Source organism: Rhinatrema bivittatum, chromosome 3 (assembly GCF_901001135.1).
Source record: "Rhinatrema bivittatum chromosome 3, aRhiBiv1.1, whole genome shotgun sequence".
In the NCBI taxonomy this organism is placed as follows: Eukaryota; Metazoa; Chordata; class Amphibia; order Gymnophiona; family Rhinatrematidae; genus Rhinatrema; species Rhinatrema bivittatum.
In genome coordinates, this window is record NC_042617.1 from 511,536,837 (window position 1) to 511,608,925 (window position 72,089).

At 45.8% G+C, this 72,089-nt stretch overlaps 1 long non-coding RNA gene across 1 annotated transcript; it reads right to left on the reverse strand.

The window, feature by feature from the left end:
- Positions 1–16,569: 16,569 nt before the first annotated feature.
- LOC115088848 lies at positions 16,570–17,695 on the reverse strand. The gene is made up of 3 exons (XR_003855930.1): positions 17,530–17,695; positions 17,064–17,116; positions 16,570–16,706 (listed from the first exon to the last, which is right to left on the reverse strand). It is a non-coding gene; the product is annotated as an uncharacterized LOC115088848 (long non-coding RNA).
- Between the last annotated feature and the right edge of the window lie 54,394 nt (positions 17,696–72,089).

Below are 72,089 nucleotides of genomic sequence, written 5' to 3' on the forward strand. Positions count from 1 at the left end.
TTATGTTCTCCGATGCTCGGCAAACTTTCCCCCAGCCCCCGCTCACCTGCCCTGGCCGTGTCCGGTCTCTGGTGCAGCCCCAGTCCTATCCCCTCCTCCCGAAGCAAAAAAAAAAAAAAACGAAAAAGTAGCAAGAGAGCGAGGGGAGAGACGGGCAATCCTAGGCTCGGGCCTGCTAGCCCCTTCTCCTCTCCTCCCAAAGCAGGGCGCGAAAAGCAGCCTTGCTCCGGGAGGAAGGAGGGCCAGTTTACAGCGACGAAGCTACTTAATTTTGCAGCCACCCCCTCCGGACATTGGCGATGACTGCGGCTCCAGCCTCCAGCTGTCAGACAGACGCATCGCACATGGGAAAGCGACTCCTATGCGTGCAATTGGCTGCTCAAGACGTGACGTCACGACGTTTGGCGTCACGGCATGTGACGTCACGTCTTGAGCAGCCAATTGCACGCATAGGGGCCGCTTTCCCACGTGCGATGCGTCTGTCTGACAGCTGGAGGCTGGAGGCAGGAGCCGCGGTCGTCACTGATGTCCGAAGGGGGGGAGCTGCAAAAATAAGTCGCTTCGTCGCTTTAAACTGCCCCCCCCCATCCTCCCGGAGCAAGGCTGCTTTTCGCGCCCTGCTTCGGGAGGAGAGAACAAGGGACTGGCAGGCCCGAGCGTAGGATTGCCCGTCTCTCCCCTCACTCTCTTGCTATTTTTTTTTCGGGTTTTTTTTTTTTTTTGCTTCGGGAGGAGGGGACAGGACTGGGGCTGCACCGGAGACCGGTCGCGGCCAGGGCATGTGAGCGGGAGCTGGGGGAAAGTTTGCCGTCTACCCTTACCCCTGCCTCTAACACTGGGGTAAGGGTAGGCGGTAAGGGTAGGCGGTAAGTTAGCAGGGTAAACGCGCGGCAAAACGGCAGCGTAAAAATGTGATAGTCGGGGCGCGCGTTAAATGTATGGGAGGGAATAGCTAATTCGCTCGTTTACATTTAATATACATGCCGCGGGCGGAAGGGGGGACCCGGGGATTTTAAGAGGCGGTAGGGATGAGTTAAAGGGGATAGTGTAACGCGGGAAGGGCTAAGGCGGCCGGAAAGTGAGTAGAAGGCGAGTTAGGAGCAGGGTAACCGCAGTTGCACTTTACTGTATCGATCTGTGTGTTAGCCACCTTATCCAGTTCTTTGATGGGGAAGGCAGGACAAAATTAGAATGTGGCTGAAGAGCAGGCAGCACAGTTAGAGAGCACATCTGATGCCCTTGGCAATGTTCCTCAGAGTCTACCCACTATATCAGCTCCAGTGGCAGCATCCTCTGCTAAGTATGGAGAGAAGGGATCAGAGTGGGCTTGGAAGATCTGGAGACTTTTCTAAATAGGGGAAGGCCCACGCTTTGCAAAATGCAAGCACATGGCAAAGACACAGGTCCTGGCAAACAAATGGGGCATTTAACTAACACTGGCATGCTTTATAAGCCACAGAAGCAGCAGCCCTTAGGACTAGCATCTGGGGAGTTTGGAAGTGGCAGAAAAGAGGAAAAGTGTTTCCCAATCTGATTCCATGCCCTCAACCCTTTCCATCATTCAGGTAAGAGGCAAGCAGCCCCCTGCCAAACATGAGAAGTTGAAAGCTACGATGGAAGAAATGGAACAGGTTTCAATAGCAATGCCCCAGGACAGGAGAGAAGCAGCAGTCAAAGTTAGAAAAAGGGGCAGTTCTGAAATAAATGCCCTTGATAGCCAGCCCCTGCAGCTAGTAGAGAATGAGGGCTTGAAAATAGAACTACAAGGATAAAAGTGAAGCAAGATGTTTTGAGGATCCTCCACTAGACCTGAGGTCTTTCAACAAATGCTAATTTTCTCTCAGAGAGTAACTGCAAAGAAATGACCAACTTTTGCATTCATTCTGCCCTGTCATTCCAGTCCATACTGCCAAGGATATACTGTTGCAGTCCATCACAGGGGATGACCACCTCAGGGACAAAAGGACTAGTGCAAGACAATAATTGTCAATGTCTTCTATTGCACTCAACCCTCCTGGATAGCTGTGCTTGCAAGATCTTTGTAGGATTGCTCCCAAGCTGTTCCTAACAAGGTCCCATAACAATGCAAGCATTCACTGACACCAATACAGCTGATGGCTGAACATCTATAAAATGCTCATCCACTGCTAGAAACATAAAGTAGCTCCATTGGGACTTGAACCCAAGACTTTTTGTGTGTGAAACAAATGTGATAACCTCTACACCATGGAACCATTTCTTTGTCTGATGGCTCCCTTATTACACTTTCAAACACCTATCCAGTTATTTTAGGCATACTGTTTGAATAATTCATGAGACAATCGCCACAGCTTCCTTATTTGGTCTCCAGTAACCATTCCCACACTTCTTCTGGGGAAAAAGATATCTGTTATGAATTCGCATGAGATCAAGTAGCACGCATAGAAAGAAGGGCCTGTAAATCTATCCCACGCAAATAGATTGTGGGTATCCTGAAAACCTGACAGGTGGGGTTTCCACTGCACATATATGGAACCCATTGGTCTTCAACTTGATTTTTCGGTATCTAAGTTATCCTTGCACTCAGACTCATGCCTGTTTCTGTAGCAAGTTAAAAATGGCTCCACTGGGGATTGAACCCAACACTTTCTGCATGTAAAGCAGATGTGATACCCACTACACTATGGAACAAACTGACCCCTTCTTTTAATCTGTGAGCAACCGTCGAACCCTTGATGCCCGCCTAAAGGAGGACTAATTGAACAAGCATCTCAGCTAGAGAAGTGCATTCATTGAAAACAAAATATAAAAATGAAATCAGTGGAGCCAACTTGTTTTTTTTTAATTTATTTATTTTATTTATTAAAAATTCTTGTATACCATCGTTCATAATATACATCACAACGGTTTACATGTTACAAAATCATAAAATCAAACTGAAATATCTAAAAGGTACAGTAAAATATGATTAAAAATAAAATTGTTAATCAATTATTAACAAATGAACATAAAACAAAGATAAAAATAATGTTTCTTTAAACCAATGAGTCCTTTTTTTCAAGATAGTCAATATAAGCCTGTTCGAAAAGCCATGCTTTTAGATCTTTTTTAAAAGCTTTAAACTCTGACTCTAAACTCTTAGGGGCGGATTTTAAAAGGAGCGCGAATAGCCTACTTTTGTTTGCGCTCCAGGCGCAAACAAAAGTACGCTGGATTTTAGTAGATACGCGCGGAGCCGCGCGTATCTGCTAAAAACCTGGATCGGCGCGCGCAAGGCTATGGATTTTGTATAGCCGGCGCGCGCCGAGCCGCGCAGCCTACCCCCGTTCCCTCCAAGGCCGCTCCGAAATCGGAGCGGCCTCGGAGGGAATCCTCTAACGCCCTCCCCTCACCTTCCCCTCCCTTCCTCTACCTAACCCACCCGCCCGGCCCTGTCTACACCCCCCCTTACCTTTGTTGGGGGATTTACGCCTCCCGGAGGCCGCAACCTGGGGGCGGGTACGGAGGGCGCGGCCACGCCCCCGGACCGCCCCGGGCCGTAGCCACGCCCCAGCACCCGCCCCCAAAACGCTGCCGACACGCCCCGAAAACGCCGCGACGACCGGGACCGCCCCTGACACGCCCCCCGACACGCCCCCCTCGGAGAACCCCGGGACTTACGCGAGTCCCGGGGCTCTGCGCGCGCCGGTAGGCCTATGTAAAATAGGCTTCCCGGCGCGCAGGGCCCTGCTCGCCTAAATCCGCCCAGTGTTGGGCGGATTTAGGCGAGCAGGGCTCTTAAAATCCGCCCCTTAGGGTCCAAAATGAGCTGAAGGGGACCCGTGAACTAAAGGAATCCTACTTGTTTCATTTCTGTCAAACAGAATGATTTCTATAAGCAATTATAGTCAAAAGACCCAAGGAAATCATAGGCATAGCAACAGTTGCAAATGTATGGAGAAAGGTTCATACACTGTGGAGCGGGCAGGCTGCAGAGAAGGGACAGTTTGGCATTCCGTCAAGCAATGAGAGGTATGATGTATCGCAGCGGAGCATTTTCCTAGTCTCCTATAATGCCACAGAGCGGGTTACAGTGATGTTGAGGTCGAAGAATAAGCATGTCAGAGCCTTGCTCTGCATTGTTTCTCTAGACATTGTCTGTGTGAAAGCATAGCTCTGAGCTCTCTCCGAGTTCTTGGTAAGGATTTTTGCTGTGGCAGCCCATTAACACAAGACAGGAAAACAAACCATGGAGGCAGCATGGCATCACAATATCTCTGCATCATTGTAGATTTGTGTTGCTTCGCTTGCTGTTCTGTTTATCCTTTTTCGTGATTGAAGCCTTAGCTACACTTCAGATTAGTTATTTATTCTCTGTATGACTGCCAGTGGGCACATTGTGGGCAGTGGGAGCTAGGTAGTACTGGGCCTAAGCGAGCAGTGAAGGCAGGCTAGAAAGTGCAGCATAACAGCCTGTATTGTGAAGCCTGTCTGTGACAGAGAAATAGTGCGGACAGAGCAGACAGGATGACACTCACTGTTTGCCTGGCAGAAGGCAAAGTGTGTGCAGTGGGCACTAGGCAGTGGGCATTATAATAGCACGGAAAAATGTTAAATCGTTGTTGTAATCTTAACATCCCCGGTGACATCTATACAATGATGTGAGGGAGAGGGAAAGGCAGAACAGATGAAGTAAATTTAAATGTGTCCAAAATTGCACACTTTTGCACTGGCACTGGCAGGTAAAAACCAAAAATGAGGTCCTGCCCTGAAACTGAAGAGGGATTTCTTCTGGACTACTACAACAGCAGGAGCCAGCTTTAAGCTAAAGAAACTGGCATACGAGCATGATGATGTGTCACTGCTGCAGAGTGCAGATAACAGTGAGTGTTTTTCTCTCCAATCTTCTGTGTTCAGCAAGAGAGAAAATGTTGCTGCAGAGGTTGCAGTGAAAGCCAAATTTTCCTCCACTGATTTACATGAAAAATCTTCAGAGGGATAGCCATGCTAGTCTGGTGTAGCAGCCTCTGAACCTCAAAAGATACTCATCAGCCGCTGCAAATAGTACAAGGACACCAACCCAGGACCCAGACCTTGCCAGAAAAGGAGATGCCAACACTTTCCACATATTATCCCAGACAATGCCATCACTGGACACAACATCATCAGCAACATGCGGGACACATTCTCCTGCTTTTCTTCCAATCTAATATATGCCAACACCTGCCAGCAAAGTCCCGCTTCTGTCTACATAGGACAAACGGGACAATCTATAAGGACAAGGGAAAAGGATTTAAACCTGAGGTTAGAAATGACAACATTCAACCTTCCTTGACATTCTCTATCTGACCTTAAGTTTGCCATACTCCTACATGAAAACTTCAAAGGAGCACTCCAGCCTGAAACTGCTGAATTGGAACTCATTAAAAATCTAAATACCATCACCCAAGGGCTGAACAGAAGCAATGGATTCATGACTCACTACAAATATGCATAAACTGAACTGTTGTCTGATCATTCTGTCTATTCACACTTACCTCAGTTGTCAGTAGGCTAAACTACAATCCTATTCACACTCTCTCCACACCGTTTCCTGCCTTTTCCCATGTCTTCTCACTGTTCTGTATATATATTGTACACATCAACTATACATCATTTCATGCATCTGATGGTGTGGACTGTGTCCTCGAAAGCTCATGCTTTAATAAAACAGTTAGTCTAAATGATTCCACTCGACTCCTAGTGCTTTTTTATTCAGATAAAGAGTCATTACTTGTTCCCTGTACATACCCAGATCAGTCCAGACACCTGGGTTGTGACTCCGCACCAGCAGATGGAGACAGAGTAAAACCTGTCGGGCTCCCTACATATAGTAAGGTGCCACCCACAGCCCCTCAGTCTTTCTCTGTCTCCAGCAGATGGGGCAGGTCCACCCACAGTCTCTGGGATCCCTGGTTCATGTTTTCGTAGTTAGTCAGGGATAGTTAAAAAAAAAAAAAAGAAGAAAGAAATACATAAAAAGGGTAAAAGACATTCAGAAGAAGAAAAGAGAAGAAAATTCTCCTCTGGTATAAGTCTCCCAGGGGGGTTGGGAAGGTTCTGAGAGGACCATCCCCCCCTGGTTGAGACCGCTGCTGAGGGTCGAGGACCAGGCCGAGGTAGGCAGCAGCGTCGGGGGTGACACCGGGAAGCCCGGTTCACTCACCCCCGCTGGAGCAGAAGATTCAGGACCCAAACCTTTGAATCTTATTATCATAATAAATCCTCTTAGCTATAATAATTTTTTTACGATAATGGGCAAGAAAGATACGATAATTAGTTAATGCTAAAATAGTTTTTTATTTCTTCCAGATTCTTTCTTTTCTACGTAATATAAGTTTTAATTGTCTTAGATCATTATTGTACCAAGGATTCTGCTTTTTAGTAAGTTGCACTGCTTTGAGTCTTAGTGGATTTATTCTGTCAGCTATTTCTTGAGTTGTCTTATACCACATCTCGGTAGGATCTAGAGATGCTTGGGATTTAGATGGGTACTCAGTTAATTCTGACTGAAGTACTTCGGAATTATAGGGTTTCCTATATTCAAAAGAACATAACTTTTTTTCTTCAGTTAGATTGGGCCTGATATAGGAAACTTTAGAACAAATTAAGTAATGATCTAACCAGGGGACAGGCCAGATGTGTGTTTTTTCATGTTTAATTAGTGTTGGCTTAACAAAGATTCGATCCAGAGCATGTCCATGAATATGAGTTGCCCATGGGGTTAACAATTCTAAACCTAAGACTTGCAGGGCTTCGACTAATATACAACATGAAGAAGAAAGAGGAGATGCATTCATGTGTAGATTAAAATCTCCTAAAAGAATTGAAGGCCTGTCGGGGTTGATATTAAGAGTTAAATATTCTATAATTGGTGAAATATTAGTTTCTAATAATCCTGGGGGGTTAGCGGACTGCATATCCTTTTGCTATCAGCAAGCAGGCATTCCACTTCAAGACCGTGTCAAACCACACTCTGAGAGGGTCATGGTGACTTCAGTAGCACACCTACGATCGGTGCCGCTTCCTGACATTTGCAGGGCTGCCACCTGGAGTTCTCTCCATACCTTAACAGCCCACTTTTGCTTGGACAAAGCCGGAAGACAAGATTCCATCTTCGGCCAATCTGTCCTACGCAACCTATTCACAACTTGACGTACCAATACCCTTCCACCTGCCCGGTAGGGTTCAGGATGCCCTCGGCCAAAATTCACCCCAGTCCCAGTGCCTTGCACACCTGGGTACATTTGGTGCATACTCTGACATCCTCAGCTCGGTACTCGCCCATATGCGAGGACTACCATCCTGCTTGTCCTGTGAGAAAGCAAATGTTGCTTACCTGTAACAGGTATTCTCACAGGACAGCAGGATGTTAGTCCTCACAAAACCCGCCCGCTGCCCCGCGGTTTGGGGTTCGTTATGTTTCTTATTTAATTTTTCGGCACTTCCTGTAGCTTTTTAAACAAGACTGAAGGGGGACTCCTGCTGGCTGCAGGGTTAGTGCATTGCTGGGCATACCCAGTAGGGGCCAGTCAAAGTTCTAGAAACTTTGACAAAAGTGTTCCGTGATTGGGCTCCATCCTATGATGTCACCGATATGTGAGGACTAACATCCTGCTGTCCTGTGAGAACACCTGTTACAGGTAAGCAACATTTGCTTTCTCTGCACAAAGAACCCCCCCAGTCAGTTTCAGTCCCCCCCCCCCCTCAAATAAACCTATCATTGTCTTTATTTGATAGCATCGTTCAACCATTGGTTCTAGATGGGAGTGAGGTCTGGAGTCTACACAGAGTGGGACAGAATCTCAGTAAAACCCTGCACCTCCAGTTCTGTAACACACACCAGAACCACAGAAATTCCCTCCGCAAAGCAGGTAGAACATTTCCCCATTACAACTTATCAGTCAACAAAATTTATATTCAAATTGTAATGTCACCTCAGGAAGAGCAACATCCACTCCCTTCCACTGACACTTTGTAAAGTAACATAAAACTGTGAAAAAAGACCCTCAGAATCTATAAACTTCCAAGACTCAAACAGCAAAACTCTAGCTACGAAAAGGCAGCTCTACAAATATTACACCAGGCCTAAAATACCAATGCACCTCCTATTGGGAAACAGAACAAGCTGAATTGCTACAGATCCCCACACAGGAACGACACGCAAGCAGAATTCCTCCCCTCCGTCACACATTCAGAACATGGACAGACTCGCGCCTAATACAGAGCAAGGGACCACAAATCAGAAACAGAAACATGCGGACAAAACGTGAAGCCAGATTCTACAAGCAGTGCAATACTGGAGGATGAGAAATAGAAAGGCAATCCTTCCTGCACTCTGCAAAATACCAAAACAGAAGAGAGGGGACTGTGAAGGGGGTGAATTTGGAAATGGGGCTAGTGAGGAGGTATGGGAATGTAGGTGGGAGATCAGAGAGACAATAAAGGGGCTTGGCCATGCCGGGAGAGGTGAATGACAGGGAAGGAACTGGGGCCGGTGAGAGAGGTCAGAGGGCTGGGAGAGGATGAGCAGAGAGGGTGAAGCTGGGAGGAATAAGAGCTTGAGAGAGAAGTGAAATCAAAGGGGGAAATGAAGGGGCTGGAGAGGGGGGTGACAGAGGGAGATGGAAGGCTGGCGGTCTAAGTGAGAAATGAAGAGAGTAACGCTCCTTCCACTGCCTTTCAGCTCCTCCCCAGTCCCCTTAGGTCTTTCCATCTCACTCGCTCCCTCTCGCTCTTCAAAAGCTTTTCCTCCTTTTTAACCCTCCATAAAAGGCTTTTACGCTTTCTCACCCCTCTTCCAAGGCTTTTCCCTCTTCTCAACTCCCTCCCTTCAGATCCCCCCCCTCTTCTGACTCCCTGCAAATGTTCTCACCCCCTCGCCCTATATGCTTTCTACCCCTCAATCCCTTTTCCCTTTGTACCTTGTACCCGCCCCTCCCAGGGCCGGTGGAAGCACTAGGCGAACCAGGCCTGGGCCTAAGGCCCCGAGTATTAGGGGGCGCCGCGAGCAGTGGTATCCCGAGGGGAGCCAATACCCATGGGCGCAGGGAGGCTCGGGCGGCCGCCGGTGGACCTCATCCCACGAGCGGCTGAGCAGCGACACCTAGCAGGCAGATCGGCAGAGCCGTGGCAGAGCTCACGTCACCACGGCCCGAAGAAAAAAGTCGCGTTTAAACGTGCAGGTGCTCCTCCTCCTTCCTGAATGCGCGGCCCCGGAAGAAAACATCGCTGCAAAATGAGGCCGCATCGAGGCGAGCTTGCCTCAAACTGCAGCCACGGCAAAGACCCAAGACCCCTGGCTATCTACTTCCCCTGTCAAGAAGGGCTGAGTCTGGACAGGGATTACCAAGTCCCCGCTCGCCCTGCTCCACCCGAGGGATAGCCCAGGAAGGAACCTAACACCTCGGGGAGCCAAACTCTCTTCTTATCTTTTTTTTTTTTTTTAAACAATTCCAGACTGCAGGTTTGCACCTCTACCATCTGCTGGAGACAGAGAAATACAGGTCAATACTGAAGGACTGCAGGTGGCACTCCCATTTATGTAGCAGTGCCTCAAAGTTTTGTTCTCTGCCTCCATCTGCTGGTAGGGATGCATAAACCCTCTCGTCTGGACTGATCTGGGGTACTAACAGGAACCTATTTCCTTAAAAGATGAAATGAAATGCCTAATGTCTCTTTTGCCCTGTATGTTTGTCTTGATTATATTGTAAGCTCTACTGAGTAGGGACTGTCTCTTATATGTTTTGGTAGAGTGCTATGTACTTCTAGTAGCACTATGGGAATGATAATTAGTAGTAGAAACTGGTTTGTACCTTTAGGAATCACTGTCCCATGGGTCCATGTCATCACTAAGAACATAAGAAATTGTCATACTAGATCAGACCAAGAGTCAATCAAGCCCAGCATCCTGTTTCCAACAGTGACCAAACCCAGCATTCCTGTTTCCTGTTTCCCACAGTACCCAAACACTAAGTAGACCCCATGCTACTGATGCTAGGATTAGACAGGCTATTCCCTAAGTCAGCTTGATTAATAGCAGTTAATAGACTTATCCAAACCTTTTTTAAACCCAGCTACACTAACTGCACTAACCACATCCTCTGGCAACAAATTCCAGAGCTTAAGCTGAGTGAAAAAGAACTTTCTCTGATTAGTCTTAATGTGCTACTTGCTAACTTCATGGTATGCCCCCTAGTCCTTCTATTAAACGAAAGTGTAAATAACCGATTCACATCTACTCGTTCAAGATCTCTCATGATTTTAAAGACCTCTATCATATCCCCCCTCAGCTGTCTCTACTCCAAGCTGAATAGCCCTAACCTCTTCAGCCTTTCCTCATAGGGGAGCTGTTCCATCCCCTTTTTCATTTTGATCACCCTTCTCTGTACCTTCTCCATGGCAACTATACCTTTTTTGGGGTGCGGCGACCAGAGTTGTACACAGTACTCAAGGTGCGGTCTCACCATGGAGTGATATAGATGCATTCTGACGTTCTGTTTTATTCACTCCTAATAATTCCTAATATTCTGTTTGCTTTTTTGACTGCCGCAGCACACTGAGCTGATGATTTCAATATATTACCCACTATGATGCCTAGATCTTTTTCCTGCGTGGTAACTCCGAATATGGAACCTAACATCTGTAACTACAGGAATGTTTATTTCCCTTTAAATTTCATCTTCCATTTGGATGCCCAATCTTCCAGAATCGCAAGGTCCTCCTGCAATGTATCACAATCCATTTGTGATTTAACTACTCTGAATAATTTTGTATCATCTGCAGATTTGATAACCTCACTCATCATATTCATTTCCAGATCATTTATAAATATATTGAAAAGCACAGGTCCAAGTACAGATCCCTGAGGCACTCCACTGTTTACCCTTTTCCTTTTTTTTTTTCAAAATAATTTTTATTGGGAGGATACATGAATAGGCAGTGAATCCCACACTCAGTAGATACAACCAATATACTAAACATCCAATACAACACAAGTTGTTTAAACAAACTAACAACAACAGAGACCTCCCTCATAACTACAGCCTATCTGTTTTTTCTGTTTTCTCCCCATACCAGTTCCCCTCATACTACTAACATTTGCACCTCACTTTGCCTCATGCACACCACACGCCATTCATACCACCACACACTACCCTTCCCTCCCCTTCCCCCCTCCACCCCCTAAGCCCCCTCACTCTACTGAGACCCTGGGTTGCACCATTCAAGCTCATAGCCACTTGCCCGCAGCCCTTCTTGAACAGCTGTCGGCATCTGAAGAACACAAGCCTGCCAGCAGGCCCAGTACAGTTTATCCAACTTCCGTTTGCCCAGTACAAAGTCTAAACGTTCAAGTTGGAGAAACGAGGCCATTCGCTGAAACCAGGACAGGACTGATGGGAACCCGTCCCGGGCTGTCCAGTTGTTTACCCTTTTCCACTGAGAAAATTAGCCATTTAATCCTACGCTTTGTTTCCTGTCTTTTAACCAGTTTGTAATCCACAAAAGGACATCGCCTCCTGTCTCATAACTTTTTAGTTTTCTTAGAAGCCTTTCATGAGGGACTTCGTCAAATGCCTTCTGAAAATCCAAATACACTACATCTACTGGTTCACCTTTATCCACATGTTTATTAACCCCTTCAAAAATATGATTTGTGAGGCAAGACTTCCCTTAGGTAAAGCCATGCTGACTTTGTTCCATTAAACCATGTCTTTCTATATGTTCTGTGATTTTGATCTTTAGAACACTTTCCACTATTTTTCCTGGCACTGAAGTCAGGCTCACTGGTCTATAGTTTCCTGGATCGCCCCTGGAACCCTTTTTAAATATTGGGGTTACATTAGCCACCCTCCAGTCTTCAGGTACAATGGATGATTTTAATGATAGGTTACAAAATTTACCTAATAGATTTGAAATTTCATTTTTTAGTTCCTTCAGAACCCTGGGGTGTATACCATCCAGTCCAGGTGATTTACTACTCTTCAGTTTGTCAATCAGGCCTACTTCATCTTCTAGGTTCACCGTGATTTGGTTCAGTTCATCTGACTCATCACCCTTGAAAACCATCTCTGGAACTGGTATCTCCCCAGCATCATCATTGGTAAACACAGAAGCAAAGAATTCATTTAGTCTTTCTGCAATGGCCTAAACTTCCCTAAGAGCCCCTTTAACCCCTCAGTCATCCAACCGACTCCCTTATAGGTTTCTTGCTTCGGATGTATTTTAAAAACTTTTTATTATGACTTTTTGCCTCTACGGCCAACATCATTTCAAATTCTCTCTTAGCCTGCCTTATCAGTGTTTTACACTTAACTTGACAATGCTTATGCTTTTTCCTATTTTCTTCAGATGGATCCTTCTTCCAATTTTTGAAGGATTTTTTTTGGCTAAAATAGCCTCTTTCAGCTCACCTTTTAACCTTGCTGGTAATCGTTTTGCCTTCCTTCCACCTTTTTTAATGCATGGAAGACATCTGGACTGCGCATCTAAGATTGTATTGTTATAACTATTTATATTTTTCCAAACAAACAGAGAAAAGTACAAAGAAGCAATAACTCATATTGCAGTGAGGTACATGGCAAAAGATAGTACATAGGGGAGCAAACGATTGAGGGACAATAGAAGTGGAAATATAAAAATAACCCTAAGTGGCACCACAAATTAGCTTAAGTATCATTCAAATAATCAAGATATGGCCCCCAAGTACTGGTAAATTTAGCATGCTTACCCTTAAGACTGTATCGTAGCTGTTCCAGATCAGCAATAGCCTGTATTTGTGAGCGCCAGTGAGGCATACTAGGGGTGACTTTTTTTTCTGAATGAGAGTGATCGTAGCATCAGCCATAGTGCCCAGGGAATGCCCCCCACCACCAGTAGGGAACCCATCAGGGCCAGGACATTTACCCTCCGGTAACAACTTGATAGCTGCCTGAATTTCAAGCAGAGAAATTGGGGCCACCATAAGATTCTATTTTTAAACAATGTCTACACCTGTTGTACACTTTTAACCTCTGCAGCTGCACCTTTCAGTTTTTTTCTATTTCGCTCATTTTATCAAAGTTTCCCTTTTGAAAATTTAGTGTTAGAGCTGTAGATTTACATACTGACCCCTTCCAGTCATTAGTTCAAATTTTATCACGTTATGATCACCATTGCCAAGTGGCCCCACCACTACCACTATTACCTCTCTCACCAAATCTTGCGTTCTACCAAGAATTAAATCTAAAATTGCTCCCTCTATCGTTGGTTCCTGAACCAATTGCTCCATGAAGCAGTAGTTTATTCCATCCAGGAACTTTGTCTCTAGCAAGTCCTGATGTTACATTTACCCAGTCAATATTGGGGTAATTGAAATCTCCTATTACTGCACTGCCAAATTTATTAGCTTCCCTGATTTCTCTTAGCATTTCATCATCTGACCATTTTGGCCAGGTGGACGGTAGTATACTCCTATCACCGTACTCATACCCAACACACATGCGATTTCAACCCATATAGATTCTAATGAGTATTTAGTCTCTTGTATGATCTTTATACTGTTGGACTCTATAGCCTCCTGGATATAAAGTGCCACACCCTCCAAGTTGATCCTATCATTGCGATATAATTTGTATCCTGATATAGCACTGTTCCGTTAGTTATCCTCCTTCTACCAAGTCTCTGTGATGCCAATTATGTCTATCTCATCATTCACCGCTATACACTCTGACTCTCCCATCTTACTTCTTAGATTTCTGGCAATGGCATACAGACATTTCAAAGTGTGTTTTTTATTTGTATTAACAACCTGCTTTCAGATGATAGGGATAATTTGGATTCTTTACTTACAGGCACATGGACTACGTTTGCATTTATTGGAACCTCTCTGTTGGGATGCCATAGCTCTCCTATTTCATTAGTATCCTTCAAAGATACATTCCTCCGAACCATTTAAAAGCTGCTCTATCTCCTTTTTAAAAGTTAGTGCCAGCAGCCTGATTTCATTCTGGTTTCCCAGTTTCTTACAAAACTGAATCCCTGCTCCCTGCATCATCGTCTCATCCATGAATTGAAACCCGAGAGCTTTGCCTGCCTCTGAGGACCTGCACCTGGAATGGGCAACATTTCAGAGAATGCCACCCTGGAGGCTCCAGATTTCAGCTTTCTACCTGAAATCCTAAATTTGGCTTCCAGAACTTCTCTCCCACATTTTCCTATGTCGTTGGTGCCCATATGTACCTCGGCAGCCAGCTCCTTCCTAGCACTGTCTATAATCCTATCTGGGTGACGCGTGAGGTGTGCCGCCTTCGCACCAGGCAGGCAAGTTACCAGGCAGTCCTCATGTCCACCAGCCACCCAGCTAGCTACATTTATGATGGCCGACCTAACCCTTCCCTCCTGGGCAGTAGCCCTAGGAGTCTTGTACTCAGTGCAAGAGGACAATGCATCACCTGGAGAGAAGGTCCTTGCTACAGGATCATCACTTCCTGCTACACCAAGATGATGTTCTCCAACCGTGAGACTTTTCTGATCCAAGGCAGCACCGGGTGACGTGTGAGGTGTGCCACCGTCGCACCAGGCAGGCAGGTTACCAGGCAGTCCTTCCGTTCATCAGCCACCCAACTATCTACATTTATTATGGCCGACCTAACCCTGCCCCCCGGTACTGTAGAGGTTACATGGGGTAAATCAATCAGGAGCCTGAGTTTTTTTTTTTAATTTAATTTTATTTATATTCCAACTTTCAGCACTTCAAAGTGGATGACATTCAGGTACTGTAGTTATTTCTCTATTCATAGTGGGCTCACAATCTGACCCTGAGGCCACAAGGAGTGGTGACAGTGGTATTTAAACCCTGGCTTCCCACTGCTCTAACCCTTAGTCTTTTATAGCCAGCGAGCAGAGGTGTTTCAGGGATCGGGCTGAGGCAGAGCTGGAGGGGCAGAGTCAGCAGAATTTCAAATGTCTCTCTGGTACAGCACAAAAGTCGAGCCACGCACTTGGAAAATTATTGTTGGTGATGAGCAGGAGTTTTACTTGTTATTTGCCTGGTATATTGAGAGAAGGTTTTTTTATTCAGATGATCTTCAGCCGGTCAGCAGGCAGCAGTATAAGAGCGCAGAGTTCCACTGGCACCAGGAGCTGGAGCTGAGGGGATGAATCCCAGGACCGATGTCTTCACCCTGCTGCTAAGTTCTGAGAGAGAGAGACTGTAACACTGAGAGAGAGATGCTCGTTTCAGCAGACATTGCACTGCTGCTGAGGATCTGTTAGAGGGATAGTACGGGCTGAGAGAATGAGAGTTGGAATTAGCAGAAAGAGAGAGAGAGACCTGTTTCAGCTGGGAAGTACAGCTGTGGGGTGACAGGAAAAGGTTACACAGCACCCTCATATCTGACTAGGAAGGAAGCAGCATTTCACTCTGCAGACAAACTGTTAAGTACCAGCAGTTACTGCTCCTTTCCTTTTTTCCTCTTTGCTGTTTGCAGTTTTCCAAGCCTTTTGAGTTAACTGTAAATCCTTTTCTTATATATTATAACATTCATTTATTAGCACTGTTTCTGTGAATGATTAGTGACAGGTAGTTAGCTGAGTATCAGCAGGGTCCTGCACCAAGTCTCACACTTCTTTCAGGTTTTTGTGTCAGGTAGAGCTGGAGTAACCAACAAGCATCTGAATCAGTGAGGAGGTCTTCTGACCACAGATTGTGCTAATAAATAAACATTTGACTGCTATATAGTGATTCCTCAGTTGTTATATTTATTGTTTTGTCTTTTCTGGGTCTCTTTTCTAAGGTCTAAGCACCTCCCAGAGGAGGACCTAGTTTAGGGTAGTGAGTGGACTAAACCATTTGCTATGGCTCATTGGAGTAACTATAGAGGGCAGACAGTTCCCTGTGATCTGAGGGACTCCTCGTCTCTGAGAAATCACTGATTAGCACTGTGAAATCCCTGAATACCAACAAAATGTTTCTTCATTTATATTTATAAACTAATAGGTCCATTCAGCGGTGCTGAGAGCAGGAAGTTAGCTGGACTTACCCAGGTACGGGTTCCCGCTGGATAGACCCAAAGACAGTGGAGTAAGTTTATCTATCTCACTTCAGGGCTGCTACCCAGCTAAACATAAGCCCCACACTCAGTCATCTCTTTTTATCCAGGTAAGTTAGCCATTCATTGGCCCACAATTTTAACACTTTGCGGTTTGTCCAGCTAAATTCCAAACTCAGCCGGACAAATCCGCTGACCAAGCACCTTTAAAAGTATTACAGGGCACAAAGCGATGTTTGCAAAGTCTCCTTACCGGTTTTTTTTCTTCGAAGCGCATGCACTGCAATCAGACCAAACACACACGGGATGTCAAGGAGAAGTAAGGGAAAGGAAAAGGGGAAAGGGGAAGCATAAACAAGACAGAGAAAGGGGAGGAAAAGTAGAGAACAGCAAAGGCAGGTGGGCAGAGAGGAAGGAGGAGGGAGATATAGAGAAGGGAGGCATGGGCTAGGGGAGAGGAGGGAGAGCAGGGAGAGCATTGGAAGGAGGGTGGGAGGAGTTGATACAATAACAGGAAGGAGCAAAGGAGAAAAAGATGGAAGGGGGGAACAGGAGATAAGGCCGGGAGATTGATGGGAGAGGGAGGAGGGGAGATGCAGAGGGGGAGGCATGGGGTAGAAGAGAGGAGAGAGAGCAGAGGGAGCAGTGGAAAGAGGGATGGGAGTAGCTGCACCGGTGCTGAAGTTTGCAGGACGAGCGGAACCGGAAAGAGAAAGAAAGGAGATATGTGAGCATTTCCTGATGTCCTACTTTCCATCTGAGGTACAGGCATTGATATTGGTTATCACAAAGTTAATTGTGCCCATTTCTGTATTCAAAGTAAGGGGTAAGTTTTCAGAAGAGCTGCTAAGTGACCACAAGAGTTGATTCCGTTTACTGGATAAATTTTCAATCACAGCTTGGCGGCTGGAAATATTCCCAAATTTAGCTTAGCTGGTTCAGCACTGAGAAGCCTCCTGAATACTTACCCTGAGCAGCCCCAGAGGATCTAACCTCATTGAAGGGCCTGTCCCTTAATCTAAAAAAAATACCCACCTCTACCCTGACTCCCAATCGCTCGGTCATTTTTGATGCAGGCTTGTCTTCGTCTGTTAAAGAAAGGTTCAAACTTTAAATTGTGTAAGGCTGAATGCACATCACCATTATATACAGGGAGGACAATAATGAAAGCCATTTCTGGGGATAAAGTGCTCTTTTATCCACAGAAATAGGCTATTTGATTACTGTCCATCCTCTACACAAGTAAAGGTAGGAGCATATAACAAGGTATATTTCTGGTTTGGAGTTCGGACAGGGGGAAAACTATATGCTACCCAGCTAAACATAAGCCCCACACCCAGTCATCCCGTTTTATCCAGGTAAGTTAGCCATTCATTGGCCCACAAATTTAACACTTTGCGGTTTGTCCAGCTAAATTCCGAACTCAGCCGGACAAATCCGCTGATCAAGGACCTTTAAAAGTATTATAGGGCACAAAGCGATGTTTGCAAAGTCTCCTTACCGGTTTTTTTTCTTCGAAGCGCATGCACTGCAATCAGACCAAATACACACGGGATGTCAAGGAGAAGTAAGGGAAAGGAAAAGGGGAAAGGGGAAGCATAAACAAGACAGAGAAAGGGGAGGAAAAGTAGAGAACAGCAAAGGCAGGTGGGCAGAGAGGAAGGAGAAGGAAGATATAGAGAAGGGAGGCATGGGCTAGGGGAGAGGAGTGAGAGCAGAGAGAGCATTGGAAGGAGGGTGGGAGGAGTCGATACAATAACAGGAAGGAGCAAAGGAGAAAAAGATGGAAGGGGAGAACAGGAGATAAGGCAGGGAGATTGATGGGAGAGGGTGGAGGGAAGATAGAGAGGGGGAGGCTTGGGGTAGGGAAGAGCAGAGGGAGCAGTGGAAAGAGGGGTGGGAATAGTTGCACCGGTGCTGAAGTTTGCAGGATGAGCGGAACCGGAAAGAGAAAGAAAGGAGATATGTAAGCATTTCCTGATGTCCTACTTTCCATCTGAGGTACAGGCATTGATCTTGGTTATCACAAACAGGCCAATACAGTAAGGTGCGGTAGAAAGAGGTGCATTAGTGCCGGGCGCACCTGCGTTTGCCGCACGCACAGTTCGGATCACATACCGCTCGAGACTGTATTTAAATGGCAATCTTTGCGTGCCTTGAAGGCTTTATGCATAAGCAACACGAAATCAGACGAAAAAGAAGAGTCTGAAGACAAATCTGTCTGATCCCCCTCAGGGACCTCTGGATTGGCAGCACAGCTGGGTCTCGCAGGTCTGTCCCCCTTAGGGACTCTGCGTTGTGGTGACAATCGCGGTGGAGGGTCGTCCTCCCCCCGTGCCGCTGGCGCCTTGGGGCGTTCCCACGGGATCGGGTCGGCACCTGAAGAATGTAAGTCCCCAAATGCTCCGGTCACTGTTTGGACCCTCACCAGGTCCCTGCCCGTGGCCGCAGAGACCCCCTTGCCTCCGGAGAGGCAATCGGAACACAAATTGTCCCAGGACAGTTGCGCCCGCGCGGTGCCGCAGGCCCTACAAGCGGCCCGATGCGGCATGCTGCAGCAAAAAACAGCCCCGAAAATCGCTCGGAAGGTGGCGAAAATGGCGCGCAAGCACCCAAATGCGACCGGAAGGGAAGGAGAATGAAGCCCCGACAGAACACACAAAAAAATTTTTAACTTTTTTTTTTTTTTAAATATACTCGCCCAATAGTCTCCGGGTCCTGGACCTACTGGGGGGAGTGAGCCGGGCTCCCCGGTATCACCCCCAGTCACAAATTCACGCTGGCAGGAGGGCAAAGCACCCCACACCTCAGCGGCCTCGGAAACCAGGGGGGATGGTCCCCTCCGGACCTCACAACCCCCTGGGAGGCGGGAGACTGGACCTGCAGGCAAACCACTGCGCTCCTATACCTTATTCTAACTTTATCCTTCTCTTTACCCAGCTAACAATACTATCTAGAACTGAAAAACTAGGCCTCAGCACAGACTGTAGGTTCTGCACCTCCTCCACCTGCTAGGAGACAGAGGAATACTGCCAGACTGTAGGTGGCACCAGCCTAGATAAGGCATAGGTTTGTTTGATAAACTTCTGTCTCCAACTGCTAGAGGGTGGGCAAAACCCAGGAGTCTGGACTGATCTGGGTACGTACAGGGAATTTAGCTTAGCCAGTTCAACACTGAGGAGCCTCCTGAAAACTTAGCCTGAGCAGTTCCAGAGGATCTAACCTCGCTGAAGGGCCTGTCCCTTAATCTAAAAAAAATACCCACCTCTATCCTGACTCCCAATCGCTCGGTCATTTTTGATGCAGGCTTGTCTTCGTCTGTTAAAGAAAGGTTCAGACTTTAAAATGTGCAAGGCTGAATGCACATCACCATTATATACAGGGAGGACAATAATGAAAGCCATTTCTGGGGGTAAAGTGCTCTTTTATCCACAGAAATAGGCTGTTTGATTACTGTCCATCCTCTACACAAGTAAAGGTAGGAGCATATAACAAGGCATATTTCTGGTTTGGAGTTCGGACAGAGGGAAAACTATATGCAGAGTTTTCCTTTAACACCGTGCCCTCACAAAAAGCAGGCAGGGGTATTTTAGAGGGGGCAATAAACAAAGCAAATCTAGATGTGTACTTTTGCATTCCTTATCACCTCAGGTTAAAATTCAGATGGGATTGGCCAGACCTTGCATACTTTGATTATTTAGGTCAAGGCTGGGAAACATCCAGACCCAGATGAGACCCACAGCTCAGTCCCAGGCAGCCACTGCCAGAGCCCCAGACCAGAGGTTCATGGAGGGAGCTTTTGCTCCGTGTCTCTGACTCCCCCTCCCCCTCCCCCCATAATCAAATGTTCACGGCAGGAGCGAGCAGGATCTGCTGCCACAGCTTGGGTTCATCTCCCCACCTTGTCCTTGAATGAAATATTCATAAGGACTGGAGAGTGGCACGAGAGCTCCTGCCTCATCCTTGGCTCCTTCCTGCAGCCTCCCACCCCAAGAAAAACTGAGAGAGGCAAGACTCGCTTTCAATTGCTTCCCCTCCCCCTTTATAATCCCACACAATGTTTGTTTTGGTTAAATAAAGGCCGCAGTTTATTATAACATGACCCGAGCCCCTAACACTTAATACACTATTCAACATATACACCCCCCCCCCCTTTTATCCCCTTCTTAACAACTTGCTCCCCACCTCGACCCAGTGGTAGAGCTACACCCATAGTGTCCATTTCCTTACCCCGCCTCGCACCAGCGTGGGTAAGTACCCCGGCCTCTGAGCTTCGACCCCCTCTTGTTCATTGGCCACCTCATGTAGCAGCCCCACGCTACACGAGATACCTCCCCCCCCCCCCCCAAATGCCTTTTAACAAGACATAACAAAATCAACCATATTGGGCTCAGGTTACCCGCCACTGTGACAATCAATAAAGACAACACACATTGAATAACATCCAATGATTCTACCATAAGGGAGGGAGGAGGGAAATTATTCCAGCCTGCTCCCTCAGCCCTCTCGCACCCAACTGAGGCGCGAAAGGGCTCTCTGCCCTAACTATTACCCCAACCAATCCCAGCTCCTCAATTCAAAATACTTCCTTTTCATTGGCCCCTTAGCTTTACTTTCTCCCCCTCCCCTTTCCCTCCTAACTTATAATTTAACCCTATCCTACCGCTCGCTAACCCCCGTTATTATCTGCTAAGCAATACAAGATTGCTTAGCCTTCACTTAAATGTTCACAGGGAAAACAGAGCAAGAGCTGTGCTGCTTCTGGCTCTGCCCCTGCCACACAGAATGAAATATTCATGGCAGGAATGAAGAGCACACATCACATCTCTTCCTTTACCTCCCTGGAATAAAACATTCTTAGCAAAAGTAAAGCAAAAGCTGCTTCACCTGACACTCGGAGGTTAAACCCTTGCTCACTTGCTTGGACCTTGAAGATCCTAGCAAGCACTGCAGAGGCCTTGCCTGCTCCTGCACTTGTGCCTCTCTCCTGACAACCTCCCACCCACCAACTGGGTTTCCCAAGTACCCTACCACCTGCTCCTTCATGAGGGCTTTCTGAGGACATTGTGACTCCCTAAACCTGGGGTTTCACAGTATCCAGACAAATAAAGAAGGCACATCCAAAAAATACCAGAATCACTGAAAAACTCACTTACCTAGGATCCACAGTGCTAATAAACAGAGCTTGTTATGAAGACTGTATTACAAGCAGGGGAAGAAGAAAAGGAATTTCACAGTAACTCCAACTGGTTTTTAAGTGAATGTTTTTGCAGAGCTGAATGCTGCACCTGTCTCAGTCGGCTCTGAGGGTGCTGATAGGATCAGCTCAGACTGTACAACTGGCTGGGCTTCTTTAGCTTTACAAACTCTCCCTGTCTGTCCCTATTAACCCACAGCTCTCTCTCTCCCTCAGGGACCCTCTAATGGTAATAAAAGGGAATTTTACATGGGAGGGAAATAATATTAACCACTAAAACTGTTTTGCTAAAAGGAGAAGTAAGGGAAAGGAAAAGGGGAAGCATAAACAAGACAGAGAAAGGGAATGAAAAGCAAAGAACAGCAAAGGCAGGTGGGCAGAGAGGAAAGAGAAGGAAGATATAGAGCGTTCACCCAGCAAGATAGGAACCAATCTCTTGAAGAGACAGCGTAGTCCAGGCAGAAGGTCTGTGGCAGATAGTGAAGAGACGAAGTGATGGTCACAGGAACATGGAGACGTTGGAGGCATGAAGACCCAAGAGACGCTGGAGGCATGAAGACACAGGAGACGCTGGAGGGACGATGACACAGGAGACACTGGAGGCATGAAGACACAGGAGACGCTGGAGGCATGAAGACCCAAGAGACGCTGGAGGCATGAAGACACAGGAGACGCTGGAGGCATGAAGACCCAAGAGACGCTGGAGGCATGAAGACACAGGAGACGCTGGAGGCATGAAGACCCAAGAGACGCTAGAGGCATGAAGACACAGGAGACGCTGGAGGCATAAAGACCCAAGAGACGCTGGAGGCATGAAGACACAGGAGACGCTGGAGGCACGAAGACCCAAGAGACGCTGGAGGCATGAAGACATAGGAGACGCTGGAGGGACGATGACACAGGAGACACTGGAGGCACGACACCAAAGCACAGGGATCACAGCCTAGGAGCAACAGAGGACGTCTGTTGCAAAGAGCAAGAAAGAAAGGAGTTGCCTGGTTTCAAACCTCTACTATGGTGATGTCATAATCAGACATCATAATCCTGAGCTGGCTTAGCTCTCCAGCTGCAGCCCTTAAAGGGACCTAACACTTTGCTCTCTGGCTATAGTTTTCCCCCTGTCCGAACTCCAAACCAGAAATATGCCTTGTTATATGCTCCTACCTTTACTTGTGTAGAGGATGGACAGTAATCAAACAGCCTATTTCTGTGGATAAAAGAGCGCTTTACCCCCAGAAATGGCTTTCATTATTGTCCTCCCTGTATATAATGGTGATGTGCATTCAGCCTTACACATTTTAAAGTCTGAAACTTTCTTTAACAGACGAAGACAAGCCTGCATTAAAAATGACCGAGTGATTGGGAGTCAGGGTAGAGGTGGGTATTTTTTTAGATTAAGGGACAGGCCCTTCAGTGAGGTTAGATCTTCTGGAGGCTTCTCAGTGCTGAACCGGCTAAGCTAAATTTGGGAACATTTCCATGCTGGTAATCAGTTTGCCTTCCTTCCATTTTTCTTAATGCATGGAATACACCTGGTCTGTGCTTCTAGGATGCTACTTTTAAACAAGGCCCACGCCTGTTTTTTGTAACTACTTTTCTCATTTTCTCAAAGTTTCCCTTTTGAAAGTTTAGTGCTAGAGCCATAGATTTACATACTGTTCCCCTTTCAGTCATTAATTTAAATTTGATCATATTATGATCACTATTGCCAAGCAGCCCCACCACTGTTACCTGTCTCACCAAATCCTGAGAGGAGAGGATCACCTTGCTGGTGGCTGAAAGGAATCAGTAAGTTTTTGCTTGGGACATTGTCTTTTTTAAAAGTATTGGGGCAAAGTTAACTATTTGGGAATATTATTTAGTGTGTTTGTGCCTTTAATAGTCAGAAAGGCAGAGAATAAACAAGTTAGACTGTATTTTTAAATAGTCAGTCAATAAGGTAGCAGTAGGTAGGCAGTGAATAAACAAGTTAGACTGTATTTTTAAATAGTCAGTCAATAAGGTAGCAGTAGGTAGTGTGTTTATTTTTAAAAGTCTGCAATACAAACTGAGTGTTTGTATTGAAAAAAAAAACCCACAAAAAAAAACAACCAACCCAAAAAGTATCCAGAAGCTAGAAATAAGCTAGGAGCAGTATATACCTAAGTAGAAAAGTTGAATAGTTCAGCTCAGTTACTCACCTTGGAAAGGTGTTGAGGTAGTGTGATTGGGTTTGAATAGGCACCAACATTTGTTAATCAAGAGAGCAGTGAGTCACTCAGGCTGACTAACTGAAGTTAAGACTGTTTGTATTTCCCAACCCTCCCCCCCCCCCCCTCCAGGTCATCCCTTAATTTATAGGCAAGTGCCACTTTCACAAAAAAAAAAAAAAAAAACCCAACAAAACCTTTATTGAGAATTCGATCAGAGCCCAGTAGGCCACTACCAGACACATAGTGAATTCACTAATACATTTAAAGGACGTTAGACACATTCCTACTCCCATAGCAACCTAAAACTTAACTAGGAACTGATCAAAATTGAGATGAAGACAGCAGTCCAGCACAAGAGGGGGGCTTCCCAGTCTTTTGCATCGAGTGTCACATGTATGATTTTTTACCCACCGGTGAGAAGTTTTACATGTGCATGTGATGCAAAGAGCTCCTGGCTCTCAGAGAACGAGTCCGATCTCTGGAGGCTAGAGTGGCAGACCTGGAGGAGCTGAGGCAGACAGAGAGATATATAGATGAGACCTTCAGGGACATAGTAGTCAAGTCCCAATTTCAGACTGGCAGCCCTGGTGCTGCCTTGGAGGAAGAAGGTCTCATGATGGGAGAACACCAACCAGGTGCAGCAGGAAAGGATCCTGTAGCAAGGACCTGCTCTCCAGGTGATGCATTGTCCTTTCTCACTGAGGATATCTCCCCAAGGCCTACTGCCCAGGAGGGAAGGGTTAGGTCGGCCGTCATAGTTGGTGATTCAATTATTAGGAATGTAGATAGCTGGGTGGCTGGTGGGCATGAGGATCGCCTGGTAGCATGCCTACCTGGTGCGAAGGTGGCGGACCTCAAGCGTCACCTAGATAGGATTTTAGACAGTGCTGGGGAGGAGCCGACTGTCGTGGTACATGTGGGCACCAACGACATAGGAAAATGTGGGAGGGAGGTTCTGGAAGCCAAATTTAGGCTCTTAGGTAGAAAGCATAAATCCAGAACCTCCAGGGTAGCATTCTCTGAAATGCTCCCTGTTCCACACGCAGGTCACCAGAGGCATGCAGAGCTCCGGAGTCTCAATGCGTGGATGAGCCGATGGTGCAAGGAAGAGGGATTCAGTTTTGTTAGGAACTGGGGAACCTTTTGGGGAAGGGGGAGTCTCTTTCGAAGGGATGGGCTCCACCTTAACCAGGGTGGAACCAGACTACTGGTGCTAACCTTTAAAAAGTAGATAGAGCAGCTTTTAAACTAGAACAAAAGGGAAAGCCGACAATCGCTCAGCAGCGCATGGTTCGGAGAGAGGTATCTTTAAAGGATACTAATGATGCATTAGAATTAGGGCATCCCGACAGTGAGGTTCCAATAATTAGAAAAGTAGTCCAAGTGCCTGTAACTAAAACCTCTCCTGAGCTAAAAATTTCTAACTTATCCCTATCAATTAAAAAGCAGAATGAAAATACAAACAAAAAACAAACTTTGAAATGTTTGTATGCTAATGCAAAAAGTCTAAGAAGTAAGATGGGAGAATTAGAATGTATAGGAGTGAATGATGACAGACTTAATTGGCATCTCAGAGACTTGGTGGAAAGAGGATAACCAATGGGACAGTGCTATACCGGGGTACAAATTATAGCGCAATGACAGAGAGGAGCACTCGGGAGGAGGTGTGGCGCTTTATGTCCGGGATGGCTTAGAGTCCAACAGGATAAACATCCTGCATGAGACTAAATACAAAATTGAATCTTTATGGGTAGAAATCCCTTGTGTGTCGGGGAAGACTATAGTGATAGGGGTATACTACCGTCCACCTGGTCAAGATGGTGAGACGGACAGTGAAATGATAAGAGAAATTAAGGAAGCTAACCAAATTGGTAGTGCAATAATAATGGGAGACTTCAATTACCCCAATATTGACTGGGTAAATGTATCATCAGGTCACGCTAGAGAGATAACGTTCCTGGATGGAATAAATGATAGCTTTATGGAGCAATTGGTTCAGGAACCGACGAGAGAGGGAGCAATTTTAGATCTAATTCTCAGTGGAACACAGGACTTGGTGAGAGAGGTAACGGTTGTGGGGCCGCTTGGCAATAGTGATCATAATATGATCAAATTTGATTTAATGACTGGAAGAGGAACAAAGTGCAAATCCAAGACTCTCGTGCTAAACTTTCAAAAGGGAAACTTTGATAAAATGAGAAAAATTGTTAGAAAAAAACTGAAAGGAGCAGCTACAAAAGTAAAAAAATGTCCAAGAGGCGTGGTCATTGTTAAAAAATACCATTCTAGAAGCACAGTCCAGATGTATTCCACACATTAAGAAAGGTGGAAAGAAGGCAAAACGATTACCGGCATGGTTAAAAGGGGAGGTGAAAGAAGCTATTTTAGCCAAAAGATCTTCATTCAAAAATTGGAAGAAGGATCCAACAGAAGAAAATAGGATAAAGCATAAATGTTGGCAAGTTAAATGTAAAACATTGATAAGACAGGCTAAGAGAGAATTTGAAAAGAAGTTGGCTGTAGAGGCAAAAACTCACAGTAAAACCTTTTTTAAATATATTCAAAGCAGAAAGCCTGTGAGGGACTCAATTCTTTTTACCACACAAGGTGTTGGCTTAGGAGTTTACCTAAAGCTTTCTTATTTCGTTTCCAGTAACCATTCCCACACTTCTTCTGGGGAAGACGATATCTGCTATGAATTTGCATGAGATCAAGTAGCACGCATAGAAGGAAGGGCCTGTAAATCTATCCCACGCATATAGATTGTGGATATCCTGAAAACCTGACAGGTGGGGTTTCCACTGCATATATATGGAACCCATTGGTCTTCAACTTGCTTTTTCGGTATCTAAGTTATCCTTGCACTCAGACGCATGCCTGTTTCTGCAGCAAGTTAAAAATGGCTCCAGTGGGGATTGAACCCAGGCCCTTCTGTGTGTAAAGCAGATGTGATACCCACTACAGTATGGAACCAACTAACCTCTTCTTTTAACCTGTGAGCAACTGTTGAACTCTTGATGCCAGACTAAAGGAGGACTAATTGAACAAGCATCTCAGCTAGAGAAGTGCATTCATTGAAAACAAAATATAAAAATGAAATCAGTGGAGCCAACTTGATTCTTTTTTATTTATTTAGTTTATTTATTAAAAATTCTTGTATACCATCGTTCATAATATACATCACAACGGTTTACATGTTACAAAATCATAAAATCAAACTGAAATATCTAAAAGGTACAGTAAAATATGATAAAAAATAAAATTGTTAATCAATTATTAATAAATGAACATAAAACAAAGATAAAAATAATGTTTCTTTAAACCAATTAGTCCTTTTTTTCAAGATAGTCAATATAAGCCTGTTCGAACAGCCATGCTTTTAGAGCTTTTTTAAAAGCTTTAAACTCTGACTCCAAACTTAGGGTCCAAAATGAGCTGAAGGGGACCCGTGAACTAAAGGAATCCTACTTGTTTCATTTCTGTCAAACAGAATGATTTCTATAAGCAATTATAGTCAAAAGACCCATGGAAATCATAGGCATAGCAACAGTTGCAAATGTATGGAGAAAGGTTCATACACTGTGGAGCGGGCAGGCTGCAGAGAAGGGATGGATTGGCATACCGTCAAGCAATGAGAGTTATGATGTATCGCAGCGGAGCATTTTCCTAGTCTCCTATAATGCCGCAGAGCGGGTTACAGTGATGCTGAGCTCGAAGAATGAGCATGTCATAGCCTTGCTCTGCATTGTTTCTCTAGACGTTGTCTGTGTGAAAGCATAGCTCTGAGGTCTCTCCGAATTCTTGGTAAGGATTTTTGCTGTGGCAGCCCATTAACACAAGACAGGAAAACAAACCATGGAGGCAGCATGGCATCACAATATCTCTGCATCATTGTAGATTTGTGTTGCTTTGCTTGTTGTTCTGTTTTTCCTTTTTCGTGATTGAAGCCTTAGCTACACTTCAGATTAGTTATTTATTCTCTGTATGACTGCCAGTGGGCACATTGTGGGCAGTGGGAGCTAGGTAGTACTGGGCATAAGCAAGCAGTGAAGGCAGGCCAGAAAGTGCAGCATAACAGGCTGTATTGTGAAGCCTGTCTGTGACAGAGAAATAGTGCAGACAGAGCAGACAGGATGACACTCACTGTTTGCCTGGCAGAAGGCAAAGTGTGTGCAGTGGGCACTAGGCAGTGGGCATTATAATACCACGGAAAAATGTTAAATCGTTGTAGTAATCTTAACATCCCCGGTGACATATATCAATGATGTGAGGGAGAGGGAAAGGCAGAGCAGATGAAGTAACTTTAAATGTGTCCAAAATTGCGCACTTTTGCACTGGCACCGGCAGGTAAAAACCAAAAATGACTCTCACATGTACTTGCCACATACAAAAGGTGAATGGGCTCACTAATCTTCAGCCCCTGTCCTCTGTGTCTAGTCAGTGAGGATGATCTTCTCCAAAGGAGCAAGGTTTAAACACGGTGCCTTTCCAAAATAGGTTCCTTCTAGCCATTAAAGTCTCACACTGCCAAGCCTGTCACAGGTGCGGGGATCAAGTGCTTTTGTTTCTTGTTTGTGTTTTTTTTAAAGCTTCCCACCAAAGAAAATAAGATGGGCTGCTACACCCCGAAGAGAGATGTACAAGATTGCTGCAGAGGTGATCAAGCCGCACTTGAAGTGAGGTCTGTGGGCTGCAGCAGAGCCCATCCTGCCATGACCTGAAGAGAGATCTGCAGGACTGCTTAAGAGGACCTGCGAGCCGCAGCAGAGCATATCCTGCCGTGGCGGAAGTGAGACCTATGGGCCACGGCAGAGCCCATCCTGATACAGGCCTGAACAGAGGCCTGCAAGGCCACACGGCCACACAGCCTCCCCCCCACCCCAACATTGCAGAAGCAGCATGGTCTCCTTCCACCTCCCTTCGGGGATTGAGAAGCAGCGCTATGATTCGAAACTAGCAAAGAGAAGGCCCAGAAAAAAGGGGGAGGCCTGAAAGATGTGTGTGTGTGTGTGTGTGTGTGTGTGTGTGTGTGTGTGTGTGTGTGTGTGTGATAGACTGCATGTGTATGTGAGACAGAGAGAGCCTGTGTGTATGTAGGAGACAGCCTGCATGTGTGTGTGAGAACCTGATTATGTATGAGACAGAGAAACTACGTATGTATGAGAGTATACATATTTATGAGAGAGCCTGCATGTGTCTGTGAGAGTGAGAGCCTGTGTATGTGACAGCATATATGTGAGTGAAAGAGAGCCCGTGCATCTGTATGTGTGAGGGAGGAAGAGATGTTAAAGATTGTGAGGCTCCCATTCCCCAATCCACAACAATCTGTTGGTGACTGCAAATCAAAAGATCCCAGGTATGGAGAGCTGGAGATTTTTAATGCTATTATTTTGAATTTTGGGGCATTTCATGTGTCTGCTGTTTGAAATATTTGGTGTTTGGAAAATATTAGAAAAAAAATTTATGGAGTCATTTTAATTATTGGATGTTCATTGGCTGTTGTCTGCTTGACATTTATTCTTTTTATTAGTATGAATTTAATATTATGAATTATGTTTTATAGCTCTTGACTTTATTGCTAATGTTTTATGAGGAATGATGATGTTTCTGTTTTTCCATTGTTACACTGCAAAATGTCAGGTTTGTTGTGCTTTCCAGAGCATGAGTGAGTGAGAGTGAGTGAGCCAGTGAGTATGTGTGTGAGAGAGAATATAAGGGAGTTTGTGTAAGAATGAGTGTGTATATAAAGTATATGAGAGAGAGGAGAATGTTTGTGCACGCACATGTTATAAAATCGGGCGTACATTTGTGCGCGCGTACCTTTTAAAATCTGCCCCTAAGTGTAACTATCTTAAAATGATATGCATGTCCTGCCTCTTGCTGACTTTTTTGCTGGGTCACACCGACTTGGAACCTTTTTGAACTGTGGCATATTGCTTCCTTTTACCCACTGAAGCTGGAATGGAAGGTGGAGGCCACCAGTGGCCCAGACACTTTAAAAAACATTTTTTTCTTTAAAAACAAATTTGCTACTAGTCCTACAAATTAAAAGAACACTTGTGAAAGATTTGTAATTGTGAAAGTGCATCAATGTTTAGTGAAAGCAAATGGATGGCTGCAGATGTAGGAAAAGTGCATTCACATGGGTCAAATTATGAAGGGTGATAACAGTGGAAGGGATGAGGTGGATCGCAGGTACAGTTTATTCATCTAGGCAGCAATGAAATCGAGGAAAAGGTTCTGAGTGAAGGAGGAAGGTTAGAGTATGTAAGTAGGGAAAGCGATGTCTTTCTAATGTGCAGCTGACCAAAGAGTAGTCCAGGAAAAATGTGAGCGCAGCTTACATATTTGCTACCATCAGCTTCAGTCAATTTTGTTCTTCACTTTCTTTGGTGCTACTGTTCATTTTTCAGAAGACTTCTGTACATGCTTTGTGTGACCTCTCTCTAAGATTCTCTTCCTCATTGCTTATGTCTACACATGATAAAACATTCTGTTTTATTATTATCTAACTGCAGAGCTCCATATTTCTGCAACCAGAAGTACTTATCTTACTGAGATAAAGGGCAGTCAGTGACTATCAACTTTCTGAAACAAAGTACACTGATTATTATCTCTCTGAGACATAGGGAAGTTTTTATTTTTACTTAATAAAAGCTCTAAGAGAAAAGACACCCTTGTTTCAAGCACTAACATGCTCTCCATTGCTTAAAGCTTCATCAATTTATCTCTTCCTTGCTTCTGCGGATTCTACTTTTGGTCAAAGTACTGCCAGGTTTTGAGCCTTGTGACACTGAAACACAGTCCCTTTCAGGTCTAAAGTAAACAGGTTCTCTTCACCACAAGGAATCAGCTTCAGTTTCAGGTATCTTCAGTAATTTGCATTCAGAAAGCAGGTACTCAGATGGGTCAATTCTAATTACAACTTCAGCTATCGCAGACCTCTGGTTCAACATACCTGAAGTGCCTAGGAATAACTTCCCGGTTTCCAGCAACCTCTCTTCTCATCCAGAGAACAGAACTGGTTCCTCTGGGATAGGATTATTGGATCTGGCAGCAGATTCAGTATAAGGTCTCCTTATTTGTATCAGTTTACTTTCATCAGTGACTTAGTGGTTAAAGGACTAGCCTCCTAGTTAATCAGGACCACCAGGCCTTAATTTATTTTCTTTTATAGCCAAATATGATTTTTTATCCAGTAGCTTCCTCCTGCTCCTTTGGGTTTCTAACTCAAACAGAACATGCCCCAACTGGTGTCAAAAACTTTCATTCTTTTTTGACCTGTTTGTATTTGTTGCAGTGCAACAATGGAAAAACAAAAACACCATCATTCCATATAAAACATCAATTAAAAAAAAATCAAGAAATTCAGAACATTAATTATAATAGTAAAACCATATTCATAAAAAGAATAAATATTTCAAAACATCTGATTAATAGAACATCAAATTAAAACCTCATACAAAATGTATTAAATTTCCCAAACAGCAATAACATATTTCAAAACGGAGTCATGTGATAAGCCTGGGCAGACATGTGGTAAGCCTGGGCAGACATGCATGTTCAGGCTCCAGACACCATCCTCCATCTCTTGAGAAATATCAACAGCATCAGAGATATAAACCAACTATTTTATAGACTGATGAGAAGAGTATATGTCCATTGACAAACATATGCACAAATCACCTATTAGTATACCCTTGAAAGGGGGGAAGAAAAAAGAGAAAGAAAAACTGAAGGACGTGCCAGACAAGATGGCTGCCAATCTAGTGAAACACAGTGCCTCTTCCTTAAACAGTGAAGCTATTGCTGATTTAACTGCAAAGGTAACAACAGCACTGGTGGCAGCTTTAGACACCAGATTTAAAAATGAATCAGAGCAGATTACTGAACTAAAATGTAAGCTTTCTGAGTTGAACCCGAAACTAGAGGTGGCAGAAGGTAGATTACTGTGGCTGGAAGATGATTCAATTGAACTCACCAATAAACGTAAAATCCTAGAAAAAAAAAAAACTGGGTGAACAAGAAGACAAATTAGAAAACTTAGGGGTAGATTTTCAAAGACACGTGCACACGTACTTATGCAAGCGGTTCCTGGCGCTCGCACTTGGACACAACGATTTTATAACATGCACATGTCGCCACGTGTATGTTATAAAATAGGAAACCTGTGCGCACATGCGTGCTCATTTTTATATCAGATGGGTCACAACTCACATGCACAAGGGGGGATTTTCTAAAAATAAAACGTGCAGAGATGCAAAAAAATCGGGCCATTCCTAGTTTCCTCCCAGTCCGCTCCAATTAAGGAGCGGACTGGGTGGGAACTTCCCTAACCCTCTACCTACTCTTCATCCCTTTTCACCTCTCCTCCCCGACCCCTAATTCCCTCTAACTATTCTAAGTTTTTTTTGTTTTAAAGCTTACTTCCTCTTTGGAGGTGAAGTAACTTCTATGCACCAGCTGGCTGCCAGTGCGCACTTCCCCGGGACAGAGCCTAATGGCCGCTGTCCCGGCTGGCCCCTCTCCCACCCCCATCCTGCCCAGACCCCACCCCTCAGCTACTCGCATATCTCCTGGTATTTGCACATCCCAGGCTTTAAAAATATACCCGTTAGAGAATAGATCTAGGAGGGCATCCCCAAGAGCATTGAGGATTGGAATTTAGAAGGATTCCTAGAAAAATGACGACCCGAGACATTAAGAGTTGCTAGATAAGATGGGGGCTTTGAAAATCAAAAGAGCCCTTCAACTGGAAAAAACATGAGGGAGAGACCAGACCATGTATAGTTATAGTGGTTACACAAACAAATAATTTCAAGCCTACCATAAACAACAAGAGCTGCTCTATTAAGGGGCACAGATCTGCCTATTTCAGGATTGCTCCATGAAAGTCTTTCTGCACCACAAAGTGTTTAATCCTCTACATACGGAGTTGGTGAAGAAACAAGTAAAATTCATTCTACAGTTTTCAACCAAGCTTCGGATCTGGCACTCTGGGAAAGCACATATTTTTGAAGATGTGATGGGAGCTAAGAACCTTATAGACAAATTACCATAGTCTGAGGTATTTGCAAGATTAAAGAGGTTCTCCATTATATACTACTTTAGAAAAATTCTGCACCATGGTGTGCTTTTGTTAAAGGTTTGAAAAGAAGTAAAGTTATTCAAGTTTTTTAACTCTAGCTGTGTCATCAAATCATCAGCGACTTGGAATGGAGGAAATCGAACCTAAGTACCTTTATAGTTGGGGGAATTCGAAATTCATGCCAGTCTTTCCACATGATCGATCTTTATTAATTTCCTCCCCAAAAGATCACGTTTGTGCAAAGAATCCCGAATAGATGGGTCATGTTCAGGCATGCAAGCTTCGCAATAGAATTGGGACTCTCATAATGGCACAGACTGGTTAACTAAGTGGACTTGAAGCGGGGTCATGCCGGAGTTGGCTCAGCTTGGAAGAAAAAACAGCAAGGTTGTATATTTTCTGAGTCAGCTGGAGAGACACAAGCATGCAGGTGGATCTGTATTGAAGTCGACCTGGAGAGAAGCATTTTGAATTGGGAGAGTCAAGCTGCTAGACTTGAACACTCAAACAGGAACTTTTCTTTTTCAGTAACAGGGAAAGGATCATAAGGAGAGGCTACCAACTTGTTTGTTTTCAGTATCAAGTAATTGTTAAATTTAAGATAGTCCTTATAGTTGTGCTTACCTTTTGACTAGCGATTGAGATAGGGTGAGAGAATACTTGGGAGTCGGGACATACAGCTGAAATCTTTTTCTCTCTTCTTTTCTTTTTTTCTGATTTCTAAAGAGGATGGTGCCTGCACACATATTAGACATACTCCATGCTCGCTTTAAGGGAGTAATTGGAAAAGAGGGGTAAAGGAAAGAAGGGAGAAGAGGGAGTAGGGAGGAAACAAAGGGAAAAGGGATGGGAAAGAGATTTAAAATATTGCCTTTATCCAGTTTTAAGAAAGTTATGGGGGGAAAAATACTAAGGGGATAAAAGGAATTTTATTCAACTATATGAGGGTGGTAAACAACAGAAACATTGTGGGTCAAGGCTGGGTGACCCATAATGAGCAGGATTTAACTTTGTCCTTTAAGAATTTGATATATTGAGAGAATGGGTGATAATATCAGGTTAATTTCACTGAATATGAACGGACTTGATAATCCCATTAAAAGAACAAAAATTTTCAGGAGCTTAAAAGGAATAAGGCAGACATAGCATGTATTCAGGAAACACATCTGATTTAGAGAGTAAAAAATTAACAGATTGGGAGGTTCCTTGCCAGTAAAGAGCAAGAACGCTGGGGTAGCCATACTATTCCATAAGAATTTAATGTTCCAGATTGAAAAAGAAATCCCAGACCCAGGGGGCAGATTTTTCATTCTAGTTGGGAAATTGAAAGGTAAAGACATTACAGAAAACAATTTCTATGGTTCTAATGAATATGATCATATGTTTTTTGAAAGAATTGTGAACCTCTTAATTTTAAATATGAAAGGAGATATTATCAAGAAAAGTTTACTCTTATTTGATAAACCAGTATCACATATATTGGCCAATGGTGGCACATCCTCAGCTTTTGGTATACATAGAGGGGTACATCAGGACTGTCCATTTTCTCCTTTGTTATACATAATTTATATAGATCCCTTGCTTAGGAAAATTGATGAGGATAGGTTAATAACTGAATTGGAGGTCAAGGGCCCTTCTTTTAAAATAGCAGCATTTGTGGACAATGTATTATTTTTTTCTCACAAACCCTGTTAGCTCCTTGTGAAAAGTTTTGGACCATCAGATGATTTTTGGGCAATCTGCAGGTCTAAAGATAGATAGGGACAAGTCAGAAGCCTCAGAAGTGAATTGCAATTTAATAAGCCAATGGGGACCAAATTTTCCTCTCCAGTGGGTTCAAACCAAAATGAAGTATTTGGATATAAAAATCCCGGTGGATATTAGCCAAAGTTATAAAGTTAATGTGATTCCACTACTTCATAAAAAGAAGGAAAGCTTAAAGCAATGGACGAGGATTCCTCTATCATTAATTGGCAAGATTCAGTTAATTAAAATAATGTGAATCCCAAAATGGCTATATTTAATGCAGATGTTACCTATTTGGCCAACCAGAAAAGATTTAAAGGAGATAAATGGGAACTTCAAACATTTTTTATGGAATAAGAAAAAGGTAAGGTTGAATCTGAAATCTTTAATGAAGCCAAAACTCCAGGGAAGTTTGAACTGCCCAAATATATAATTTATCTTGTATGTTGAGACATATAGCAGCTTGGCTTCTGGGAACTTCTTACTTTTCTCCTCTTGAACACCTACAAAGCTGGTTTGGGAATCAGTCCCTTATCTCTAAACTGCAATTGGAGTCGAAGGAAATTCTGATTGATCTTGTGCATTATTTGTTGATAAACTTGTGTAGACAGGTCTGGTCCTATTTATGCAAATGTATTGGTCAGAGAGGGGAAATTTCACCTTACTTGGCTATCTTTGGAAATCCCCAATTCCCTCCTGTGGTATTTAAAGAATGGTTCAGTAGAGGTTTGATATACAGTCAACTAATTTTTATTGAAAACTCTTAACAATGGCGCAGGACATCCATTGCCCCTACCATGTGACAGGGGCCGGCCAATGGCACCGGTAGCCCCTGTCACATGGTAGGTGCTAAAGGCCGCTGGCGCTATTTTGGTTAGTGGCAGCCGACAGCCTGGGAGTGGCAGATTGCTCTTGGGCCCCCTGCTGGACCACCAGGGGTGTTCATGAGTCTTAGGGGAGCAGGAGGGTGGAGGGTTTATTTTATTTAAATTTGGGGGGTGGTGCATGGGATGGTAGGGCGGCAGCATGTGGTCCCCACCCCTGGAGGTAGGAGTCGGGGCTGCGACCGGGGGCAGGGGGGAGGGGTGTCAGCGCGATGGGGGAAGCGTGGCACAAGGCAGAAGGTGCCTAGGGTGCCTAATCCCCTTACACCGGTCCTGGTGTGCAGGTAGATATTGTAGGAAAGTTTCCAACTGTCGTATACTTTCCCTTTGAAAATTAATGTGAACTCTGTGGGTAAAAGTACCCTCATATTTTGTTCCATTAGGGGCAGTAACAAAATTAGCCTCATAGTTACGGTTCAGATCCTGTCCCTAAAGCAGGGATAGTAATGGTATAATCCAGTGCAACATTTTGGGTGTGCAGTCACTGATTTCTTCCAGCAAAGGGTATACAATGACTTTTGTGGTAAAGTTTCCAGATTGTTCTTTTCCAGGGGGAAAGGAGATAAAAGCTTAAAAAAAGGTTCTTCTCCTATAAAGTCTGCTATAAACTCAGACCAGAAAAAAATCTGCCTTATGTTAGGAAATGATCATGGTCAGTGCTAGCATTTTTGTTGCCCTGTGTGAAAAATTGCTGTGCTGCCTCCTCCCCTCTCCCTTCTCCCTTCTCCCCATGCTATTTTTTTTAAACAAAAATTTCTGTTGTTTTCCCCAATAACCAGCACACAATGCATCTGATGAAGTGGACTATCCTCAAAAGCTCATGCTTTAATAAAACTGGTTAATGTAAAAAGGTGCCATTCAACTCCTATCATTTCAGCACACTATAGAACGTGTTATTTTCACGCTCTGTCCCAATCCCCTTTCCACTACCAAAAAGAAGCCCTGCTCTCTCTGGCAATCAAAATTATGAAAATGAACACGTTCCCCTAAACGTATTGTACCCTATCCACAGGTCCAAGATTTCTAAGTTGTGCAGGAATGATCCCCAAGTGCTCCTGTCCTACCTACCAGTAAGTACATAAACTTGAAGCTGGCTGGGCCCTATAGCCAGCACCAGTTTGTTGTACAGAAAAATATGCACTGCTGTGGTGCCAACCAGAAATCCCTGCAAAAAAAAAAAAAAAAGACACTTGGAATCGATACAGTATTATTGTAACGTGTCTTAGGTGTGGGTTTGACCCTTGGACAGCCAACAATATAGTAAAAATCCCATACAAAAAGAGTACTAACTATAGGCACTCAAACAGGAACAACTCTATCTATGAAAAAGCAAATAATTCACCAGGCCCTAACACACCTCTGTTAGGAAAGCAGAACAAACCAGTCTGCTCTAAATTCCTACATAGAAACTATACATGCTAGCAGAATGCCTCACCTCGCTTACACATGCAGAACACAGACAGACCTTCACCAAGTACAGAATAAAGAGATCATAAAATATAAATAGAAATGTGTAGACAGAAACTGAACTGGAAACTCCAACAAGCTAGACTCTATAATAGAAAGCAATGGAAAAACAGAAACATCACCAATCCTCATAATTCAAACAATAAAATCAAGAAATATAAATCAATTACAATAAGCCCTACTAATAAAAATAATATTACCAAAAAGATAACAAAAAAATCCAATAATTAAGAACTCATATATAAAGTTTTAAAAATTTCTAAACTGCAACAAAATATTTAAAAATAGCAGACACATCAAATAATTTAAACAAGAAGGGGAAAATACTTCGCAGCCCTTATCTGAAAACCTTTGATTTCCAGTCACCCTGAGCTTGTGCTGTATTAGTGGGGGTGGCAAAAATGTTTCAACTCTCTCCCAAGGCAAGCTTCCATTCACATACAAATTCTCCTATTCCCCCAAGGCAGACATTCACATCCACACATCCAAGACAGGCTCCCATTCACACCCAAGCACCCTCCCACCACAGGCAGGCTCCCATTCACATCCAAGCACCCTCCCACCACAGGCAGGCTCCCATTCACATCCAACCACCCTCCCACCACAGGCAGGCTCCCATTCACACCCAAGCACCCTCCCACCGCAGGCAGGCTCCCATTCACACCCAAGTACCCTCCCACCACAGGCAGGCTCCCATTCACACCCAAGCACCCTCCCACCGCAGGCAGGCTCCCATTCACACCCAAGTACCCTCCCACCACAGGCAGGCTCCCATTCACACCCAAGTACCCTCCCACCACAGGCAGGCTCCCATTCACACCCAAGCACCCTCCCACCGCAGGCAGGCTCCCATTCACACCCAAGTACCCTCCCACCACAGGCAGGCTCCCATTCACACCCAAGCACCCTCCCACCACAGGCAGGCTCCCATTCACATCCAACCACCCTCCCATCTCAGGCAGGCTCCCATTCACTCATCCATCTTAGGCAGGCTCTCATTCACAACCAACCAACTAACCTACCCACCCATTCCAAACAGGATCCCATTCACAACCATTCATCCCAGGCAGATTTCCATTCTCATACAACCACACCCATCCCCCCTCCCCCGCCAGGCTTCATTCACACACACACACACACACACACCCCCCAGGCAGGCTTCATTCACACACACACACACACACACACACACACCCCAGGCAGGCTTCATTCACACACATCCCCCGCCCTCAGGTAGGCTTCATTCACACACACATATCCCCCCCCCCCCACAGGCAGGCTTCATTTACACACACACACACACCCCCAGGCAGGCTTCATTCACACACACACACACATATCCCCCCCCCCCAGGCAGGCTTCATTTACACACACACACACACATCCCCCCCAGGAGGCTTCATTCACACACATCCCCCGCCCTCAGGTAGGCTTCATTCACACACACATACCCCCCCCCCCCCACAGGCAGGCTTCCTTTACACACACACATCCCCCCCCCAGGCAGGCTTCATTCACAAACACACATTCCCCCCCCCCCCAGGCAGGCTTCATTCACACACACACACACACACACACACACACACACACCTTCTATGCAAGCAGGGTCTATGGGTCTCTCTTGCTGCTGCTGCCACCTGGTTCTTCATTCCTTGGGAGAGTGCAGGATTCATCACAGAGCTGTAGGCATCCTTCCTGCGGCTCCTCCTCGTGTGCAGGCCAGCCCGCATTATCCAACACTCGCACTGCTAGCACTTCCTGTAAGCTCATTTTGTGCATCATTAAACAACCATATAGGAAGTGTCTCCGTCTATCCTGTGGTAATGCTACTGGACCTTCTTGGACTCTGAGTACCGCAGGGCCAGTAGCATACAAGGAGGAATCAGAGAATGAGCTCCCTTTTTATTCTGATTACACTGGTGACTGCATGGGCCTCTGCATTTTTCCACTGCCGGTGGGATGGGATCCACCGACGGCCACACAAGCCTCTGCATTCTTCTGCTGCCTGTGTGATGGGGTCCACTGGCAGCTATATAGACTTCTCACTGCTCCCTGTTTTGGGCCTCCTTCCATCATAGCCACCACCCTCCTGGGTGTGCTGCCCCATGCAATAATGGTTTGTGGGTTTGTGGACCCTTGGACCAAGGTGAGAGTTGTTACCACCTGTGGGGAGGGGCCCCATAGGTCTACACCGTTGGGAGGCGAGGTCAGGCACAGCGGAGAGCTCTAGGAGAAACTTGGTCCCGAGGAGTGGGGTAAGAGACACAGCTAGGAGGGATCCCCACAGTTCGTAGACAGGCTGGAGATCAGTACCTGGGCAGAGACCTCTGAAGGGGATGGTGCTAGGCAGGCCCACAGAGCGGGGAGCATGACACAGGATGTTCAGGAGGTACTCCGGAGAGGCAACCCCGAGGGGCGGAGCTGCGCAACAAAGGAAGTACTGATGTGATGACGTAGGCCAACCCGCGGAGCTGGGAAGCCCAAGTCAGTCTCCAGATGATGACGATAGAACTCCCAAGTGGTGAAGGCATTCTCAGAGGCAGCCCCGAGGAGCGGGGAGCCAGCAGGATAGGACTTCTAGAAAGAACAGGGCCCGCCTGAGGAGCGGGGGAAGCCAGGAGACCAAGTCCCCGTAGAGCACACACGCTGTCCCCGAGAAGTGAGTACCAGGCAGGGTCCAGAGTCCAAGAAGGTCCAGTAGCATTACCACAGGATAGACGGAGACAGGAGCTCATAGAATAGTAATGGAACTTACTGCCAAGTCAGCTAGATGAGGGCGAAGGTGGAGTTTAAGTACTCTGATGCAATGATGTCATCAATCAGGGATGTCCCCGAGGTTCCCGCCGAAGAGGCTTTAAAAGAGGGTCCGGTGGCGCGCGCGCGTCTAGGAAGGCCCAGAGTCAGCGTGGAAGGTGGCGGCTTCTCGACCACCACGCGGAGCCATGGGGAATGCAGCAGCAGAGACTAGCCCAAGTCGCGAGCAGGCCTGGAGAGGGAAGCAAGATGGTACAGGATGTGAGTAGATGCGGTCGCAGCCGTCTGCTACCGACAGTCATAACAGCAATTGCATGGTTTTCACATTCGGTAGCACCAGGTCTGGAAATGATTGAGCTCCCCTGTAAACCTAAGTCAAAGGAGTTTGGGGTCCGAGATTGCAACTTGTGAAGTGTGCTCAGTGAAGGCTGAGATTGCTAAAATGTGTTATAAGAACATAAAAACATAAAGAAATTGCCATACTGGGGTAGACCAAGGGTCCATGAAATCCAGCATCCTGTTTCCAACAGTGGCCAATCCAGGCTACAAGTACCTGGCAAGTACCCAAACACAAAGTAGATCCCATTCTACTGATACAGTAAAAGCAATGGCTATTCCCTAAGTCAACTTGATTAATAGCAGTTAATGGACTTCTCTAAGAACTTATCCAAACATTTTTTAAACCCAACTACACTAAGGGGCGGATTTTAACAGGCCCGCGCACGCCGGCGTGCCTATTTTGCATAGGCCACCGGTGCGCGTAAAGCCCCGGGACGCGCGTAAGTCCCGGGGCTTTCGAAAAGGGGCGGGAGGGGACGTGTCCGGGGCGTTCCCGAAACGACGCGGCGTTTCGGGGGCGGGCCCCGGCGTTTCAGGGGCGGGCCCGGGGGCGTGGCGCCAGCCCGGGGGCATGGTCGAGGCCTCCGGACCAGCCCCCGGGACCGGAGGACGGAGCGGGGCTGCCAGCCGACGCGCGCAAAGTTACGCCTGCTTTCAGCAGGCGTAACTTTGCCAACAAAGGTAAGGGGGGCGTTTAGATAGGGCCAGGGGGGTGGGTTAGGTAGGGGAAGGGAGGGGAAGGTGGGGGGAGGGCGAAGGAAAGTTCCCTCCAAGGCCGCTCCGCAATCTCATCCTTAATGCGTCCGGAGAGTCCTTCCGGGAAGATGGCCTTAAGACTACCTACTTCCTGGGCTAAAGTCCAAAACTCCATTGCATAGTCTGCCAAGGAGCGAGCCCCCTGACGAAGTTGCAGCAGATCAGATGTAGCCGTGGCTACTCGGGCAGGCTCATCAAAGGCCTGGCAAAAGTTCATGATGAACAATTGTAAATCCGTTAGTGAAGAATCATTGTTTTCCCAAAGGGGAGAGGCCCATATCAAGGCTTTCCCATCGAGCAAGGACAGGATGTATGCCACTTTCACCGCATCAGAGGGAATCTGCCGAGGCAACAAGGAAAACCATACAAAACATTCATTCAGGAACCCGCGGCAGGTCCTTAAATCGCCAGCATAGCGGGAGGGTGCTGGTAACTGAATCACAGAAGAGCCGAGACCCTCGGGGGCCCTGCCAGCAGAAGGCAAGGACTCCAGGCGCGAGGATAGCCATTCCACCGTGGCTGCCAAATTATCAATGCAGCTCTGGTGCTGTAGCATCTGCCGGGCCATCCCGGACAGATCTGAGGGAGCGGGTGCATCCGCCGCGTCCATGGCCTTGCAATCTGTTGAGGGAGTCTCAGTTTAGTGGACCCTTGGGCTGACCTGCTGGAGACTAGGACGAGATGGACAATGTCTCTGATGAACAGCAGGCCGGGAGGCAGATGTTCAGGCGGATGTAGATGCTCTTCACCCTGGAAGCTGGTGCTCCCCCGGGAGGAGCCCGTAGGAGCCCAACCGCTGGGACTTAGGTGGCTTCACCCTTGGAAGCCGAAGCCCCCCCGAGATGAGCCCGTAGGGGCCCAGCCACTGGGACTTAGGCGGGTTGTGGATCAGGACAGGTAACTGGAACCAGACTAGGACAGTAGTGCTACTGTAATTGGTTTCGGGTTCTGGAACCAGGCAGGAACTGTAGCAGGACTCAGGTACTGGAACCAGGCAGGAACTGTAGCAGGACTCGGGTACTGGAACCAGGCAGGAACCAAGCAGGTACTGTAGCAGGCAGGCAGGAACCAAGCAGGTTCTGTAGCAAGCAGGCAGGAACCAAGCAGGTACTGTAGCAGGAACGGAGCGACATAGCCAAGCGTGTCACTCCGGGGCGCAACGCAACAGGAAACCAGAATGCTAACCCGTTGCAAGGCAAAGGCTGGATGGCCGCGGCCGGCTTATTAAGGCCGCGGCGTCTGACATCAGGAATTGGGCGGAGTCAGCACTGGCGGGAAACGAGCTACAAAGGCATCCAAGTGGCGCGCGCGCACCGAGGAGCAGGGCATCCACCGGCACCTTCACGGCGGCGCTGCCCCAGCGGGGATGCCGCCAAACAGGCCGCAAGCTAGGACTCCGGAGGTGGGAGCAGGTCCGGGAATCAAGAGGTAAGGGCCTGGCCGTGGTGCTCGTGGCCAGGACCGCAACAGTAAACAATAAAGCCTGACTGTCTGGCCAAGTTTCGCTCAAATGACCGAGCTGCTCCAGGGGCTACAACATATATATTAACACATAAATATAAACTTACAGAATATAAAAGCATACAAAATAATTCAAAATAAATTCAAATTAAAAACGAGTATAAAAAAGTTTGTAAAAACCAGGTACACGTATATACACACACAGGAGTGCACACACGGATGGATAGTGTTTCAATAAAAATACAAAATGTACTCATTTATTTATTTATTTATCGGGTATTGCTATCACAACGGTTTACATGTTTTATACAATCTATGACAGTTTACATATGTGTTTCATTGATAATAAACGGATTAGGTTACAAATCTTATTAGCTAAAGACAAATTGAGTAGTAGAAGGTGAGAACGTCCAGGTAGGTATTCATGTTGGGTAGTAGATGAATGTCGGGTTAATGTTGGTGTTTGGCATTCTTGGGTGATAAATTGCCTGTTTGGGGGATCAGGTTCTGTTTTGGTTCGATTAGAGGTCTGTTGTTGGTGGGTTGTTGGGTTTTCCTTGTATGTCTAGGTAAGATTTGTAGAAGAGCCATGTTTTCAGGTCTTTCTTGAATGTTTTTAGTCTGGGTTGTAGTCTTAGTTCTGTTGGGAGGTTATTCCAGAGATTGGGGCTGGCGATGGAGAATGCTCTTTTGCGGATTGTGGTGCGTTGTGCCGTTTTGATGGAGGGGATTTCTAGTAGGGCTTTGTTGTTAGATCGTAGGTTTCTTTGCGGGTTATGAGGATTAATGTTGAGGCCTGCTATGTCAGTTTGTTTCTGGTGTAAAAGTTTGTGTAGGATTGTCAGTGATTTGTGTTGTATTCTGAATTTTATTGGCAGCCAGTGAAGTGATATAATTATGGGGGTTATATGTTCATTCTTTTTTGTGCCTGTGAGGATTCTGGTAGCTGAGTTTTGTAGGATTTGAAGTGGTTCGATGTTAGAGAACGGTAGTCTGATGAGTAGGGAGTTGCAGTAGTCGATGTTTGAGAAGATGAGTAGCACAGTACTGTTCTGAAGTCATTTGGAGATAGGAATGGTTTTAGTCATCTTAGAGTTAATAATTTGTAATATCCTTCCTTAATTTTGGTTTGTATGTGGTTCCTGAAGGATAGCTCAATGTCAATTATTACTCCTAGGTTTCTTGTGTGTGTTACTGGGGAGATTGGGTTCATCTGATTTTCGAGATTGAGTGGAGGTGGTGGTGAGGGGCTGGGTTTTCGATCCAATATAATTAATTCATTTTTTTCTATGTTTATTATGAGTTTCATGTGTGTTAGTTGTTGTTTGCTCCTAGAAGTGTGGCTGTCTCTTTGTAAGTAACTTCCAGTGAGTTTCGAATGGGTATTAGAATCTGTATGTCACTGGCATAGAGGAAGTGAGTGATTCCGAGGTGGTTTAGGAGATAACATATTGGAAGTAGGTATATGTTGAAGAGCATGGCGGAGAGGGCGGAGCCTTGGGGAACTCCAGTGTTAAGATTAATCTTTTTGGATAGTGTGTTATTGATTGATTCTTGGTAGCTTCTGTTAGATAGGGAAGAGGAAAACCATTGTAGGATTGTGTGTTAGTCCAATTTCTGTCAGTCTGTCCAGGAGAATAGTGTGGTTTACCATGTCGAAGGCGGCAGATAGGTCCAAGAGGATGAGTAGGTATTTCTGTCCGTTGTCAAATCCTCTGAGAATTGTGTCATTCAGTGATATTTATTTATTTATTTAACATTTTTATATACCGACCTTCATGAAAGAAAATTCATATCAGATCGGTTTACAGATAACATGAGGGGAATAACAAAGTCAACCATATAACAAGAAATGAAAGTTACATATAACAAGGGGTATTAACCTGGAGGGCTAGGATAGCCGGAGCGATAGAAGGCATAACTGAACAAATTAGATAATACAATAATATGATGAGAAGAGGCATAAGTGTATAGGCTACACTTGTCAGAGAGTTTAGGTAGGAGTCAGTGTCTGAATTAGTGAGGAATTGCTGGAACTGTAGGTTAAGTGAAGGCCTGGATGAAGAGCCATGTCTTAAGTTTTTTGCGGAAGGTAAACGGGCATGGTTCTAATCTGAGTTCTGTGGGCATCTTGTTCCAGATGGTTGGGCCAGCTGTAGAGAAGGTTCGTTCTTTGGTAGATGATAGGCGAGTAGATTTCGTTGTAGGGGGTTGCAGGGTGCCTTTATATGCTTCTCGAATCGGTCTGTCTGATGAGTATAATTTAAGGGGAATCTGGAGGTCTAGTTGTTGTTGGTTGTGAATGACTTTGTGGATTATAGTGAGAGCCTTGTGTAATATTCTATATTTGATTGGCAGCCAGTGCAGGTTCTGTAGTATGGGAGTGATGTGTGTTCCTCTGTTGGTATTAGTCAGGATTCTTGCCGCAGCATTTTGGAGCATCTGTAATGGTTTGATAGATGAAGTAGGGAGCCCGAGGAGAAGAGAGTTACAGTAATCTGTTTTGGAAAAGAGTGTGACTTGGAGCACTGTCCTGAAATCTTGGAAGTGGAGGAGGGGTTTGAGCCTTTTCATGACTTGTAATTTATAAAAGCAGTCCTTGGTAGTGTTATTGATGGCTTTCTTAAGATTCAGACGGTTATCAATGATTACTCCAAGGTCCCTTACTTGCGTGATCTGGGTGTTGCCTGCTGGTGGATTGATTAAGGCCAAGTGGTCCGAGGAGATGATTAGGAGTTAGTGTTTCTGTACTTAGGTTTTTTCTGAATCCGAATTGCATTGGGTGAAGGATGTTGTTCAGCTTGAGGTGGTCATTTAATTGGGAGTGGACAATCTTTTCTATGATCTTAGAGATAGGTTTGAGATAGGGCGGTAGTTTGCTGGGTTGTCGGGGTCGAGGTTGTTCTTTTTTAGGATCGTTTTGATTACTGCTGATTTAAGGCTGATGGGGTAATTTCCCTCCTTCAGGGATAGGTTGACAATATTGGTGATTGTTTCCGTTAGGATGGATTCTATGGTTTTATGGTTGATATGGGGATGGTATCGAGGGGGTGGTTGGCTGAGTTCATTTTTTTGATGGTTGACTGTATTTCAAGGGATGATGCTGGGTCGAATTCTGACCATTTTGGTATTTCCTTTATTTCCATTTTGATGGGTTGGCTGCTATAGGTAAGGTTGTTGTTGATTAAGTTGGTTATTTTTTTATTAAAGAATTCGGCAAAGTCATCGCTTCCATTTTTTGTGCATGGTGTAATCTGGTTGGTTGTGGTTTTGGTGAGTATGGTAAATAGCATTATGGGGTTGTGTTGGAACTTACTGATTTTTTTTAGTAGAAATGTTTTTTATTGGTTTCAAATATCACATTTACAATTTCCACTATGGGCCCTAGGATCCTGCTGTGCCCACCATGTAAAAACCAACAAAATACAATCATAGGATACTAGTATCTCCCCTCCCCCCAATATGTCCCCCCACCCTTCCCACCCCCGGTTCTCCAAGAGTCCCAAACCATGCAGAGTAATGTCCAGTAGGCTAAAAATAAAAAGAACAGCAGAAGAGGAAACTTCTCCAGCAGGTCACACAGAAGGGTGACGATGTCAAACAGTGTTGAGGATCAGGCTTCGAGCTTTATGCGGCAAGCATTGAAGAAATGGCTCCCAAACCTTTAAAAAGTTCCGTTTGTGAAGTGGGGAAACCTTTGCCAAGGCAGACTCCATGTTCAAAAGACGATGTAGATGGTTGTGCCATTGCCAAAATGAAGGTGGGGTGGCATCTTTCCACTGCAACAAAATCAGTTTTTTCCCCACATGGCATGCTTTTTTAAAGAAAATGCGGGTATGTACACTGGGAATGGCTTTAGGAGGTAGGTAATCAAATAACAGAATTCGTGGGGAGAGAGGCATAGAGATATCCAACAAGGCATTGAGATAGGTTAAAACCCGGGCCCAAAATTTCTTGATGTGAACACAATCCCAAAATAGGTGAAACAATGACCCCTCCCATGCATGGCATTTTCCACACAGCGAAGATGAGAGTAACTGAGAGCGACAGGCCACCATAGTAGAGAGATAAGCCCGCCACAAAAATTACTATTGCATTTCTCAATAGTAGAGATTAGTTGTTACCGCTGAAATAGAATGGAACCCGGACCTAAACATGGCTCCAGTTAATTGGGAGGGGTGTTCATTCTCCCATCTATAGAGCAGTAGTGTATTGGGGTCCTGCACATGCCGAACTCTCAATTGCTTATAGTACTGAGCGAGAGAAGGCGGGCGAGGTTGGCCGAGAGACAAGAACTCTTCTATTTTATGGAATACTGCAGCCTGTACGCTCTCAGGCGGCAGGGAATGGACATAATGGGCGCGTTGTAAATAGGAGTATATATGTATTTCAGACATACTATATAGAGCTCATAATTCCTGCCATGGAAGCAATGTACCCTGTGCATCTAACAATTTTGAACTATCTGTCCATTTTGAATCTACGTGGGAGACCTGTGGGTCCCGATGGTGAAATGTTCTATGTGAAGACGCAATATAAAAGATCTTAACAGCACCAGCTATATTATCTTCATAAGACGGATTTGTTTGAAAATTTCTAATACAAATATTGTGCTAATTTTGGCTCCTGATGAAGCTGGTAACAGCGAAACTTCGGCCGCAGTAGAGCCGTGTTAAAAGTACATCATTCCGTCTATTTTATAGGAAGTTTCTGCATCTGCAAAATTCAAAGCAAGCCGTGTTTAATGCACTGATACTCTGACATATATGAGACTTCGGCATCCCTCATTGAAGGTTGGACAACCTAGTGTTGTATGTTGGACTTCTTAACAAAATCTTTATGAAGTTTTTTCTGCATCCTTGATTGTAGTTCGGACAACCGAGTGGTGTGTGTTTAACAATTTGAATATTTTTGAAAGAATTACTTCGTGGAAACATAATTTTGTGAAAATACTGTCAGAGTTATGCAACATCTAAAAGTGACTGCAAATGATTGAGAAGACCGGGCACTCTTTATATATTTTAAAGAGACGCCGTCAGGCTTGCTGATGCAGTTTACTTCTACACTAGATGTGAATTATTAAGAAATAATAAGTCGTCTCAAAATAATAATAGAATATATCTTCAAAAAATATAAAATACAAAAATAAAAAATAACAAAAAATAAGAAATATTGTTTACAAAAAATTATCTTAAGCGAGCAACAATTTTATAGTTCAAAATTGCTTCCCCTTTTTTTCTTGTCTGATTTTTTTGGGTTTGCTTGGCTCTTTTGTCTGTTGTTCCCTGTGCATCTAAGACATGTCCCAAGTCAGTAATCCCCAGTGAATACCAGGTTTTGAACCCCAATGCCTGAGAACGGGGGGTAAACTCAGGGTTCCCCTTGAGTGGCAGCAAATACGCACAAAGCCTCAGGAGAGCTAAAGAGCATGTGAGGGATAACCATGCTCGTCTGATAGGAGCTATTAACATACCAAGTTCCTTAGGAATCGTTAAGTGCCGAGTGTCCACCTGCAACACATAGTGAAACCCAAGCGAGACCAATAAGGTCTGCTCTGCCGCCAGATTCACCCAGTAGGAGCTCCCCAGCACCCAATCGCGGACTATCTGGAGATTACTAGCTGTATTATACACCCCCAGATCCGGGACATTCATGCCCCCTCTCCCCCATTGAAACTTTAATTAACTGAGTGGTATTCTCGCTTTTTTTCCCTCGCCACAGAAATGCCCTCATGGATTGCTCCAAAGTACTTAAGTCCACCCGTTTCAAAACAAGGGGTACATTTTGGAAGAGATAAAGCCATTTGGGTAAAATGGTCATTTTGAATAGATTTATCCGCCCGCTCAATGATAAAGGCAGAGACATCCAAAGTTGTAACTTTTCTTGCATATGGGACACTAGGTGCTTAACATTCAAATTATACAACTGAGAAAGGTCAGATGGTATAACCACACCCAAGTACTTAATGTTGTGCTGAGCCCATAACAATGGGAATGATCCTTGCCAGTTCTCCCTAAGGGCTTCAGGGAACGCTAAAGCTTCCAATTTAGTCTTATTCAGCTTGAACTCTGAGAAAGACCCAAACTGATCAAAAAGCTCTAAGAGTGAGGAGAGAGAAGGGGCCGGATCCATAAGGAAGACCAGGATGTCATCCGCAAAAGCGGCATATTTAAAGGTTTCTGCTTGGAATCTTACTCCCTTCACCCACTTGTGTCCCTGAATGGCCAGCAAAAGAGGTTCTAATTGCAAAAGAAATAATAAGGGTGAGAGGGGGCACCCCTGCCTTGTGCCTCTGAGGTTCCACCATTAGCCACAATTGTCACCACGGGGGTCTGTATATAGAAGTTGTATGGCCTCATGAAAATAACCATCAAACCCATATATGCAAGTATATGGGACAGATACGCCCAATCCACCCTATCAAAGGCCTTTTCGGCATTGACGCTGACAGCAAGATAAGGCATATCTGTCTGATGGCATAATGCCATTGCCACCAGGGTTTTCCAGATATTGGTAAGGGCAAATCGCCTCCTGACAAACCCCACCTGTCCAGGCTGTATCAAAGTAGGTAGTAAAGGAGCCAAGCAGTCAGCCAGTATTTTAGCTAAGAGTTTTTGATCCTGATTCAACAGGGAAATGGGCCTATAAGAGGCTGCCTCCAGGGGATCCTTCCCAGGTTTTGGGAGAAGTGTGATGTGTGCCATATTTGTATGTGAGGGTTAAGAGCCTTTCACAATGAGGCCATTGAAAGTCTTGGTTAATGGTGTCGCAACTAAGTCAATTAGGGATTTGTAAAACTCGGCTGTATAGCCATCCGGGCCGGGGGCTTTAAAGTGTTTGAGTGCTTGTATGGTCTGCCGTACTTCATCCTCTATAATGGGTCTATTGAGCCCTGCAACCTGGTCTCTTGTTAAGCTGGGCAAGGGAAGTGCACAAAGGAACCGATCCCAGCCCTCAGAATCCCAACGATCAGCCTTGTAGAGATCAGTGTAAAAAATTTGAAAGGTTCGAAGGATTTCTGTGGCATCCGAGGTTACGCGACCCGCCCCAATCCATATCGCTGGGATGCAGCGTGATCCCTGATGGGTCTTAATAAGATTGGCCATGAGTTTACCCGGCTTGCTACCATAGTTAAACAGTTTATGCTGGTAGTGCGCTAAGCTTTTTTTCACACGGTGGAGCAGGGTGTTAAGGGTGCCCTGTATGGACCTAAAAGTATCATGATTAACTTGGGAATTAACAAGTGAGAGGGCATTTCTTGCTCGGCGGAACTGAGACTCGAGAGATAGAATTTGCTTATCTCTCAATTTCCGACGGCGAGCCAGATATGAAATAATGTCCCCTCTGATAACAGCTTTAGCAGTATACCAGAATAGTTCAGGGTTCTCCTTATGCTCACTAATAAATAGAGAATATTCTGCCCAGCGCTTGCAGAGATAATCTTTGAAGTGGCAGTCATTGGCCAGGAAGTAAGGGAACCATATCGTATGGTGCGATGCAAATTTGAAAAACAGGAGGAGTTTTTGGGTTTGCCAGTCTGCAAAGTGCTATAGCACAGACTTAATGCCGATTTTAACTACACCTTTGTCAGTAGCGTTAAGCCGTGCGATAGCTTGCGTTACGGGGTGGTAAGGTCTTATCACATTTCGCAATGTCTCCTGAAAGGCCTGTTTAGTAGATTTGAGGCCCCGGAGCACTACACTAATACCTAAACCTTACCTCGAGTTACTAGGTGGGCCTACCATAGGGATACAAATGCTTATCTAGGGAGAAGACTTTATGGCTAGTCTCTCTCTCTCTCCCTCCCTCCCTCCCTGGGACTATTAACAATGGTCCCCCAGTAGTTGAATGCAGGAAATACAACAGGTCTGGCACTTATCACAAAGTCTGAAAATGTTATCACAATTTGCACTAACTTAGCTCTTCACATAGGTAATTAGCACAAATTGTGATAAACTGTATATTAGCATAAAACACACCCCTTTTGCTATCGCATGCGATACTTATCGCATTTTGATAAATCCAGGCCATTGTTGCCAATAGAATTCTACATTGTTGCAATACACATAAGTGGAAAAATGGTGTTAACAAAATCATACATATTATACAAGTTCTAATCTTGCTAAGCATTTCTAATTTTATAATGTTTAATTCTCAAATTATTTTGATTGATACCATAGCTATAAATACAATAGACACTGTTTCTTCTACCAAAATTGAAGCACGAGCAAAACAAATACATAAAACCTCTTATTAAGAATCACAATTTTTTATTGTCTACATAACCAAAGAGACTTATAAAATCTTGGTTGATACCAAGAGCAAATAATTGCTCCCTTATGTATAAGTTTTCAACTTAAGCTATTTTAGCAGTAGCGTAAAAAAGAACCTATTAGAAGTGACTTGGGCAGTACAACGTCAATTGAAAAATCTTCAGCCTAATAATGGGCTACCTAATGGTTATGTAAATCATGTGAATTCGAAAGACAGCACAAGCAGAGATGTGTATAAAACGCTACTGAAATATGAAATAACCCAAACACTGCCAGAAGTAAATTAAACTCATATTTGCCTTTGCTTAAAGTGAATGAGTGCATTAAAAAAAACAAAACAGACCCTGCAAGGAATGAAAGTGATTTCCACCTTTGCTTAAAGTGCACAGGAAAACGCAAACACTGCAAGGAATTAAAAATATGCCATCTCCACAAACTACATAAAACACACAATGTAATCTTGATAAACAGTATTGATTAGATCTTAAAGACATGTCATGCAACAGTAAATGTCAGCGCGTATCAGCGTCACCGCACCATCAGACTAGAAGGGTTAAAGGAGCTATAGCATCAGGAAGGAGCTATTGAAAGTGACCAGGGCAGCACAATTACAGTTCAAAACTCTTCTGCATTATATTAAGCTGCCTAATGCTTCTGTGTAACTTGCTGCTATGAAAACTAACATAAGCAAAGATGTTTAAAATGCTACTAAAATGTAAAATGGTTTAAACGCTACCACAAGTGAATAAAAGTGCTTTCTGCATATACCAAAAGTGCATGAGTGCATGTAGAAAAACCAAACACTGTAACAAATAAGAATCTACTTAAAAATTAATTAGAAAACACCATTGTAATCTTAATAAGAAGTTTTAATTGAATCTGACAAATATGTCATGCATCGGTGAAGGTGCGCTGGTATAGGCGTCACCGTGCAGTACAACCGGAAATGTTTCTTTGAATTTCATGCTGCGGGAGCCTCCACTCTTTTATACCCATTATGGAGGTTTACTAAGGGATTTAATATATGATTGGCTTTTAAAATATTAGAGTAAAAATGCTCCAAAAATAGAAAAAGTTAAGTTAAAGCCAGCACTCAGATTATAAAAATATCTACTATAGGTGACTTATCCAAATTAAAAATTATTAATTTTTAAAATTACATCACTCATCATAGATATAAAAATAAGAAATTTGTAGGGTCAATTTTTTCTTATTGTTATATCTATTTATTTATTTATTTGTTTATACGTTTTTATAGACTGTCATTCGGAATATACCATCATAACGGTTTACATAAATAATTAATTTAAAATAAAACAGTTAAATAAAAACAAAATACAATCTTAAACAATAATACTATCAAAACAGAATAAAACATAAAATACAATAGAATCAATAACATAATAAATCAAAAAGTCAATCATAGTTAAAGAAAACAATACAATCAAGTAATTTTAAAACTTTATTTCGCCTCATCTGTCCTGCGCAGGCCGGCAGCCCCACTCATCTGTCCTGCGCAGGCCGGCAGCTCCACTCCATGTTCCGGTCACGGGGGCTGGTCAGGAGGCCGCGGCCACGCCCCCGGAACACCCCCGGGCCGAAACCACGCCCGCATCGCCACCCCCGAAACACTGCGTCACGCGCGACACCCCCCCCCCAAAACGCCGCGTCGCTCCTGGCACACCCCCATGTCGCCCCCAACACGCCCCTTTTACAAAGCCCCGGGACTTACGCGCATCCCGGGGCTCTGCGCGCGCCGGTGGCCTATGCAAAATAGGCGCGCCGGCGCGCGAGGGCCCTGCACACGTAAATCCAGCCGGATTTACACACGCAGGGCATTTAAAATCCGCCCCTTTATGTACAAGAATCAACAGATGCTTGGGAGAGTGAAGACAAGTGAAAGAGAATTACAAAATATGAGAGGGCAAATAACCCCCACCACCAAATTACTAACCTCTGAGGAGTCCATGCTAGCTGATGACATGAAATGTCGCTTCTCTGGAGAAGAGAAGGAGTGATGCCATCAACATGCTTTGTACCTCTATTGTGGCCTCTAAGGGCATTTTCAAAATTCCTCTCACAGTAGACCTTCTGTAACCTCTGTTCCAGTTTATGAGCCAAGAGGCTAGGGGCGCCCAAGGGTTCTGGGGCCAAGACTCAACTGATCTTCCACTCAAACACAATCCAGAAACAAGGTCCTTTACCAGTGAGGGGCATGAATAAATCCTCCAAGGCCCAAGGTGCCAGGGATGACTCAGTTTATTATCCTGGAGAGGCATCAATTCAATTTTACCATTAAGGGATGTAAGTGCCAACAAAATAATCTGCAGGCTCAGTTTGAGTGGCCAAATTAGATATTTACTACAGAAGTTCTTAACATGGCAGTTGTCACAGTTTACATTAGTACATGGCACAACATATGGAAATCATACCCTCCAGGGCATGGAAAAGCAAGTCTTTCTAGGTAGACAGGAATATTCTCGATGGGCATCCTAAAGTAGTGTTGGAAAAATATGTCTCAGTTTTTGCACAGTACCTAAAGGGTGGAGGCTCCAGATGGGGGTCTTCAGATGTATCAACAGGTTTTACTCACAGTTGTCCTCTTCAGATGACTCAGTTCTCCTCTTTTTCATAGTAAAATTTTAGATAGCAGGAAACACGAGAGTTCTCTCAGATGTCCCCTCTTCAAGGTAGGCAGGGTGACCACAAACTTTTTCCCCAGTCACTCAAGGTAAAAATCTTCACAAAAATGAGAAAATTTGGAATTCACCTGCAGCGAATCATCCCTGATCCAACCCAATCTCCTGGTTTAGCTATTGGACTCCCTAAAATCCTTCAGCCAGGGGAACCAAAGCTGTCACAGGAAGGAAACCTTAAAAGTATAAGTTCAAAAATCCTTAAACGAAACACTGGAACCTGCACCATAAGGTAGTGGTTGCCTTGTTACTTCAGGTGTTCTGGTCCATAAGGCCCAATACAAAGAACAGGGAAGCAAAACTTTAACTCTAGAAAACACTTCTATTTCCTTCACTCTCTAACTCAAATGCCATACTTTGTAATATGGCAGACTGCTTTTATAAGCAGCAGAGGGTTGACCATTCCGCTAACCTCAGTGTTTGATGAATGGTCTGGAAGTGAGTCCTTGGTGCTGTGATGGAATAGATTGGAGCTTCACCTATACCAGCTGCCTCCCCTGCAGGTTGAGCCTTTGGGTTCTAATGGCTGGCAATGCTTAGGTGGCTCCCTAGGGTGATGAAGAGAGAACAGGAGTCCAAGGACATGCTGGGGTCAGGACAAGCAGCAGACTAGAGACACCAGGAGCAGACCAGGAGTTGAGGCAGGCAGTGAGCAAGCATAGTTAGTTAGGTACATGGCAAGAGTCAGGTCCAGGCGACAAGCAAATGTAGTCAGGTCCAAGGTTAAGGTCAGTACCAGGATAATAGGCCAAGGGAGGGCAAGGACCAATAGACAGACACTGGACAATACAGGCTAAGCAAGGCAAGGTTGATCAAGACAGGCTGGGCAAGGTAAGGCTGAATGAGAGAACACAGGAATGCAGGAATGCAAGAACTCAGGAGCACCATGCTGTGCACAAGGCAGGATACGCATTGGTAAGGTGGCATTAGACAGTCTGGGCCATGTTTAAATAGTGAGGGCCTGCTGATGTCATTACTAGGCACTGCAGGGCTTTTCCCACTACTGGCCCTTTAAGTGCAAATGCACGACATGCCTCTGTAGACCCTGGGGAGGAGCAGGATGATGGTGGCATCAGAGCCACATCAGTTGCTGGGCCCTGCCAGATCAAGGCGGTGTTCCTGCTGCATCGAGAGGGTGCATGATGCACTGGGGTGATTCAGAGAGAGCAGCTAGTTGCAAACCTACCCCGCAGCCAGCCAAAAGTAACAGTACCCACTCACAAAGCCCCCTCCCCAGACTTTTAGATTTGGGCTTATGAGGAAAGAGTCTGTGAAAATCCTTTAACATTTAAGGTGCCTGGAGATTCGAGATAGGCACCCACGAATTTTCTTCAGGCCGAAAGCCCTTCCAAGCAATAAGGTACTGTATCTTGTTCTGATTTTCCTGAAATCCAGAATTTCTTCAATCTCGTATTTAGTGTCATCCTCAATCACCACTTTAGTAGGTTTCAGCAACAGTCTTGTATGCCAAGACAAAATCATGGGCCTTAATAGAAATACATGAAAGATGTAGATTCTGAATGTAGGTGGGAGTTTCAATTTGTAAGTCACTGATCTCACTTGTTGAAGGATAGGAAATGGTCCCATGAATCTGGGAGCAAATCTCAAGGACAGCATCTTGAGGCTCAGGTTTTTCATAGTAAACTATACCAATTCTCCCTGTTTGAGCTGTAGTGCTGGGCGTTGTTTCTTGTCCACTTGCCTTTTGAAGCTTTTTGCCACCTGTTCAAGGAGATGATGTATATTTTGCCACAGATCTTAGATCTCTTGTTCCCTGATATTAGCTGTTGGGAAGGCATCCAAGGAGGAGACCAGCAGGGGTACCAGAGGGTGGCACCGAAAGTCTAAGCAGAAGTGCAAGGATACAGTTGAGTTTCCCACATGGTTATTATAACAGAATCTGACCCATTAGAGAAGGGATGCCCAGTTTTCTTGCTGCTGGTTTACATAAGCATTCAGAAAGGCGGCCTTCAAGCTCTGAATAACCCGATCTGTCTGTCCGTTGCTCTGAGGATTTATTTATTTTTTATTTATAGCTTTTCTATACCGACTTTCCAATAACAGAATTACTGATCAATTCGGTTTACATTTTGAACTTTAACAGTGACAAGTAATTGTCTTACAATGAACAGGTAGAAATAACTTGGAAATAATATATGGGGTTTATAACATATAAATACAATATATAAAGCCTAATGTAGGCATAGGCATAAAACATAGGCGTGGGGTTGGGTATCGAATTTAGGACTGTCAGTAGGCTTGGGTAATGATTTTTGAACTGCCAAGGATTTGAAGTTGAATTGATGAGTTCTTTGGGGTATTATTTGTGTTATTCATTGGGGTATTCTTTGGGGTTCGAGTAATGTTTAGAGTTGAACTTGTCTCGTTCTTATATAGTTCTCTTGTGGGTTGTTAGAATAACCTGAAGTTTTTAAGTAGTTCTCTTATAGAAAGATTGAAAATGACCTAAAGGGGTCCTTGGCAGCGATAATTCAGCAAGCTGAAGTTGTGGAAAAGCTTGGTGGAAGAGCCAAGTCTTAAGTCTTTTTTTGAAAACAATGGGGCATTGCACTGATTTGAGTTCCGGTGGGAGAGTATTCCAGAGTTTGGGGCCAGCTGTGGAGAATGCTCTTTTGCTTAACGCTGATTTCATTGGATGGATCTGGAGGTTGTTTCTGTAGGCTTGTCTCACTGGTCTAGTAGAGGTGTGAAGTTGTAAAGGGATTTTGAGCTCGAGTGGGGCCAGGTTGTGTAGTGCTTTGTGTATTGATGAAAGCACTTTGAAGAGTATTCTGAAATTGACTGGTAGCCAGTGTAGGTTTTTTAAAATGGGTGAGATGTGGTCTCTTTTGTTGGTCTTGGTTAGAATCCTTGCCGAAGCGTTTTGCAACATCTGTAGTGGTTTTAAGGCGTTTGCGGGGAGGCCCATTAGCAGAGAGTTGCAGTAATCAATTTTCGTGAGTATGATTGCTTGCAGAACCAGTCGGAAATCTTGAAAATGGAGGAGTGGTCTAAGTCTTTTTAAGACTTGTAATTTGAAGAATCCGTCCTTTACTATATTATTGATGAGAGCTCTGTAATTCATTTGGTTATCAAGTATAACTCCAAGATTTCTGACTTGTGGTGACAATGTTATTTGAGTGGAGAGGTTGGTGCTGGGAAGTGAGTAGGTTCCATCTTGAGAAATGAGTAGGTATTCTGTTTTGTTTTGATTAAGGATGAGATTTAGGCTTGTGAGTAAGTTGTTGATGGCTTGTTGGCATGTATTCCAGAAATCCAGAGTTTTTTGGAGAGATTCAGTGATTGGGATTAGAATCTGTACATCATCTGCGTATAAATAGTGGATGAGATTTAGGTTAAGAAGGAGTTGGCAAAGTGGGAGGAGGTAAATATTGAATAAGGTTGGTGATAGAGACGATCCCTGTGGGACTCCCAAGTCGCAGGAGATTGGTTGAGATTCTTCCCTGTTGACCTTGACTTTATATTGTCTGTTCTTAAGGAACGATTTGAACCAATTGAGAGCTGTATCTTTAATTCCAATGTCTGAAAGACGATCTATTAATGTGTTATGATTGACCGTATCAAATGCTGCTGATAGGTCTAGGAGGATGAGTAGACACGGACATCTTTTTTCCAGATTCAGTAATATGGAATCCGTTAAGGAGATTAGGAGGGTTTCTGTGCTTCTGGATTGGCGGAAACCAAACTGGGCTGGAGAGAGAATATTGTTATCGTTTAGGTATTCTGTTAGTTGTTTATTTGCTATTCGTTCTAGGATTTTAGCGATGAAAGGTAGATTAGCTATTGGGCGAAAGTTGGCTGGGATGTCTGGTGAAAGATTGGGGTTTTTTAGGAGCGGCTTTATGATTGCCATTTTGAGAGACTCGGGGACTAGCCCTTGAGATAGGGAGCAATTGATGATTTGTGCAATGGGTTTGGATATGGTTTTAGCGCATGAGATGAGGAGATTGGTGGGAATGGAATCCTGAGGATGTGATGAGGGTTTGATTTTTTTTAGGATGTTTTCGATTTCTAAGGAGGCGGTCATTTCGAATTCTCTCAGGCATGTCTTTTGTGATGGGAAGGTAATATGTGGTGTGACTGGCGTATAATTGTTGTTGTTCTTGGACTGCGTTAGTAGGTTTGGGATCTTGTTCTTGAAGTAAATTGCAAGTTCTTCTGCTTTGCTTGCCGCTTTATCATCTGGTATGGCTGTCAATGGAGGTTTCGTGAGGGAAGAGATCAGTGAGAAAAGCGCTCTGGGGTCAAAGATGAAGTGGTGTATTTTTTGTGAGTAAAAATCTTTTTTTGCTTGAAGGATGGATGTTCTGTATAAGTGCATCATGGAGTTGAATGTCGAGAGGTTAGAAGATGTTGGATTTTTACGCCAAAGTAGTTCTTTTTTTCTGAGCTCCTGTTTTATGGATTTTAATTTTGGTGTGTACCAGGGTTTTCTGTTGTCTTTATTTGCTAGGGCAACTTTGGTGACAGTTGGGCATGAAGAGTCGGCCACTTTTTTGGTGATGTTGTTCCAGGATGAAATAGCTGAGTCCGCGTTTGTGAGGTCCAGATTGATAAGTTCAGAAGTTAGGCTTTTGTTGATTGTCTCTTGGCTGCATATTTTCCTGAATTGGATAGTGTTATTTTGCTTTTTTGAGGGAGTAGGTAGGTTAATTTCTAGTACAGTGTTGATCAGTTTATGGTCTGACCAGGGAACTGTGAGGCAAGTGGGTTGGGAGGAGGGAGAAAGTTCCTGGTTTATGAAAATGAGGTCCAGCGTATGACCTGCTCTATGGGTAGGTTCTTTAATTAGTTGTTTAAAACCCATGAATGTTAGTGCATTTAGGAATGTTTCGCAGCTTGGAGATTGAGGTGATGCATCCACGTGAAGATTAAAGTCCCCCAGGAGTATCGCTGGTTTGTCGGTATTGATGTGTTTAGTTATGTTTTCAATCAAAGGTGAGGGATCAGATTCTAGGTATCCTGGGGTAGCATATATGAGACCTATTTGTAGGTGGGCGGTTTTAAATATTGCGAATTCCAGGGAGTGTGAGGAAAGTGTAGTTTTTAGCTCCATTCCGAGTGTTTTTCTTGCTGCAAGGAGGAGACCGCCTCCTCGTTTTTTGAGTCTAGGAATAGAGAATATATTGTACGAGTGCGTGGGGAGTTGGTTGATAATAGCGATGTCTTCTGGTTTTAACCATGTTTCAGTGACTGCAAAAAGGTCAGTGTTTGTTTCCAGAAGGTAGTCATGCAGGAGGTGCGTTTTCTTTGTCAAAGACTGTGCGTTCAAGAGTGATAAGGTGAAGAGTGAGAGGCCGAGTAGTTGGTTTAAGGGTGAGATGATGATAGGAATTAGTCTTTTTTGTAAAGAGTGTGGTGAAGCTTGTTTTTTAGTTGTGACTCTCTTGAAATGGTGGATGATGGGGATGGTTGATACAGTCATGTTTGGTTATGTGAAATGTTTGTTTGAGTAGCTTAGTTTAGGTTATCTGGGCTTGAATTAGACTTGGTCTTTTGACGTGGTGTGAGAATAATATAGTGTTGACCCTGGGGTGAAAATGTCTATTAGCGGTGATGGAGATATACTTTAGTTGTGGAGGGTATGCCGTAGTAAGGGTTGAGGTTGAGAGTTGTTCTGTACTTACTACAATTATGCGACTGTTATGTTAGTAGGGTCTTGCGTTAGTAGGATAGAGATGCTTCAGGTGTGTGCGGTGGTCTGCACGAAGGGGCTCACAAAGGGGCCAGCCCCTTTGACGCGCTCCTTCGACGCGTGGCGTTCGACGCGTGGCGTCTGGGTGGTTTCTGATTTAAAAGGGCGGCTAGGCCTCAGCCGGTTGGCTGCCTTGTAGCCGTCTATAGATTGGCTATCTGGTTTTCGGGGGCGGGTATTCAGGGACTAGATTAAACTAAACTTGCTTTGCTTCACAGTCGGCGTTGGTCCTCTGTTGCTGACGTGTCCTGCGATCCGGGCCCTGGTAGGTAGTTTTGTTTTACAGTGGGCGGAGCTGATGGCCGATCGGGTGAGCCGCGTGGCCGCTGCTGGAGCCCCGGTGGTGAGTGCTTTGTAACTCTAGGCCTTGCCCCGACGGGCTTCAGTGCCGGCTGCGCAGGCCTGGCCTGGAGCTGCAGTCAATCTTGGCGGTGTCCCGATCTCGGCGTTCGCGGAATAAGAGGACGCCGGGAGGAGCGGCAGGGATTTAAATCCCCCGCTTACCTCTGCTGCTGACGTGTCCTGCGATCCGGGCCCTGGTAGGTAGTTTTGTTTTACAGTGGGCGGAGCTGATGGACGATCGGGTGAGCCGCGTGGCCGCTGCTGGAGCCCCAGTGGTGAGTGCTTTGTAACTCTAGGTCTTGCCCCGATGGGCTTCAGCGCCGGCTGCGCAGGCCTGGCCTGGAGCTGCAGTCAATCTTGGCGGTGTCCCGATCTCGGCGTTCGCGGAGTAAGAGGACGCCGGGAGGAGCGGCAGGGATTTAAATCCCCCGCTTACCTCTGCTGCTGACGTGTCCTGCGATCCGGGCCCTGGTAGGTAGTTTTGTTTTACAGTGGGCGGAGCTGATGGACGATCGGGTGAGCCGCGTGGCCGCTGCTGGAGCCCTGGTGGTGAGTGCTTTGTAACTCTAGGCCTTGCCCCGACGGGCTTCAGCGCCGGCTGCGCAGGCCTGGCCTGGAGCTGCAGTCAATCTTGGCGGTGTCCCGATCTCGGCGTTCGCGGAGTAAGAGGACGCCGGGAGGAGCGGCAGGGATTTAAATCCCCCGCTTACCTCTGCTGCTGACGTGTCCTGCGATCCGGGCCCTGGTAGGTAGTTTTGTTTTACAGTGGGCGGAGCTGATGGACGATCGGGTGAGCCGCGTGGCCGCTGCTGGAGCCCCGGTGGTGAGTGCTTTGTAACTCTAGGCCTTGCCCCGACGGGCTTCAGTGCCGGCTGCGCAGGCCTGGCCTGGAGCTGCAGTCAATCTTGGCGGTGTCCCGATCTCGGCGTTCGCGGACACCACCAAGATTGACTTTCCAAGATGATCCCAAATTTCTTGCATAGGCTTTTCCAGAAATGGGCTGTAAATTATGCCCCTTGTTCCAAGAGAATATGGAATGGGAGTCCGTATAGACAAAAAAGGTGCTAAATGAAAAGATTAGTCAATTCAGGTGCAGACAGGAGTTCAGAGAGTGAAATGAAATGAGCCATCTTCGAAAATGATCCATCACTACTCATATAGTGGTATTGCCACTTGAAAGGGGAAGGTCCATGACAAAGTCAGTTGCTAAATGGGTCCAGGGTTCCTTGGGAGCTGGCAGTGGCTGTAACAGTCCCCAAAGCCAAGCTTGGGCACTCTTATTCATGGCACATGTGAGGCAGGATTCAACATATCGCTTTACATCAACCTTCATCTGTGGCATCAATAGTGACTGAAGATTAACTTCAGGGTTCTAGAAATACCTGGGTGGCCTGCTAGATGGGAATCATGGGCCCATTGAAGAGCTTTCTGACATAAACACTGACGTACAACTGTCTTCCAGGAGGGACCAGTTAGAAGCCATGAAGACTATTCATGTGGGGTCTACGATATGTCCTGGGGGGTCCAAGGAGCCTTCGGGGTCAAAGGATCATGAGAGGGCATCAGTTTGTTGGTTTTTCTCTAAAGGGCAGTACCGCAACTAAAAGTCAAACCGATTGAAGAATAGTGACCAGCAGGCTTGCTAAGAGTTCAGTCGTTGTGTATGTGCCAGATGTCCCAGGATTTTATGGTCTGTGTAGATAGTTTCTTGTTGTCTGACCCCTTCCAACAGATGTTGCCATTCCTCTAGGAGTATCTTGAATGCTAGCAACTTGTAATCCCCAATTGTGTAATTTCTCTCTGCAGGAGTAAATTTCTTAGAAAAATAAGAACAGGTTACAAGGGTTCCATGATTGTTATGCTGAGAGAGGACAGACCTCGCACTCTGCTAGGCTAGCTTCATCTGGGAGAGAACCCTTAGCAGGGCTGACAGAAACAGAGCTGAAGACTTCACTCACACTAAGTGGGCCAGAGCTGGCACCCCCTTCTGGGCTGACTGGGTGAGAACTGGATCCTCCTTCTGGATTGACTGGGTCAGACCTAGAACAAGAACCTGCTGACTCAGAGTGTCCGATATGCAGGGCCACCGGCAAAGGGTGAATGAGACACAGAGCCACTGGTTCAGGTTCCTTAGAGAATGGGACCACCAGCACAGGGTGCATGAAGGGTTGACCCCCTGACATGGGGTGTATGGAGCATGGAGTACCTGGCTCAAGATCCATGAAGGATGGGACCACCAGCACAGGGTGCATGGGAGGTAAGTTCCTTGGCACAGTGTTTCCTAAAGGCTGCGTAGCTGGAGCTAGAACTACAGCACCTCCCTCTGGTTGTGAAGTAGCTGAAGCTGGAATTGCATCATCTTCCTCTGGGCACTGGGCTGCTGGATTTTGAGTCATGGCAACACCCTCTGAGTGCTGGAAGTTGAGAGCAGTACCTGATTCAGGGCACTGAATTAGCAGGGCGATTCCCCTCAGAGGTGACAGTGGAAGGGAAGGACCCTTTTAGAGCAGGATCACATCTGCAGGCTTTTTCTGAAGAAAATCAGTAAGACTGGATTCTTCTTGAATTGGAGGCATGGCTGGCTTGGAGTCCTTCAACAGGGGCTCTGCTAAGCAGTCTTTCTGCAACTGAGGCATTGATTTCAATATTCTTTCTGGCTGGGGTTTTAATTCCAAGCACCTCTGCAGTTGATTTGGAGAGACAGAATCTCCAAGGAGCTGAACAGAAGGAACAGTGTGTCTAAGAGGAGGATCTGCTGGCCTGGTTTTCTCTTGAAGCTTTCTGGACAGCAGAACTGAAGTGAGGGTAGCAGAAAAAGGCTGGAAAGGATCCAATATTGCAAGAGAGGAGCCAATCATAGGAGCCCGTTTATGCTGGGGAACTTCAGAGGCAACAGGGCTGCAAAAGCTGCAGCCTAGTTTTCTTGGAGATGGGGTTGAGTTCGTTAAATACTGGAGGTGAGAGAGCAGGCTCAATCAGCTTCTTGCATGGTAAAGTTCCTTCAGGTTGAGACGATATGCCAGAAGCAGGATTAATTAACTCTTGTTTGTTGCTAGCCTTTGGTAAGCAATATGGAAGCAAGAAGTCAGAAGAAGTGTTGTAACTGGAGGCAGGATTTACCCTTCTAGGTAAGAGACTAGATTTGGCTTGACTTGCAGTGGAGATACAATTTTTAAGTTATCCTGACAAACTGTGGTGTTCAGGGATGTAGTGCTAAGTTTTAAAAAAATCAAGGCAGTGCTCCCTTTCAACTGCTTGAGTGCTAGCAGACTGTAGTAAAAGAGGTTTGGGAGATTTTTTTTAAATTCCAAAATTGATGTGGATTCCTGTAAAATGAGGATTACCCTTCTGATATTTCTTCCCCTTCACCTTAGTAGGATAAAAAAAAACAGTGGGAGCATTTAGGAAATAGTGGATGATTCCACTCTAGGGAGATGGAACATTCATAATAGAGCTAGTCATCCATATTGATGTGAGGCGCAGCAAGAGAAAAACAATTATTCATATTCAGAAAATCAAATTTAAAGTCACACTCTCCACTCAGGCTAGAGTATTAAAGTCTATGTCTGACTCACTAAGCAAGCAAGAAGCCCCACACCCACTCTTGGAAGCGATGTGTGGCTTCTACATTCTATTATGGCGCTGGTCCAGGCAGAGTGTAGGGAGCACCACCTCTGCAGTGGCATGGGATGGCAGAGCAGGGCTGGAGCAAGGCTTGGGTGGTCTGGTGAGGCTGGAGCAAGGCTTGGATAGTCTGGTATAGACGGAACAAGGTTTGGAAGCATGCCAAAGCTAGAGCAAGGCCGGGATAGTCTGCTGCAGTGGAAGTAAAATGTTTCAGTCGCCAGCCACAGAAGCCCGTGGTCAGCATCCCTCACCTCCAGTACCAGGAGAGCCCTTCTTCCCCGAGTCGCACTCCGCTGATCTCTGGCTCTCCCTGTGCTGCTCAGCCCTGCTCTTCGGTGTTGGCTGTTTCCAATGCCGTCGCTGCTGCTGGCCCCTCTAGGCGTGCGCATGCAGTTCCCTCAGATATTAAAAGGGCCAGGCAAGAAGTCTTCCTGCAGCCCAGACCAATGACATCAGGTCAGGGGACTATATAAACCCTGCCTGAGCATCTGTTCCTTGCTTCAACAACAGGTCCTGCTCTGTTAGAATTGCTGGTTGCTTCATGTTCCTGGTCCTGCCTGATCCTGCTCCTTGTGTTCTTAGTCCTGCTCCTGCTCCATGTGTTCCTGATCCTGCTCCATTGTTCCTGTTCCTGCCTTGCCTCTGGTTCCTAGTTCCCACTCCTCGCCTTCTCTTCTGTGACTGGTCTTCTGGATTCTGACATCTGTATATACCTGGATTCTGTCTTGCTTGCCGCCTGCCCCCACCATCTGCCTGTTTTCCAGATATTCCTGCTTACCGCCTGCCCCGATCATCTGCCTGTTCTCTGGTTCTTCCTGTTTGCCACCTGCACATGACCTCTGGTACACCCAACTCTGCCTGCTGTCGTTGTGGGATTCTTCAACTTCTGGAGACCCATACCTAATTGCAGCTGGCCCCAGTATCCAAGGGCTTAACTTGCAGGGAATGAGGGCTGATATTGGTGAAGGTCCAGTTAGGTCTCCACACCCAGCATACCCGGCTCTGACGATGAGGACCTACAGGAGGAAACCTACAGAAGGAAACAGGAGGTTTCCTTCTGTAGGTATTGCCAACCTCATCTTGGCCGGGGTCCACCGCATAACACAAGGCTTGGATATGTTGGTAAGTCTAGAACCAAGGTTTGGACTTGAAGGGAGTGCAAGTAAGACTAGAACTCAGGAACAGAGTGCAGGTTAGACTGGAACTCAGGTTGGAACAGGACCTAAGACAGAACAAGACAGGGCAAGACAAGGACAACACAGAACATGGAACATAAAATCCAAAGGCAGCAATACAGGAAGACTCTGAGGGGCAAGACAGGAAGAGATCCAAAAAGGCCACAGAGGTAGGCAAGGCCTGGATAGGCAAGAGGTCAGGAGTAGGACAAGATAGGCTACAAAGCAAGGAAAATAGCCAGAAGGCCCTAAGGCCACAAGGCAAGACTAAGAGCTGAAGGCAGGATGGCCACAGGCAAGGCAAGGCTAAGGTCAGAAGGCCAGAGCCACAAGACAAACAAGGATAGGCCTGAGAAGGCCTCATGGCAAGAGTGGCTAGGGCAAGGAGCCAATAGAGACTCAATGCAGAAGCAATGAAGCAAGGGACAGGCAGGATTAAATAGGACTGGAGTCTGGGTGTGGTGCAGACCGGAAGGAGGACAGACAGTCTAAAGAGTATGCTCATGGAGGTCCCCTGTGGAGCAGAGGCTGTAAGACAGTTTGAGGCATGATACCTAAAATGAGGTAGTAAGAACAGTTCAAAGCAGGGCTCACCGGAGGTCTCTGCTGGTAGGGAGGTATCCTTGACAGGGTACGGTGAAGCTTCATAGCAGCTGAAATTATAACAGCTTGAACAGCTTTCTCAGTCCAATTCTTGGTATCAGAACTCATTTTGGTCAGGGTCGTGAGTGGAGTGGCCAGGGAAGAGTAGTTATGAATTAATTGTCTATAATAATTTGGAAATCCAAGGAAATGTTACAGCGCCTTGAGGCATACTGCCTGAGGCCATTCCAGGATGGCTTTTAACTTCTCTGGATCCATCCATTGACCCTGTTGGGAAATGATATAATCAAGAAACAGGAGTTCCTCCTGCTTGAAGGTGCATTTCTCTAAATTTTCATACAACTGGTGTTCTCTGAGCCTCTGGAGGATTTGCTTCACATGATTTTGATGTTCTTTCAAGGATTTCACAAAGACAAGGATATCATCCAGATATACTACCACATGAAAGTAGAGAAGGTCAAGAAAAATCTCATTAACCATAAACTGAAAGACAGCAGGAGCATCACCAGGTACTTGTGCCCATCCCTGGTATTGAAATTGGTCTTCCATTCATTGCCTTCTCATATTCTGACCAAATTGTATTCCCTCCAGAGGTCCAGCTTGGTAAATATCTGCATGCCTTTCAGATGGTTGAAGAGTTCTGTGATCAATTGAAGAGGGTATTGGTTCTTCTTGATAATAGCATTGAGCCCTCGATACTAAATGCAACTTCCCATAAAGAAGTTGAGTCCAACTGGCGATGATGATGGCCAAATGAACCCTCTGTCCAGGTTCTCTTTGATATATTTTGTCATTGCTTCTGTCTCTGGCACTGAGAAGGTATAAACTCTACCCCTAGGAGGTACTTTTCAAGGAATTAAATTAAATGGGGCAGTCTTAGGATCAATGTGGTGGAAGGACTTCTGCCTGCATCTTGCTCAAGATAGCTGAATACTGTGCATATTGTGGTGGCAGGCTAGGTATCTCTGGGGTGGCTGCCAGGGAAGGGGAACCATACGCACAACTTTAGAGAGGCATTGTCCTTGACAATGGGAGCTCCACTGAGCTATCTTTAAGATTCCCCAATCAATATGAGGTTGATGCAAAGGAGGCCCAAGATCAGAGCATTGATTGTCTTGGAAAGCACATATAAACTGATCTGCCTAAAGAGACCCTAGGAAGGAGCAGGATGATGGCGGTATGCAGGCAGCAAAAGAGCTGCATTGGTCTCTGGGGCCCACTGGATCATGATGGTGTTCCTGCCACATCAGGAAGGTGCAGGAGGCGCTGCATGAGTGGGGGAGAGTGGTTGATCATGAGCCTACCCTATGGCTAGTCAAACATAACACAAGGGAGGAGCTGTTCCAAAAAGGTGCACCTTTCCCTCTCCTAACTCTTCCTATCCTAGCTCAAAAAGGAATTAGAACTAGAGCCATGTTTGTAATGAATCCCAAAGGGTCATTACACCTAGTATCAGGGTCATCCCCAGCAAGGAAACAGCATTCTGACCCCAGTAGGACTGGGAGGTAACTATACCTCTGAGTGTCAATACTGCCCTGAGAACACATATTTCTCATGTTACGATTCCAGTCAAACTTTCCTGACAAAATAATAAGTGTCCTGCTCTAGCCATGATTGACTCTGGAGTGTTGCGGTCCTGCCCGCGAGGAGCGCGGGCAGGCTCCTTACCTCACATGGCCAGTCGGGCCACTGATGCTGCTGCCTCCGTGGTGGTCTTGCCGCTGTGTCCGGGCTCCTCCCTGGCTGCCTTCTGCTCTGTGCAGTGGGGCCGACTCGCCGTGAGTGCTCCCTTGTGGTCGGGACCCCCGCTGCCGCTCCTGTGTTCCCCGACACCGTCCCTGCCGGTGCCTGCTTCAGCCCAGGTCCTTGGCGAGCAGGGAGGCTGTCCCTGCCCGTGCCTGCAGTCAGCTTCAGCTCTCTATGCTTCTACCTGATTTCTTTGCGGCATGGAGCTGCTCCAGCAGCCTACCTCCCTCCAGGGCTGCTCCTACTGCATGCCTGATTCTTCTTGGGCTTTCCACGTGGCTGGGAACGCCACCAGCGGATCCTGCCTCTCTTCATCCAGCTTCCTAAGGCACGGGCGCGTGCCTCTCTCCTCCTCTTCAAGGGCCAGCCAGGTGTGGCCCCCTGCTGACCCCTCCCTGGGCATTGTCCTCTTCAGCCCTACAAAAGGGCTCAGCGTCCATTCCAGCTTTACCTTCGCAAGGAGTTGGTCACTCCTGGGATCCTGCTGTCCTTCGCTCCAGGAGTCATCCTTGTTCCAGCACTTCTTCAAGGTCCTGTGTTTCCTGTTCTTCGTTGGAGCTCCTCGTCTTGTCTTCTTTTCTACGTTCCAGTCCTGATGTTCCCCTGCTGTTCCAGATGTCCATGTGCCAGCCCTAAGGTCTGTCTCCTGATCCAGTATCTGTGTTCCAGTCCAGATGTTTGTTCCTGATATCCGTGATCCAGCTTGATGTTGCTTCTCCTGATCCTGAAGTCCGTGAGTCTGTCTTGCTGTCCTGAACCCCTGGTTCCTCATACCACGCTTCCTGGTGTGCCATGTCGTGGTCTGCGACCAGCCCCATGGGCGGGCTGTGTAGGGCGCCTCACGCTACGATGCCTGCCTCTCCTCTGCAGCACTAGCCTGTTGCGATCCCGGGCCGAGGGGGTTCCCGACCGGGACCTCCTACCGGGCCCAGTAGATCCCTCGATGGCGGCCGCAGATCGCGCGGGCTGTGGCACGTCTCTCCCTGCATCTCCAAAGCAGCGTCAGGGAGAGCGCTGCAGGATCCACCCCCTTAAAGGGGCCGAGGCGGGAAGGTCGGGTCGGCCCTGGATGATGAAGTCAGATGCCCGGGGAGATTTAAACCTCTCCCCGGGAAGGCTCAAATGCCTTTGCAACAACAGGTTCTTGCTAGTTCCTGTGGGAGTTCTGCCTTGTCTTTGCCTGCCTAGACCCTGCCTGGAATTGACTTGCTTTGCCTGCCACCTGCCTAGACCCTGCCTGGAATTGGACTTTGCTTTGCCTGCCACCGGCCTAGACCCTGCCTGGAACTAGACCTTGCTTTGCCTGCCGCTTGCCTAGACCCTGCCTGGAATTGGACTTTGCTTTGCCTGCCACCTGCCTAGACCCTGCCTGGAATTGGACTTTGCTTTGCCTGTCGCCTGCCTTGACCTTGCCTGGAACTGGACTTTGCCTTGCCTGCCACCTGCCTCTACCCTGCCTGGTGTTATACTTGGTATCTGCCACCTGCCTTGTATTCGCTGGACTGAGTTATCGCTCCACCTTCCGGAGAGGAATTCACCAGGACTACTCCTCAGTGAGTACCCTCCGGACCAAGGGTCCACTACTGATTGGGTTAGAACATAGCTTCCGGGAGACTTCCGCTTCAGTACTTGTCCCTGGTCTACGGAGTCCCTAGTGCTTGCTCCATCCGTGCCAAAGACTCTGCCAGAACCTGTACTTCCAGCGTGGTCCGCGACCAGCCACTGGCGGCTGAGTAGGGCACGCCTCTGTGCAGGCCTCTACAGTTTCTGAGACATGCTTCATTCATTGCTCCATTTCTCATCTAGAGGTTCCTCGAGTCCAGCGTGGTCCGTGACCAGTCCCGCAGGTGGACTGTGTAGGGCGCGCTGCGTTGCAGTCTCACCCCAGTGCTTTACCTGAATCTTCTGATTACCTTGAGCCTTGCCTGAACCTTCTGATTTCCTTGTACCTTGTTCCTGAGTCTACGTCTATTCCTGAGTCTCGCCTGTGCATCCAAGTACCTCATTCCTGAGTCTCATCTGTGCATCCAAGTACCTCGTTCCTGAGTCTTCGTCTGTGCCTGAGTCTAAGTCTGTGCATCCAAGTACCTTGTCCCTGAGTCTCGTCTGAATCTCCATGTTCCGGTCTCCGCTGCCCTGAACTCCATCTGGCCTGCCGCTTCTTGCCGTACCCTGCGGCAGGTCCGAAAGGGCTTGGAACGGTCAGAGGACTGTTCATAAGACCATCATTGCATTGTTGGTCTTCCAAAGCGTGCAGGTCCAGAGGAGGGTCAGTATCTCCAGTCTTCAGTCCAGCCTCGCTCCCGTCCAGCCCATGTTCGGGCATTCCTCGCCTACCGCGGCACCTCTCTGGAGTTCCTCTGGGGTCGAGTCGTGGCCCAAGAACACACATCTCTTGGTAAGTGGGACCGCTCTCCTAGCACTCCACAACACTGGAGTATCTGTTTTTTAGATCTCACATTCACTCAGCAATGTTAGATGCCAATATGGTAGAGACTATCGATGGCTCATCTTTATCATCTGGGCCTGTAACTACTGAGAACAAACCTCTTGTTTTAACCATTATACATAATCATCAGGAGATTCTTTGTTTTGATCTTAGCAAAGCACTACATTTCCCAGCCATCCTAGGTCTTCCAAGGCTGGAATGACATGAACCACACATCAATGGGGAAATACAGCAAACAACCAAAATGATAAAAGGGATGGAATGATTCCCCTATGAGGAAAGGTTAAAGAGGTTAGGATTGTTCAGCTTGGAGAAGAAATGACTGACGGAAGATGTAATCATGAAATTCTATTATCACATCTGAAATCTCTGGGCATTTCAGGAACTGCTCATGAATGGTTCATCTCTTTCTTATCTGACAGATCCCAGTAAATTAGGTTGGGGAACCTAGGCTCTGGTTGGAATGCTGTGCCAACAAAAGTATCATAAGGATCTACATTGTCATGCACCTTATTCAATATTTACCTTGCACCAATCTGTTGAATTCTGGCAAAGTTTATGCCAATGATATCCAGTTTTTTGTACAATAATCATATTCCTGGACTGACACCTTCAAGTTGGTTTCTCTCTGCTTACAATATGTACAACAATGGTTATTTCATAAGTGTAGCAGGAGCGCTGGGGAGCGATCCTGCTTCTGGGCGGTGAAGTGACCCTGGGCCTTCACAATCTGTTGTAGGAGCGCTGGGGAGCAATCCTGCTTCCGGAAGGTGAAGTGACCCTGGGGCCTTCACAATCTGTTGCAATGCAATGGGAGGGAGCGCTAGGGGGGCACTCCCCATTGCGGAACGAGTGGTGTGTGCCCTTGCGGTGAGACAGAGCCTCATCTGGGAGAGACTGAAACTGAAGAGGTGCCCAAGCCCCCACCGACCTACACAACCTCGGTGAGGCCAACCACGCAAGATTGGTCTCTGAATAGTCCTCCAACCATTACAAGCCATTTCAGACCTGTCACTGGTTAACGGCAAAGGCGGCAGGCTGGACATGAGGCAAGGATGAATGAAGACACTGGAACATGGTGATGAAGACTCTGATGAAGGAGCAGACGATGAAGAAGACAGACTCAGACAATGATCAGATGGACTCAGATGATGATCAGACAGACTCAGATGAAATGAGGAAGAGACAAGCTAAAATCATGATAAAACTCAGGGTGGCAAGGACTTTAGATATTACGCTAACACCCACAGCCAGAAGGGAGCCTGCAGTGGCAAGACCAGCCCTCAGGCTATCCACTGGAGCACCGTCCGCCGGAGGCTAGGCATAGCCAGAGTCCAAGACATTGGAGGAATATTTACAAGACAGGCCTCCAAGGCGAAGATCCAAGACATGATGACGGACTCCCCAGACACTCAGCGAAGGGCAGCCGGGATGAGCAAGCAAGACATCCTGAAGACTCCAGTCCCTGGAGGTGACAGTAAAGAACATGGAGATCTTCGGCTCCGCTAGATGGATAAGACCCACCAGCGCCCTACACACCCCAGCAGGGGTGGTCGCAGACCACACTAGGATGGCTTAAGGTGAAGTCCTGGAAGACATCTGGACAGGATGAACATCAGGACATGAAGACCGGACCAAGAGACATCAGGACAGATGAGTTATCAGGAGAGACCAGGGACAGATGACAACGAGGGATCCCACGAAGAACATGAAGAAGCCAAGCAGGAGCGAGAGACGAGGAGTCTAAAGGAAGACTAGCTCCTTGTGAAGGAGAAGTTGGATTGGCAACTGAGCCCTTTAGTAAGGCTGGACAGGAAACACCCATGTGATGTCATCCAGGTGGAGCCAGAGGGACCACTCCCTTGCTGGCCCTTTAAAACAAGGAGAGAGGCGTGGCCCCACACCTAAGGAAGGAAGTAGAAAGTGCAGGACCATGGACAGTGGCCTGCAGCAGACGCTGAAGCACAGGAGCAGGAGAAGGGCCACAGACAGGCCCCGACATGGGAGGTGGCTTCCGAGCCACAAAGAGGTTGCTGGGAGCGGCTTCCCAGCTGCAAGTGAGTCTGGGGACTGCAGCCTCCTGGCTGCGGAAGGATGATGATGTCAACAGCTCCTGCTGCTCCGGGATGCCGGCATGGCCCCGCTGTGCCGAAGAAGAAAGGCAGCCTCCAGTGCCGTGGAGTAACATCGGCGGTGGCTCCTGCTGCAAAGGAGAACCCCAGCACGGCTCCTGCCGCGCCGGCAAGATGGCGGCCTCCAGGCTGCGGAGGTAAGAGGCTGCCCGTAGCTCTAGCTGCAGGCAGCATCACAACAATAAGCTTATGTTAAATATTGCAAAGACTGAGATTACCATTATTAGTAGCTTTCCACAGCGTAACTTTCATTCCTCATTTAAATTTGATACTCACAGCATCCTAGTCAGCCTACTGGAATGCAATTTGGGTGTAATAATTTACCCTAGTTTATTACTGACTCCTCATATTAAATTGTGAAATGTACTATCTATAAACTTTGCATTGTCAGACAATTGCAGCCGTATTTATAACCCAAAGCATTCCATACTGTCCTTCAGGCATTAATCTTGAGCAAGTTTGATTATTGCAATGCACTTTACTTGGGCCTTCACTTTAATGTCCTACACCCATTACAGCTAATACAGAATGCCATAGCACAAATATTAACTGCAACTCCTAGGCGTGATCATATGTCTCCGATGCTGGCTTCCCTGCACTGGCTCCCTATCACCTTCAGAGCATCACTGTTCATCGCATCATATATGGGAACTCGGATTGCTGGATTACTACCCTTTTAAGGTATACAATCCATAAAGCTTGCCCACCTTACTATTACAAAAAATGGGGCTTTCTCGTCATGGCCGCACACACTTGGAATTCTCTGTCAGACTCCATTCATTCTATTATATTCAAAACAAACTTTTAAGAAAACATTAGATACATTCTTGTACAAGCAAGCCTTTAAACTTGATAAACAGCTATAATCTGCTTCTTTTGCATGCAGCCAGCATTCTATTGAGGAATCAGGTTTGGCCAACTCATTTGGTACTATTGTTGTTTGATTTATAATGAGTGTGTAATTATGTATTTATTAGCTTTTATGTATGTTTTGTTTGTATTTTGCCTCGAAATGTATTATAGAGGTCTATAAAATAATGAGTGGAATGGAATGGGTGAATACAAATTGGTTGTTTGTTATTTCAAAAAGTACAAAGTGTCACAGTCAGAGCCACCTCACTCACCCCAAATGCAGCACCAGCTCCTCCATGGCTGGGATGCCGCCTTCTGTGACTGGAGCTGCTTTGCACGGTTCGCACAATGGAAGTTCCTTTGGACCCTTCCCTTAGGCACACACATGTGGTTTGTGCCTATATTTAAAGGGCTTTTGGTGGGAAAGGCACTGTTGCGCCTGGTGATGTTGTTAGCAGGACTTCCCTACTTAAGCATGGCATGTGCTCCCTGTCATAGCCTCAGCAGTGGGTCTTCTGCCTAGTAGCAGTGCGTGTTGCCACAGAATTCCAGTGCTCCTGATTTCT